This window comes from Hydractinia symbiolongicarpus, chromosome 1 (assembly GCF_029227915.1).
Source record: "Hydractinia symbiolongicarpus strain clone_291-10 chromosome 1, HSymV2.1, whole genome shotgun sequence".
Taxonomy (NCBI): domain Eukaryota; kingdom Metazoa; phylum Cnidaria; class Hydrozoa; order Anthoathecata; family Hydractiniidae; genus Hydractinia; species Hydractinia symbiolongicarpus.
This window is the reverse complement of record NC_079875.1, coordinates 25,518,742-25,590,830: the sequence shown is the minus strand read 5'-3', so window position 1 is coordinate 25,590,830 and position 72,089 is coordinate 25,518,742. Positions and strand designations below refer to the sequence as shown.

At 36.4% G+C, this 72,089-nt stretch overlaps 5 protein-coding genes across 5 annotated transcripts; 3 read left to right on the top strand and 2 right to left on the bottom strand.

The window, feature by feature from the left end:
• Positions 1-28,254: 28,254 nt before the first annotated feature.
• Positions 28,255-29,862, top strand: LOC130618570 (tigger transposable element-derived protein 4-like). Its single transcript, XM_057436386.1, has one exon. The coding sequence runs from the start codon at positions 28,255-28,257 to the stop codon at positions 29,860-29,862; it is 1,608 nt and encodes a 535-aa protein (XP_057292369.1).
• Positions 29,863-42,193: 12,331 nt separating this feature from the next.
• LOC130618404 (uncharacterized) lies at positions 42,194-44,717 on the top strand. The gene is made up of 4 exons (XM_057436385.1): positions 42,194-43,144; positions 43,195-43,314; positions 43,427-43,515; positions 43,622-44,717. The coding sequence occupies exons 1-4, from the start codon at positions 42,194-42,196 to the stop codon at positions 44,715-44,717; spliced, it is 2,256 nt and encodes a 751-aa protein (XP_057292368.1).
• A 3,389-nt stretch (positions 44,718-48,106) lies between these two features.
• LOC130618238 (protein FAM133A-like) lies at positions 48,107-48,505 on the bottom strand. Its single transcript, XM_057436384.1, has one exon. The coding sequence runs from the start codon at positions 48,503-48,505 to the stop codon at positions 48,107-48,109; it is 399 nt and encodes a 132-aa protein (XP_057292367.1).
• A 15,643-nt stretch (positions 48,506-64,148) lies between these two features.
• On the top strand, positions 64,149-65,453 carry LOC130618072 (uncharacterized). Its single transcript, XM_057436382.1, has one exon. The coding sequence runs from the start codon at positions 64,149-64,151 to the stop codon at positions 65,451-65,453; it is 1,305 nt and encodes a 434-aa protein (XP_057292365.1).
• A 94-nt stretch (positions 65,454-65,547) lies between these two features.
• On the bottom strand, positions 65,548-66,606 carry LOC130617906 (uncharacterized). Its single transcript, XM_057436381.1, has 3 exons — positions 66,463-66,606; positions 66,251-66,356; positions 65,548-66,107 (listed from the first exon to the last, which is right to left on the bottom strand). Exons 1-3 carry the CDS (start codon positions 66,553-66,555, stop codon positions 65,548-65,550), a joined length of 759 nt encoding a protein of 252 aa, XP_057292364.1. The 5' UTR covers positions 66,556-66,606.
• Between the last annotated feature and the right edge of the window lie 5,483 nt (positions 66,607-72,089).

Below are 72,089 nucleotides of genomic sequence, written 5' to 3'. Positions count from 1 at the left end.
AAAGCAAATAGATCGACTGACGGTAGGCTGAAGTGATTTGTTATTTTCTTGAAAACATTCTGGTGAAGTTTCCAATCCGATGAGTCTGTTGCATGTCTTGACTCCCAATCTGCTTTGACATTCAGCTTGCTTGGGATATATTCTGCAGTAACTGTGATCTGCTTGGAGAGCAGATAATGCCAAATTGTTTTGCTGATGTCCAAAAGAATTTTGCTGTGTGTACCCCCCATCTTTAATAGGTAGGAGACAGCAGTTTTGTTGTCTATTTGCAAATGTATTGTCGTTTTTGAGACATTTTTGGTGAATGCCAATATTGCAAACTTTACTGCCATCAGTTCGAGAGCATTGATATGCAACAGACATTCCTCCTGACACCATTCCCCCCCTGTTACTACACCCTGACAGTATGCACCCCACCCTTGTGTGGATGCATCTGTCTGAATTACCAAACTCGGATCCTGCCGCAAGATTTTGTGGCCATTGCACAGTTGCAAATTTTCTATCCACCATAGGAGTTCTTTTTTAGCATCCTTCAGATCTATTTTGCACAGATAATCTCCTTGTTCTAGAAGGAATTTCAAGCAATGTAAACCTTCCATTTTGAAGTGACTGTATGAGATAAAGCCGTTCAGGTTCCTGAGGTTTATCACTGGGCGGTTTCCTCCATCCTTTTTTAAGACAAGGAACAGATTGCTCAGAAATTCGCCCCCCACATGATCCACTCTTCTGATGGCTCCCTTGCCCAGCATTTCCAAAACTACCTGATCCACTAACAGTTGTTGATCTTTAGACATGTGTGTTGGGTGTGGAACCCTTTGTTGGACAGGTGTATGGTGAGATGGAATTTCGTAACCGTTTACAATTGACAATATCTCCTTGTCGTTGGTTAGCTTTTCCCAAGCTTTTGTAAAATATTTTAGTCTTCCTGCCAGAGGTAAATCTGGAATGCTCTCTGGAAACAGGCTTTTCACAATTGGATGTACATTTTTTAGTGAGGTTAGTGGCATCAGAGTTGGAAATGACTTGGCCAAGGGAGCCTCTTTTGGTAGAACAAAAGAGGTATTTACCGTTTGTTGTGTTGTTCCTGCGGACTTGCTGTTGCAACCGACCATTTTGTTGTTGTTGTAGTTGCCTCTGTTGTCCAGCTTTCCCGCATAATAAAATCTCCCTTCACCTTGCGGTTTGTTTTGATAGTGTGGAGGGTCCCTTCGAAAGGGCCTTTTCTTGTCTTTAAAAACTTCCAAAGTTCGTTTTTTGGAGCGTTCAGTTTCCACGATATGGGCTCTAAATTTTTTGCCGAACAAATTTTCATCGTTTTGTTGCAAAAGAGAAGATTTCTCTTTCAACAATGTTTTTGCCTTTCTTGGATCCTTTACCAAAACCTTTAAAACATAAAGGCGACGTGCATATGAAATGGACGTGGATGCCTGGCCCAGCAAAATTGTCGACTGCTCCACGAGTGTCGTAAACTGATCTATAGGTATATTTACGGGACCCACACTTTTACGAATGTCCTCTAACCCTTTCCACAATCTGGAAAGGGGCCCCATAACCTGAAGGATTTTATTCTGAAATTTTTCCATCGTATTATCCATGTGAAGTGACGCTGTTTGGTTGCATAGCAAGTCCTTCACAAAGTTGTCCAGTTTTTTTACATCATTTAAATTTGAAGGAACTGGAATTTTTGCTAACAATCCCTCCTCTAAATCCTTTTCAGGAATATAATTCTGAAAATGCTGGTTGGCATAATCTGCCATCCCAGTTGGGAGTTTCCACTTGTGTTCCTCTGTTTTGGGAACTATTTTAAATCGTTTTACCATTTTGTTTTCCTCTCCTGATTCATCTGAAGAGCTATCTGAAGAAGAAGACGAGGAGGAGGATGGAGATCTTTTTCTTTTCCTCCCTTTTTTGGACTTCTTTTTGGAAGACCTTACCTTTCGCCCTGGAGATACATCCTCCTCCTCTCTCATAGCTGGCTCGTAAAACGAGTTTTCTCCAGCTGGCTCACATGCTGGCTCATTAGAGTCTCCAGCAGTTTCATTATTTTGTTCTTCTAATTCAAAACTCTCGGTGACATTAGACTCTTCATTGACAATATTATCTTGTTGTTCCATATTACAAAGATTTATTGGATTTTTGGTAGGATATTCGTGGATTAAAATGTTTTTATTTTAATTCACGAAGAGCTCTGACCGTTCGTGTAGCGAACAAAGTGAGAAAAGGAGGAGAGGAATGGGCTCTACTCTGTTAAGCGAGGCAAGGTTGGGAAACGCAGTATTAGATCGCCGGAGATTTTATGAAATAAAATTCACACATGTGTTCAGTAGCCATGTTTTAAGGAATGTTTGGCTAGTGGCTGTACTGCGGTTAGACAAAATATGAGCTCTACCTTTCTCCTAATATTTAGCTGAAAAAATATGTAAGTAAAGTTGGTGGCAACTGTACAGGCAAGGTCTTTAGCGTGAAATAAACAGTTCCGTAGGTAAAAGAACATAGCCGTTTTATATATTCATGTTTGTTTACATTAGAGCAGAGAAATACTAGCTACTGCTATACGAACCAAAGAAACTGTAAAATATAAAATATATAGCTAAATAAAAGGTCTCATAGCTTCTACTTGTAACATAGCTCATTTAATATATTACATATTTTCCCTAGTTTGATAAAACAACCTAAGATTGTAGTCTTACAGTGTGTAGTGGCTACGCCTGTAACTGCTCCTTTTGGTAATTTTAGATTGTCTTGTATAGACACACACACGTCAACACTAAGAGCGCGAAATGGCCGAAAACAACCAGGTTGATTTCACACAAAGTTCTGTAGGTGACCGAGCCGCACGAAGGACCTATTTAATAACATGCAGTCAGGTGAACAAAACAAAATTTCCAACACGAGAAAGCTTCGGACGATGCGTTGCAAACTATTTTAATTCGGGCTTTGGACAAGCGAAGGTTGACTACTGGGCCTGTTGTCTAGAGCAGCACCAGGACAGCGGGGAGCACTACCACATGAGTGTTAAATAAACAGGACCTAAGCGATGGAAGAGCGTGAAAAACCAAGTGTCGCAGTCACACGGCCATGTCCTACACTTTTCAGATTCACACGACAGTTACTATAGTGCGTACAAGTATGTATGTAAAACTGATCGTGAGGTTTATAAAAGCGAAGGACATCCCAACCTAGAGAATATCGGCTCTCCCAGAACAAAACTATGTATAAAGTCGTATCGTCAAAAACATAAACTATCTAAACAAAATGGTGCAAACAACACCGATAAACATAACAATAATGAACACAACATGAGCAAAAAAGCTAAGGTTGCACGGTTGACACATTTAGAAGTAGGCGAGTTTATCATTGCACATAATATAAAAACAGTGAAGTCTTTGTTTAGCGTTGCCAATGAGAGACTGAACGCAGGCAATAAGGACTTAGCAAACTTTGTTATGCCGCGTTCAAAGAAAAGTTTGTCCGAATTGGTACATAATGCGTGGATCATGAACAGTGCGAAAGTTGATTTTCAGAGGGATTCGTTGACCCGAATGGAGTTGTTGACGCAGGCGAGAGAGAGTCCATGTGTGAGCGGCTGCAATTCGCAGTGGTTACAATGTGCGATGGAGGTGTTGTTTAACAACAGCATCAACCCCCTAGTTTTTGCTGCCAGTGTTCGAAATCTTTTAACGAAGGGCAGAGGAAAATTTCGAAATATCTTTATAACGGGCCCGGAAAATTGTGGGAAAACGTTTTTACTGTCTCCCTTGCAAAAAATCTACAAAACGTTTTGCAGTCCGGCTAATGACAAGTACGCATGGCTCGGAGTTGAAAACAGCGAGGTTATCTTCCTGAACGACTTTCGTTACAACACCGAAGTGATAGCATGGAAGGAGATGCTGTTGCTGCTTGAAGGCCAGACGGTGCACCTTCCAACCCCCAAAAATATTTACTCTGCTGACATTACCATTTCAAACGACATACCTGTTTTCGCAACAGGAATAAGACCTATCACGTTTACCGGCAAATACAACACAACAGACGATCGGGAAAACGAGATGATGGCAGCCCGATGGAAAGTGTTCGAGTTCCACCATCAAATAGCCGTTCATGTCTAAGGTCTGAAAGCTTTTTTATTTCCAGGTGTACTGATTTTCAGTCTTAGTCACAACCAAGAGCTGGGTTCCAAGTCTACCTTTCTAAGCCCTGGGCTCTGTGTCACTAGGTATAAGCAACAATAATACCATTTTTCCAGCGTTTAATAAAGTTATTGGTTTTGGCGGATGGTGTCAATGAATGTGGTTGGTGTCTTACAGGAGGCAAGGGATGCTTACTCAAGGGCACGTGCCAGATCCCAAGCATGAGTAAATTTCACCAATCCTCATGTTTCCAAATTCGTAGGTGTTTATTTCAGTACAGCCAAAATCGATAAGCTTTTCCATCATCCCTGTGAAGGGGAGAATACAGAAGTTTTCCAGTTGCTTCTTATTGTTTAGAACGAAACCACCTTTTTTCATTAACATCTCTGTCTTAAAAGGCTAGTTATATTGCGATGTAATTACTCCTATTCTCTTTCCCATTAGAGCTACGTAAGGCATGCAAGTACAACAGTTGCTCAAGATGCAATGCTATTCGCCTGCGAAAACGATAAATCTACCTTTTTATAGCTTCTGCCATGGCTCGGACCGTGTTTAAACCAAAGACCTTCCGCATCGCTCTGTCACAAAGCCCACAGTTGGTTAGATACTTGGGTCAGTTCTATGAAATAAATGCCAGTAATGAAAGGCAGAGCGCAGCTCTTGCATTTTCTTTATCACATGTTCCAGAACTTTGGTTAAATGTTCTTAAAGTGGGACTGTTTGGGGTTTTCTCTGATTTATCTGTCTGTTGTGCTGAGCCTGTAAGTAGCATCTGCAAAAAAATATTTCTTCCACTTCTTCCAAAAAACTAAAAACCTGCCGACTTATTCTGCGTCCTCAACAAATACACTATGATACAAAAACAAATATATCCATTGATTTACATTAATAGTGATAATTACTTGCTCTTCTAAAGCTTACATAAACTTTTTCCGTACTTAGCCACCGGATTTTTCTGTTTACATGGACAAATACCCATCCCGTTTGACCGGGATCCCGGATCAATTGCCTGGGATCTCGGTTGACCGAGTTTCCCGTTGTAGCCGGGGCGAGACGAATATGCACCATATAAACACGATTTAAAAAGGGAGGCATATTCTCTAGAGGAGTACAACCTATAGCTTGTTTCCAAAGACCTAACAGGTTGAGTTCATCATTGCGGTGGCTTGCCACCTCTTTGTAAATTATTTTCTTTAAACAACTCAAAGTCCCTTGTGCTTTTTTACAGTCCAATTGTCCAAGTCTAGAGAAGCACTTCATGCAGATTTTGGTTGGGTGGAGCGCCTCTGTCATTTTCAATGTTTATGAACATTCTTTTACTGACCTTAGGGTTTGAGACCTTGAACATATTGTTCTTATTTTTCGGGAGAAGAAATCCACATATTCGACATAGTTTGTCCAATTCTCGAATTACGTAAGGGCGCGAAGCGCCCGCAAAGTAATTCCGATTTTATAAATAAAATCGGAGAAAGATCTAATACTGCGTTTCCCAACCTTGCCTCGCTTAACAGAGTAGAGCCCATTCTTCTCCTCCTCTGTTCAACGCGTTACTGTACTTAAACCTGGTAAATCTTTTCCTGAAACAATTCACCTTTTTTAACAATATTTTTGTTGTAAAATTTTTGCCAGGTACTTTCACTAGACCAGGATCCTCTTTTTAAAATTTCCGTGATAGTTGCTCCACCTAAGTTTGCCTTTGAACTAGATGCTGATCTAGTAGAATGTGCCTTAAAAACACTAGTGTCTATTCCCGCCCTAGCAAGTAACTTTTTTAGCCAGCCTGAAATTGTAGAGGAAATCACCGGTTTGTGAGGGGCTGTAGTACTTAACAACAGCTGTGAAAAATCTTTTGTTGACCTCCAACCTTTTGTTCGGTCAATATATTCATCTAAAGTTTTAACAACACACAGATCAGTATCCTGTGGGTAGGCTTGATATGTAACAGTTGGAGGTGATTTACCTCTTTTCCAGCTTTTATGCAACTTATTAAAATAGAAGGTATATGAACTTTCACTTCTAGCCATGAAATCAATATTAAGGTGTTGAATTGCTGAGACTCGTAAGGCAGCTGACAATGCTAACAAGCCTGTGAACTTGTATGAAAGATCAATAATAGATCATATCCTATTTTTCTCTAAAGACTTTATATAGCGTAAGACCACTTCAACATCCCAGACAAACGTATAGCGTGGTTGGGGTGGTCTCTGATTAAAAACTCCTGATAACAAAGCACAAACTCTAGGATTTTGGCCCACAGGTTTTCCATCGACAATTGCATGATATGCAGATATAGCAGAACGATGGCAGTTTATTGTCCTATATTCCAATCCTTCGTCAAAAAGAATAGACAGGTAATTTAATATACTATATACAGGCGCTTGAAATGGATCAATTTTTTCCCTACTATACCAGCTAACCCACTTATTCCAGGCTGATTCGTAACAAGTAATGGAGCCTGGTCTTCTTGCCTGAGAGATAAGCTTGGCAGCATTGCTTGAAGTTCCTTCCATTTCAAGGCTACTCCTGAAACTTTCCAAGCCACTAGTTTTAAGGATTTGTTTCTTACAAGAGGGTGGCTGTTCCCTTGGGAATCCTGCAAAACATGCTTAGAAGTTTAGCATACCATGGTTGAATTTGCCATGCTGGAGTTACCGATATTAACTGTTCTATTTTTTTCCTGTAGAACTTTGTATAACACCCGGCCTATCATGTTGAAAGGAGGAAAGGCAAACCCGTAGAGGTTGCTCCACGACTGTTGCATTGCATCCGTTGCCATACTGTCTGGATCCGGCTTCCATGCCATATAATTTGGGAGTTGGTGACACAACCTGAAAGCAAATAGATCGACTGACGGTAGGCTGAAGTGATTTGTTATTTTCTTGAAAACATTCTGGTGAAGTTTCCAATCCGATGAGTCTGTTGCATGTCTTGACTCCCAATCTGCTTTGACATTCAGCTTGCTTGGGATATATTCTGCAGTAACTGTGATCTGCTTGGAGAGCAGATAATGCCAAATTGTTTTGCTGATGTCCAAAAGAATTTTGCTGTGTGTACCCCCCATCTTTAATAGGTAGGAGACAGCAGTTTTGTTGTCTATTTGCAAATGTATTGTCGTTTTTGAGACATTTTTGGTGAATGCCAATATTGCAAACTTTACTGCCATCAGTTCGAGAGCATTGATATGCAACAGACATTCCTCCTGACACCATTCCCCCCCTGTTACTACACCCTGACAGTATGCACCCCACCCTTGTGTGGATGCATCTGTCTGAATTACCAAACTCGGATCCTGCCGCAAGATTTTGTGGCCATTGCACAGTTGCAAATTTTCTATCCACCATAGGAGTTCTTTTTTAGCATCCTTCAGATCTATTTTGCACAGATAATCTCCTTGTTCTAGAAGGAATTTCAAGCAATGTAAACCTTCCATTTTGAAGTGACTGTATGAGATAAAGCCGTTCAGGTTCCTGAGGTTTATCACTGGGCGGTTTCCTCCATCCTTTTTTAAGACAAGGAACAGATTGCTCAGAAATTCGCCCCCCACATGATCCACTCTTCTGATGGCTCCCTTGCCCAGCATTTCCAAAACTACCTGATCCACTAACAGTTGTTGATCTTTAGACATGTGTGTTGGTTGTGGAACCCCTTTGTTGGACAGGTGTATGGTGAGATGGAATTTCGTAACCGTTTACAATTGACAATATCTCCTTGTCGTTGGTTAGCTTTTCCCAAGCTTTTGTAAAATATTTTAGTCTTCCTGCCAGAGGTAAATCTGGAATGCTCTCTGGAAACAGGCTTTTCACAATTGGATGTACATTTTTTAGTGAGGTTAGTGGCATCAGAGTTGGAAATGACTTGGCCAAGGGAGCCTCTTTTGGTAGAACAAAAGAGGTATTTACCGTTTGTTGTGTTGTTCCTGCGGACTTGCTGTTGCAACCGACCATTTTGTTGTTGTTGTAGTTGCCTCTGTTGTCCAGCTTTCCCGCATAATAAAATCTCCCTTCACCTTGCGGTTTGTTTTGATAGTGTGGAGGGTCCCTTCGAAAGGGCCTTTTCTTGTCTTTAAAAACTTCCAAAGTTCGTTTTTTGGAGCGTTCAGTTTCCACGATATGGGCTCTAAATTTTTTGCCGAACAAATTTTCATCGTTTTGTTGCAAAAGAGAAGATTTCTCTTTCAACAATGTTTTTGCCTTTCTTGGATCCTTTACCAAAACCTTTAAAACATAAAGGCGACGTGCATATGAAATGGACGTGGATGCCTGGCCCAGCAAAATTGTCGACTGCTCCACGAGTGTCGTAAACTGATCTATAGGTATATTTACGGGACCCACACTTTTACGAATGTCCTCTAACCCTTTCCACAATCTGGAAAGGGGCCCCATAACCTGAAGGATTTTATTCTGAAATTTTTCCATCGTATTATCCATGTGAAGTGACGCTGTTTGGTTGCATAGCAAGTCCTTCACAAAGTTGTCCAGTTTTTTTACATCATTTAAATTTGAAGGAACTGGAATTTTTGCTAACAATCCCTCCTCTAAATCCTTTTCAGGAATATAATTCTGAAAATGCTGGTTGGCATAATCTGCCATCCCAGTTGGGAGTTTCCACTTGTGTTCCTCTGTTTTGGGAACTATTTTAAATCGTTTTACCATTTTGTTTTCCTCTCCTGATTCATCTGAAGAGCTATCTGAAGAAGAAGACGAGGAGGAGGATGGAGATCTTTTTCTTTTCCTCCCTTTTTTGGACTTCTTTTTGGAAGACCTTACCTTTCGCCCTGGAGATACATCCTCCTCCTCTCTCATAGCTGGCTCGTAAAACGAGTTTTCTCCAGCTGGCTCACATGCTGGCTCATTAGAGTCTCCAGCAGTTTCATTATTTTGTTCTTCTAATTCAAAACTCTCGGTGACATTAGACTCTTCATTGACAATATTATCTTGTTGTTCCATATTACAAAGATTTATTGGATTTTTGGTAGGATATTCGTGGATTAAAATGTTTTTATTTTAATTCACGAAGAGCTCTGACCGTTCGTGTAGCGAACAAAGTGAGAAAAGGAGGAGAGGAATGGGCTCTACTCTGTTAAGCGAGGCAAGGTTGGGAAACGCAGTATTAGATCGCCGGAGATTTTATGAAATAAAATTCACACATGTGTTCAGTAGCCATGTTTTAAGGAATGTTTGGCTAGTGGCTGTACTGCGGTTAGACAAAATATGAGCTCTACCTTTCTCCTAATATTTAGCTGAAAAAATATGTAAGTAAAGTTGGTGGCAACTGTACAGGCAAGGTCTTTAGCGTGAAATAAACAGTTCCGTAGGTAAAAGAACATAGCCGTTTTATATATTCATGTTTGTTTACATTAGAGCAGAGAAATACTAGCTACTGCTATACGAACCAAAGAAACTGTAAAATATAAAATATATAGCTAAATAAAAGGTCTCATAGCTTCTACTTGTAACATAGCTCATTTAATATATTACATATTTTCCCTAGTTTGATAAAACAACCTAAGATTGTAGTCTTACAGTGTGTAGTGGCTACGCCTGTAACTGCTCCTTTTGGTAATTTTAGATTGTCTTGTATAGACACACACACGTCAACACTAAGAGCGCGAAATGGCCGAAAACAACCAGGTTGATTTCACACAAAGTTCTGTAGGTGACCGAGCCGCACGAAGGACCTATTTAATAACATGCAGTCAGGTGAACAAAACAAAATTTCCAACACGAGAAAGCTTCGGACGATGCGTTGCAAACTATTTTAATTCGGGCTTTGGACAAGCGAAGGTTGACTACTGGGCCTGTTGTCTAGAGCAGCACCAGGACAGCGGGGAGCACTACCACATGAGTGTTAAATAAACAGGACCTAAGCGATGGAAGAGCGTGAAAAACCAAGTGTCGCAGTCACACGGCCATGTCCTACACTTTTCAGATTCACACGACAGTTACTATAGTGCGTACAAGTATGTATGTAAAACTGATCGTGAGGTTTATAAAAGCGAAGGACATCCCAACCTAGAGAATATCGGCTCTCCCAGAACAAAACTATGTATAAAGTCGTATCGTCAAAAACATAAACTATCTAAACAAAATGGTGCAAACAACACCGATAAACATAACAATAATGAACACAACATGAGCAAAAAAGCTAAGGTTGCACGGTTGACACATTTAGAAGTAGGCGAGTTTATCATTGCACATAATATAAAAACAGTGAAGTCTTTGTTTAGCGTTGCCAATGAGAGACTGAACGCAGGCAATAAGGACTTAGCAAACTTTGTTATGCCGCGTTCAAAGAAAAGTTTGTCCGAATTGGTACATAATGCGTGGATCATGAACAGTGCGAAAGTTGATTTTCAGAGGGATTCGTTGACCCGAATGGAGTTGTTGACGCAGGCGAGAGAGAGTCCATGTGTGAGCGGCTGCAATTCGCAGTGGTTACAATGTGCGATGGAGGTGTTGTTTAACAACAGCATCAACCCCCTAGTTTTTGCTGCCAGTGTTCGAAATCTTTTAACGAAGGGCAGAGGAAAATTTCGAAATATCTTTATAACGGGCCCGGAAAATTGTGGGAAAACGTTTTTACTATCTCCCTTGCAAAAAATCTACAAAACGTTTTGCAGTCCGGCTAATGACAAGTACGCATGGCTCGGAGTTGAAAACAGCGAGGTTATCTTCCTGAACGACTTTCGTTACAACACCGAAGTGATAGCATGGAAGGAGATGCTGTTGCTGCTTGAAGGCCAGACGGTGCACCTTCCAACCCCCAAAAATATTTACTCTGCTGACATTACCATTTCAAACGACATACCTGTTTTCGCAACAGGAATAAGACCTATCACGTTTACCGGCAAATACAACACAACAGACGATCGGGAAAACGAGATGATGGCAGCCCGATGGAAAGTGTTCGAGTTCCACCATCAAATAGCCGTTCATGTCTAAGGTCTGAAAGCTTTTTTATTTCCAGGTGTACTGATTTTCAGTCTTAGTCACAACCAAGAGCTGGGTTCCAAGTCTACCTTTCTAAGCCCTGGGCTCTGTGTCACTAGGTATAAGCAACAATAATACCATTTTTCCAGCGTTTAATAAAGTTATTGGTTTTGGCGGATGGTGTCAATGAATGTGGTTGGTGTCTTACAGGAGGCAAGGGATGCTTACTCAAGGGCACGTGCCAGATCCCAAGCATGAGTAAATTTCACCAATCCTCATGTTTCCAAATTCGTAGGTGTTTATTTCAGTACAGCCGAAATCGATAAGCTTTTCCATCATCCCTGTGAAGGGGAGAATACAGAAGTTTTCCAGTTGCTTCTTATTGTTTAGAACGAAACCACCTTTTTTCATTAACATCTCTGTCTTAAAAGGCTAGTTATATTGCGATGTAATTACTCCTATTCTCTTTCCCATTAGAGCTACGTAAGGCATGCAAGTACAACAGTTGCTCAAGATGCAATGCTATTCGCCTGCGAAAACGATAAATCTACCTTTTTATAGCTTCTGCCATGGCTCGGACCGTGTTTAAACCAAAGACCTTCCGCATCGCTCTGTCACAAAGCCCACAGTTGGTTAGATACTTGGGTCAGTTCTATGAAATAAATGCCAGTAATGAAAGGCAGAGCGCAGCTCTTGCATTTTCTTTATCACATGTTCCAGAACTTTGGTTAAATGTTCTTAAAGTGGGACTGTTTGGGGTTTTCTCTGATTTATCTGTCTGTTGTGCTGAGCCTGTAAGTAGCATCTGCAAAAAAATATTGCTTCCACTTCTTCCAAAAAACTAAAAACCTGCCGACTTATTCTGCGTCCTCAACAAATACACTATGATACAAAAACAAATATATCCATTGATTTACATTAATAGTGATAATTACTTGCTCTTCTAAAGCTTACATAAACTTTTTCCGTACTTAGCCACCGGATTTTTCTGTTTACATGGACAAATACCCATCCCGTTTGACCGGGATCCCGGATCAATTGCCTGGGATCTCGGTTGACCGAGTTTCCCGTTGTAGCCGGGGCGAGACGAATATGCACCATATAAACACGATTTAAAAAGGGAGGCATATTCTCTAGAGGAGTACAACCTATAGCTTGTTTCCAAAGACCTAACAGGTTGAGTTCATCATTGCGGTGGCTTGCCACCTCTTTGTAAATTATTTTCTTTAAACAACTCAAATTCCCTTGTGCTTTTTTACAGTCCAATTGTCCAAGTCTAGAGAAGCACTTCATGCAGATTTTGGTTGGGTGGAGCGCCTCTGTCATTTTCAATGTTTATGAACATTCTTTTACTGACCTTAGGGTTTGAGACCTTGAACATATTGTTCTTATTTTTCGGGAGAAGAAATCCACATATTCGACATAGTTTGTCCAATTCTCGAATTACGTAAGGGCGCGAAGCGCCCGCAAAGTAATTCCGATTTTATAAATAAAATCGGAGAAAGATCTAATACTGCGTTTCCCAACCTTGCCTCGCTTAACAGAGTAGAGCCCATTCTTCTCCTCCTCTGTTCAACGCGTTACTGTACTTAAACCTGGTAAATCTTTTCCTGAAACAATTCACCTTTTTTAACAATATTTTTGTTGTAAAATTTTTGCCAGGTACTTTCACTAGACCAGGATCCTCTTTTTAAAATTTCCGTGATAGTTGCTCCACCTAAGTTTGCCTTTGAACTAGATGCTGATCTAGTAGAATGTGCCTTAAAAACACTAGTGTCTATTCCCGCCCTAGCAAGTAACTTTTTTAGCCAGCCTGAAATTGTAGAGGAAATCACCGGTTTGTGAGGGGCTGTAGTACTTAACAACAGCTGTGAAAAATCTTTTGTTGACCTCCAACCTTTTGTTCGGTCAATATATTCATCTAAAGTTTTAACAACACACAGATCAGTATCCTGTGGGTAGGCTTGATATGTAACAGTTGGAGGTGATTTACCTCTTTTCCAGCTTTTATGCAACTTATTAAAATAGAAGGTATATGAACTTTCACTTCTAGCCATGAAATCAATATTAAGGTGTTGAATTGCTGAGACTCGTAAGGCAGCTGACAATGCTAACAAGCCTGTGAACTTGTATGAAAGATCAATAATAGATCATATCCTATTTTTCTCTAAAGACTTTATATAGCGTAAGACCACTTCAACATCCCAGACAAACGTATAGCGTGGTTGGGGTGGTCTCTGATTAAAAACTCCTGATAACAAAGCACAAACTCTAGGATTTTGGCCCACAGGTTTTCCATCGACAATTGCATGATATGCAGATATAGCAGAACGATGGCAGTTTATTGTCCTATATTCCAATCCTTCGTCAAAAAGAATAGACAGGTAATTTAATATACTATATACAGGCGCTTGAAATGGATCAATTTTTTCCCTACTATACCAGCTAACCCACTTATTCCAGGCTGATTCGTAACAAGTAATGGAGCCTGGTCTTCTTGCCTGAGAGATAAGCTTGGCAGCATTGCTTGAAGTTCCTTCCATTTCAAGGCTACTCCTGAAACTTTCCAAGCCACTAGTTTTAAGGATTTGTTTCTTACAAGAGGGTGGCTGTTCCCTTGGGAATCCTGCAAAACATGCTTAGAAGTTGAGCATACCATGGTTGAATTTGCCATGCTGGAGTTACCGATATTAACTGTTCTATTTTTTTCCTGTAGAACTTTGTATAACACCCGGCCTATCATGTTGAAAGGAGGAAAGGCAAACCCGTAGAGGTTGCTCCACGACTGTTGCATTGCATCCGTTGCCATACTGTCTGGATCCGGCTTCCATGCCATATAATTTGGGAGTTGGTGACACAACCTGAAAGCAAATAGATCGACTGACGGTAGGCTGAAGTGATTTGTTATTTTCTTGAAAACATTCTGGTGAAGTTTCCAATCCGATGAGTCTGTTGCATGTCTTGACTCCCAATCTGCTTTGACATTCAGCTTGCTTGGGATATATTCTGCAGTAACTGTGATCTGCTTGGAGAGCAGATAATGCCAAATTGTTTTGCTGATGTGCAAAAGAATTTTGCTGTGTGTACCCCCCATCTTTAATAGGTAGGAGACAGCAGTTTTGTTGTCTATTTGCAAATGTATTGTCGTTTTTGAGACATTTTTGGTGAATGCCAATATTGCAAACTTTACTGCCATCAGTTCGAGAGCATTGATATGCAACAGACATTCCTCCTGACACCATTCCCCCCCTGTTACTACACCCTGACAGTATGCACCCCACCCTTGTGTGGATGCATCTGTCTGAATTACCAAACTCGGATCCTGCCGCAAGATTTTGTGGCCATTGCACAGTTGCAAATTTTCTATCCACCATAGGAGTTCTTTTTTAGCATCCTTCAGATCTATTTTGCACAGATAATCTCCTTGTTCTAGAAGGAATTTCAAGCAATGTAAACCTTCCATTTTGAAGTGACTGTATGAGATAAAGCCGTTCAGGTTCCTGAGGTTTATCACTGGGCGGTTTCCTCCATCCTTTTTTAAGACAAGGAACAGATTGCTCAGAAATTCGCCCCCCACATGATCCACTCTTCTGATGGCTCCCTTGCCCAGCATTTCCAAAACTACCTGATCCACTAACAGTTGTTGATCTTTAGACATGTGTGTTGGGTGTGGAACCCTTTGTTGGACAGGTGTATGGTGAGATGGAATTTCGTAACCGTTTACAATTGACAATATCTCCTTGTCGTTGGTTAGCTTTTCCCAAGCTTTTGTAAAATATTTTAGTCTTCCTGCCAGAGGTAAATCTGGAATGCTCTCTGGAAACAGGCTTTTCACAATTGGATGTACATTTTTTAGTGAGGTTAGTGGCATCAGAGTTGGAAATGACTTGGCCAAGGGAGCCTCTTTTGGTAGAACAAAAGAGGTATTTACCGTTTGTTGTGTTGTTCCTGCGGACTTGCTGTTGCAACCGACCATTTTGTTGTTGTTGTAGTTGCCTCTGTTGTCCAGCTTTCCCGCATAATAAAATCTCCCTTCACCTTGCGGTTTGTTTTGATAGTGTGGAGGGTCCCTTCGAAAGGGCCTTTTCTTGTCTTTAAAAACTTCCAAAGTTCGTTTTTTGGAGCGTTCAGTTTCCACGATATGGGCTCTAAATTTTTTGCCGAACAAATTTTCATCGTTTTGTTGCAAAAGAGAAGATTTCTCTTTCAACAATGTTTTTGCCTTTCTTGGATCCTTTACCAAAACCTTTAAAACATAAAGGCGACGTGCATATGAAATGGACGTGGATGCCTGGCCCAGCAAAATTGTCGACTGCTCCACGAGTGTCGTAAACTGATCTATAGGTACATTTACGGGACCCACACTCTTACGAATGTCCTCTAACCCTTTCCACAATCTGGAAAGGGGCCCCATAACCTGAAGGATTTTATTCTGAAATTTTTCCATCGTATTATCCATGTGAAGTGACGCTGTTTGGTTGCATAGCAAGTCCTTCACAAAGTTGTCCAGTTTTTTTACATCATTTAAATTTGAAGGAACTGGAATTTTTGCTAACAATCCCTCCTCTAAATCCTTTTCAGGAATATAATTCTGAAAATGCTGGTTGGCATAATCTGCCATCCCAGTTGGGAGTTTCCACTTGTGTTCCTCTGTTTTGGGAACTATTTTAAATCGTTTTACCATTTTGTTTTCCTCTCCTGATTCATCTGAAGAGCTATCTGAAGAAGAAGACGAGGAGGAGGATGGAGATCTTTTTCTTTTCCTCCCTTTTTTGGACTTCTTTTTGGAAGACCTTACCTTTCGCCCTGGAGATACATCCTCCTCCTCTCTCATAGCTGGCTCGTAAAACGAGTTTTCTCCAGCTGGCTCATTAGAGTCTCCAGCAGTTTCATTATTTTGTTCTTCTAATTCAAAACTCTCGGTGACATTAGACTCTTCATTGACAATATTATCTTGTTGTTCCATATTACAAAGATTTATTGGATTTTTGGTAGGATATTCGTGGATTAAAATGTTTTTATTTTAATTCACGAAGAGCTCTGACCGTTCGTGTAGCGAACAAAGTGAGAAAAGGAGGAGAGGAATGGGCTCTACTCTGTTAAGCGAGGCAAGGTTGGGAAACGCAGTATTAGATCGCCGGAGATTTTATGAAATAAAATTCACACATGTGTTCAGTAGCCATGTTTTAAGGAATGTTTGGCTAGTGGCTGTACTGCGGTTAGACAAAATATGAGCTCTACCTTTCTCCTAATATTTAGCTGAAAAAATATGTAAGTAAAGTTGGTGGCAACTGTACAGGCAAGGTCTTTAGCGTGAAATAAACAGTTCCGTAGGTAAAAGAACATAGCCGTTTTATATATTCATGTTTGTTTACATTAGAGCAGAGAAATACTAGCTACTGCTATACGAACCAAAGAAACTGTAAAATATAAAATATATAGCTAAATAAAAGGTCTCATAGCTTCTACTTGTAACATAGCTCATTTAATATATTACATATTTTCCCTAGTTTGATAAAACAACCTAAGATTGTAGTCTTACAGTGTGTAGTGGCTACGCCTGTAACTGCTCCTTTTGGTAATTTTAGATTGTCTTGTATAGACACACACACGTCAACACTAAGAGCGCGAAATGGCCGAAAACAACCAGGTTGATTTCACACAAAGTTCTGTAGGTGACCGAGCCGCACGAAGGACCTATTTAATAACATGCAGTCAGGTGAACAAAACAAAATTTCCAACACGAGAAAGCTTCGGACGATGCGTTGCAAACTATTTTAATTCGGGCTTTGGACAAGCGAAGGTTGACTACTGGGCCTGTTGTCTAGAGCAGCACCAGGACAGCGGGGAGCACTACCACATGAGTGTTAAATAAACAGGACCTAAGCGATGGAAGAGCGTGAAAAACCAAGTGTCGCAGTCACACGGCCAAGTCCTACACTTTTCAGATTCACACGACAGTTACTATAGTGCGTATAAGTATGTATGTAAAACTGATCGTGAGGTTTATAAAAGCGAAGGACATCCCAACCTAGAGAATATCGGTTCTCCCAGAACAAAACTATGTATAAAGTCGTATCGTCAAAAACATAAACTATCTAAACAAAATGGTGCAAACAACACCGATAAACATAACAATAATGAACACAACATGAGCAAAAAAGCTAAGGTTGCACGGTTGACACATTTAGAAGTAGGCGAGTTTATCATTGCACATAATATAAAAACAGTGAAGTCTTTGTTTAGCGTTGCCAATGAGAGACTGAACGCAGGCAATAAGGACTTAGCAAACTTTGTTATGCCGCGTTCAAAGAAAAGTTTGTCCGAATTGGTACATAATGCGTGGATCATGAACAGTGCGAAAGTTGATTTGCAGAGGGATTCGTTGACCCGAATGGAGTTGTTGACGCAGGCGAGAGAGAGTCCATGTGTGAGCGGCTGCAATTCGCAGTGGTTACAATGTGCGATGGAGGTGTTGTTTAACAACAGCATCAACCCCCTAGTTTTTGCTGCCAGTGTTCGAAATCTTTTAACGAAGGGCAGAGGAAAATTTCGAAATATCTTTATAACGGGCCCGGAAAATTGTGGGAAAACGTTTTTACTGTCTCCCTTGCAAAAAATCTACAAAACGTTTTGCAGTCCGGCTAATGACAAGTACGCATGGCTCGGAGTTGAAAACAGCGAGGTTATCTTCCTGAACGACTTTCGTTACAACACCGAAGTGATAGCATGGAAGGAGATGCTGTTGCTGCTTGAAGGCCAGACGGTGCACCTTCCAACCCCCAAAAATATTTACTCTGCTGACATTACTATTTCAAACGACATACCTGTTTTCGCAACAGGAATAAGACCTATCACGTTTACCGGCAAATACAACACAACAGACGATCGGGAAAACGAGATGATGGCAGCCCGATGGAAAGTGTTCGAGTTCCACCATCAAATAGCCGTTCATGTCTAACGTCTGAAAGCTTTTTTATTTCCAGGTGTACTGATTTGCAGTCTTAGTCACAACCAAGAGCTGGGTTCCAAGTCTACCTTTCTAAGCCCTGGGCTCTGTGTCACTAGGTATAAGCAACAATAATACCATTTGTAGTTGTCAACTCTTCTTTTTCCAGCGTTTAATAAAGTTATTGGTTTTGGCGGATGGTGTCAATGAATGTGGTTGGTGTCTTACAGGAGGCAAGGGATGCTTACTCAAGGGCACGTGCCAGATCCCAAGCATGAGTAAATTTCACCAATCCTCATGTTTCCAAATTCGTAGGTGTTTATTTCAGTACAGCCGAAATCGATAAGCTTTTCCATCATCCCTGTGAAGGGGAGAATACAGAAGTTTTCCAGTTGCTTCTTATTGTTTAGAACGAAACCACCTTTTTTCATTAACATCTCTGTCTTAAAAGGCTAGTTATATTGCGATGTAATTACTCCTATTCTCTTTCCCATTAGAGCTACGTAAGGCATGCAAGTACAACAGTTGCTCAAGATGCAATGCTATTCGCCTGCGAAAACGATAAATCTACCTTTTTATAGCTTCTGCCATGGCTCGGACCGTGTTTAAACCAAAGACCTTCCGCATCGCTCTGTCACAAAGCCCACAGTTGGTTAGATACTTGGGTCAGTTCTATGAAATAAATGCCAGTAATGAAAGGCAGAGCGCAGCTCTTGCATTTTCTTTATCACATGTTCCAGAACTTTGGTTAAATGTTCTTAAAGTGGGACTGTTTGGGGTTTTCTCTGATTTATCTGTCTGTTGTGCTGAGCCTGTAAGTAGCATCTGCAAAAAAATATTGCTTCCACTTCTTCCAAAAAACTAAAAACCTGCCGACTTATTCTGCGTCCTCAACAAATACACTATGATACAAAAACAAATATATCCATTGATTTACATTAATAGTGATAATTACTTGCTCTTCTAAAGCTTACATAAACTTTTTCCGTACTTAGCCACCGGATTTTTCTGTTTACATGGACAAATACCCATCCCGTTTGACCGGGATCCCGGATCAATTGCCTGGGATCTCGGTTGACCGAGTTTCCTGTTGTAGCCGGGGCGAGACGAATATGCACCATATAAACACGATTTAAAAAGGGAGGCATATTCTCTAGAGGAGTACAACCTATAGCTTGTTTCCAAAGACCTAACAGGTTGAGTTCATCATTGCGGTGGCTTGCCACCTCTTTGTAAATTATTTTCTTTAAACAACTCAAAGTCCCTTGTGCTTTTTTACAGTCCAATTGTCCAAGTCTAGAGAAGCACTTCATGCAGATTTTGGTTGGGTGGAGCGCCTCTGTCATTTTCAATGTTTATGAACATTCTTTTACTGACCTTAGGGTTTGAGACCTTGAACATATTGTTCTTATTTTTCGGGAGAAGAAATCCACATATTCGACATAGTTTGTCCAATTCTCGAATTACGTAAGGGCGCGAAGCGCCCGCAAAGTAATTCCGATTTTATAAATAAAATCGGAGAAAGATCTAATACTGCGTTTCCCAACCTTGCCTCGCTTAACAGAGTAGAGCCCATTCTTCTCCTCCTCTGTTCAACGCGTTACTGTACTTAAACCTGGTAAATCTTTTCCTGAAACAATTCACCTTTTTTAACAATATTTTTGTTGTAAAATTTTTGCCAGGTACTTTCACTAGACCAGGATCCTCTTTTTAAAATTTCCGTGATAGTTGCTCCACCTAAGTTTGCCTTTGAACTAGATGCTGATCTAGTAGAATGTGCCTTAAAAACACTAGTGTCTATTCCCGCCCTAGCAAGTAACTTTTTTAGCCAGCCTGAAATTGTAGAGGAAATCACCGGTTTGTGAGGGGCTGTAGTACTTAACAACAGCTGTGAAAAATCTTTTGTTGACCTCCAACCTTTTGTTCGGTCAATATATTCATCTAAAGTTTTAACAACACACAGATCAGTATCCTGTGGGTAGGCTTGATATGTAACAGTTGGAGGTGATTTACCTCTTTTCCAGCTTTTATGCAACTTATTAAAATAGAAGGTATATGAACTTTCACTTCTAGCCATGAAATCAATATTAAGGTGTTGAATTGCTGAGACTCGTAAGGCAGCTGACAATGCTAACAAGCCTGTGAACTTGTATGAAAGATCAATAATAGATCATATCCTATTTTTCTCTAAAGACTTTATATAGCGTAAGACCACTTCAACATCCCAGACAAACGTATAGCGTGGTTGGGGTGGTCTCTGATTAAAAACTCCTGATAACAAAGCACAAACTCTAGGATTTTGGCCCACAGGTTTTCCATCGACAATTGCATGATATGCAGATATAGCAGAACGATGGCAGTTTATTGTCCTATATTCCAATCCTTCGTCAAAAAGAATAGACAGGTAATTTAATATACTATATACAGGCGCTTGAAATGGATCAATTTTTTCCCTACTATACCAGCTAACCCACTTATTCCAGGCTGATTCGTAACAAGTAATGGAGCCTGGTCTTCTTGCCTGAGAGATAAGCTTGGCAGCATTGCTTGAAGTTCCTTCCATTTCAAGGCTACTCCTGAAACTTTCCAAGCCACTAGTTTTAAGGATTTGTTTCTTACAAGAGGGTGGCTGTTCCCTTGGGAATCCTGCAAAACATGCTTAGAAGTTGAGCATACCATGGTTGAATTTGCCATGCTGGAGTTACCGATATTAACTGTTCTATTTTTTTCCTGTAGAACTTTGTATAACACCCGGCCTATCATGTTGAAAGGAGGAAAGGCAAACCCGTAGAGGTTGCTCCATGACTGTTGCATTGCATCCGTTGCCATACTGTCTGGATCCGGCTTCCATGCCATATAATTTGGGAGTTGGTGACACAACCTGAAAGCAAATAGATCGACTGACGGTAGGCTGAAGTGATTTGTTATTTTCTTGAAAACATTCTGGTGAAGTTTCCAATCCGATGAGTCTGTTGCATGTCTTGACTCCCAATCTGCTTTGACATTCAGCTTGCTTGGGATATATTCTGCAGTAACTGTGATCTGCTTGGAGAGCAGATAATGCCAAATTGTTTTGCTGATGTCCAAAAGAATTTTGCTGTGTGTACCCCCCATCTTTAATAGGTAGGAGACAGCAGTTTTGTTGTCTATTTGCAAATGTATTGTCGTTTTTGAGACATTTTTGGTGAATGCCAATATTGCAAACTTTACTGCCATCAGTTCGAGAGCATTGATATGCAACAGACATTCCTCCTGACACCATTCCCCCCCTGTTACTACACCCTGACAGTATGCACCCCACCCTTGTGTGGATGCATCTGTCTGAATTACCAAACTCGGATCCTGCCGCAAGATTTTGTGGCCATTGCACAGTTGCAAATTTTCTATCCACCATAGGAGTTCTTTTTTAGCATCCTTCAGATCTATTTTGCACAGATAATCTCCTTGTTCTAGAAGGAATTTCAAGCAATGTAAACCTTCCATTTTGAAGTGACTGTATGAGATAAAGCCGTTCAGGTTCCTGAGGTTTATCACTGGGCGGTTTCCTCCATCCTTTTTTAAGACAAGGAACAGATTGCTCAGAAATTCGCCCCCCACATGATCCACTCTTCTGATGGCTCCCTTGCCCAGCATTTCCAAAACTACCTGATCCACTAACAGTTGTTGATCTTTAGACATGTGTGTTGGGTGTGGAACCCTTTGTTGGACAGGTGTATGGTGAGATGGAATTTCGTAACCGTTTACAATTGACAATATCTCCTTGTCGTTGGTTAGCTTTTCCCAAGCTTTTGTAAAATATTTTAGTCTTCCTGCCAGAGGTAAATCTGGAATGCTCTCTGGAAACAGGCTTTTCACAATTGGATGTACATTTTTTAGTGAGGTTAGTGGCATCAGAGTTGGAAATGACTTGGCCAAGGGAGCCTCTTTTGGTAGAACAAAAGAGGTATTTACCGTTTGTTGTGTTGTTCCTGCGGACTTGCTGTTGCAACCGACCATTTTGTTGTTGTTGTAGTTGCCTCTGTTGTCCAGCTTTCCCGCATAATAAAATCTCCCTTCACCTTGCGGTTTGTTTTGATAGTGTGGAGGGTCCCTTCGAAAGGGCCTTTTCTTGTCTTTAAAAACTTCCAAAGTTCGTTTTTTGGAGCGTTCAGTTTCCACGATATGGGCTCTAAATTTTTTGCCGAACAAATTTTCATCGTTTTGTTGCAAAAGAGAAGATTTCTCTTTCAACAATGTTTTTGCCTTTCTTGGATCCTTTACCAAAACCTTTAAAACATAAAGGCGACGTGCATATGAAATGGACGTGGATGCCTGGCCCAGCAAAATTGTCGACTGCTCCACGAGTGTCGTAAACTGATCTATAGGTACATTTACGGGACCCACACTCTTACGAATGTCCTCTAACCCTTTCCACAATCTGGAAAGGGGCCCCATAACCTGAAGGATTTTATTCTGAAATTTTTCCATCGTATTATCCATGTGAAGTGACGCTGTTTGGTTGCATAGCAAGTCCTTCACAAAGTTGTCCAGTTTTTTTACATCATTTAAATTTGAAGGAACTGGAATTTTTGCTAACAATCCCTCCTCTAAATCCTTTTCAGGAATATAATTCTGAAAATGCTGGTTGGCATAATCTGCCATCCCAGTTGGGAGTTTCCACTTGTGTTCCTCTGTTTTGGGAACTATTTTAAATCGTTTTACCATTTTGTTTTCCTCTCCTGATTCATCTGAAGAGCTATCTGAAGAAGAAGACGAGGAGGAGGATGGAGATCTTTTTCTTTTCCTCCCTTTTTTGGACTTCTTTTTGGAAGACCTTACCTTTCGCCCTGGAGATACATCCTCCTCCTCTCTCATAGCTGGCTCGTAAAACGAGTTTTCTCCAGCTGGCTCACATGCTGGCTCATTAGAGTCTCCAGCAGTTTCATTATTTTGTTCTTCTAATTCAAAACTCTCGGTGACATTAGACTCTTCATTGACAATATTATCTTGTTGTTCCATATTACAAAGATTTATTGGATTTTTGGTAGGATATTCGTGGATTAAAATGTTTTTATTTTAATTCACGAAGAGCTCTGACCGTTCGTGTAGCGAACAAAGTGAGAAAAGGAGGAGAGGAATGGGCTCTACTCTGTTAAGCGAGGCAAGGTTGGGAAACGCAGTATTAGATCGCCGGAGATTTTATGAAATAAAATTCACACATGTGTTCAGTAGCCATGTTTTAAGGAATGTTTGGCTAGTGGCTGTACTGCGGTTAGACAAAATATGAGCTCTACCTTTCTCCTAATATTTAGCTGAAAAAATATGTAAGTAAAGTTGGTGGCAACTGTACAGGCAAGGTCTTTAGCGTGAAATAAACAGTTCCGTAGGTAAAAGAACATAGCCGTTTTATATATTCATGTTTGTTTACATTAGAGCAGAGAAATACTAGCTACTGCTATACGAACCAAAGAAACTGTAAAATATAAAATATATAGCTAAATAAAAGGTCTCATAGCTTCTACTTGTAACATAGCTCATTTAATATATTACATATTTTCCCTAGTTTGATAAAACAACCTAAGATTGTAGTCTTACAGTGTGTAGTGGCTACGCCTGTAACTGCTCCTTTTGGTAATTTTAGATTGTCTTGTATAGACACACACACGTCAACACTAAGAGCGCGAAATGGCCGAAAACAACCAGGTTGATTTCACACAAAGTTCTGTAGGTGACCGAGCCGCACGAAGGACCTATTTAATAACATGCAGTCAGGTGAACAAAACAAAATTTCCAACACGAGAAAGCTTCGGACGATGCGTTGCAAACTATTTTAATTCGGGCTTTGGACAAGCGAAGGTTGACTACTGGGCCTGTTGTCTAGAGCAGCACCAGGACAGCGGGGAGCACTACCACATGAGTGTTAAATAAACAGGACCTAAGCGATGGAAGAGCGTGAAAAACCAAGTGTCGCAGTCACACGGCCAAGTCCTACACTTTTCAGATTCACACGACAGTTACTATAGTGCGTATAAGTATGTATGTAAAACTGATCGTGAGGTTTATAAAAGCGAAGGACATCCCAACCTAGAGAATATCGGTTCTCCCAGAACAAAACTATGTATAAAGTCGTATCGTCAAAAACATAAACTATCTAAACAAAATGGTGCAAACAACACCGATAAACATAACAATAATGAACACAACATGAGCAAAAAAGCTAAGGTTGCACGGTTGACACATTTAGAAGTAGGCGAGTTTATCATTGCACATAATATAAAAACAGTGAAGTCTTTGTTTAGCGTTGCCAATGAGAGACTGAACGCAGGCAATAAGGACTTAGCAAACTTTGTTATGCCGCGTTCAAAGAAAAGTTTGTCCGAATTGGTACATAATGCGTGGATCATGAACAGTGCGAAAGTTGATTTGCAGAGGGATTCGTTGACCCGAATGGAGTTGTTGACGCAGGCGAGAGAGAGTCCATGTGTGAGCGGCTGCAATTCGCAGTGGTTACAATGTGCGATGGAGGTGTTGTTTAACAACAGCATCAACCCCCTAGTTTTTGCTGCCAGTGTTCGAAATCTTTTAACGAAGGGCAGAGGAAAATTTCGAAATATCTTTATAACGGGCCCGGAAAATTGTGGGAAAACGTTTTTACTGTCTCCCTTGCAAAAAATCTACAAAACGTTTTGCAGTCCGGCTAATGACAAGTACGCATGGCTCGGAGTTGAAAACAGCGAGGTTATCTTCCTGAACGACTTTCGTTACAACACCGAAGTGATAGCATGGAAGGAGATGCTGTTGCTGCTTGAAGGCCAGACGGTGCACCTTCCAACCCCCAAAAATATTTACTCTGCTGACATTACCATTTCAAACGACATACCTGTTTTCGCAACAGGAATAAGACCTATCACGTTTACCGGCAAATACAACACAACAGACGATCGGGAAAACGAGATGATGGCAGCCCGATGGAAAGTGTTCGAGTTCCACCATCAAATAGCCGAGCGAGAGCAAAAGGAGATGCAAGCTTGTCCGCGGTGTTTTGCTGAGTTTGTTTTCTCAGAGGATTTGTAGCCTGAACTCTTTGCTGTGTTTTACCAACACGTTACCATACTACTACACGTTACCGTACACGTTACAGTTATTATAAGTGATAAACCTTAGTGAAAGGAACACGTTACCACACGTTACCATCACATTTTATAAGCTTTATATAACATTATTTATCACAAAGTTGACGGTAACGTGTTGGATATAGGCACTCCACAGTCTAAAAAGCACGGTAACGTGTAGCATGATGGTAACGTGTGCAAAAAAACTTCTGTTTCCCTTATGTGCAATATCTTGAGAGTTTTGTTGTTTTTATAAGATTTTGAAAAGACAAATGCAACTTTCAGCAACACAACATAGATCTAAACATAAATTAGATGCCGTAAATATATATAAACGCAAGAATCTCGTGCACCTTACTATGAAAATTTTTTTACACAGAAGTTTTCAGTGGTGGGTTATACCGTGCCAGACACCAACCTGGTATTTTGAGAACCCCACGTTAAATAGCTGTGCACGGATTCTTGTGCATATCAAGTTAATATTTTATTCTCTGGCCCTTGGCCTTCACCACCATGTCTATTCGCTTTGACATACTTTCTATTAAATTATTGATTATCTCGATAGGAAAATTTAATATGCAATTCTTTACACGTAAGGAAAATTCTTCAAAAGACTATCTGCTTATTTGCTTTGACACAGCCTCAAGTAGCAATTTTTTTTGAACAAGATGAAAAAAATTCTCTATTGGGTTTAAATCTGGACTTCGCGCTGGTATCGAAAATATTTTAGCACCAACCTTCTCAATTTGAATTCGTGCGGCCTTGCTATTTTGCCTGGGACAGCCATCCATCAGAAACGTTTTGGACTCACACTTGTCTTGACACTTTTTTTAGACCTAAAATTCCTTTGCCAATGGCTTAATGCCAATATGATAACTCTCAATGCTAGTAAAACTGAATACATCATCTTCAAACACGCCAACAAGCCTCTAAATCATCCTGTAAAACTTAACTGGTGGGAAAAGAATTTTTCACAGTGAACACATTAAGAAACTCGGTGTATTGTTAGAATCCAATCTTAACTGGGACTCTCAAATTAATAAAATTGCAGTCAAGCTTAAATGTGCCATTGGAGCAATAGCCAAAATTAGACACTTTGTACCACGTGATGTCCTTGTCTTAGTCTATCCTGCTATTTTTCATTCTCATGTCCTATATTGTTCTCAAATCTCGGCAACCAAGTGCTTCTGGTAAAAGGATTTATACACTCCATAACTGGGCTATTCATCTAATATCCTTTGTCAATAGATACACATCTGCTACAATTCTCTATGCAAATCTTGATATACTTAAATTTTCTGATACTGTACATATGAATAATGTTCTCCTCCTACATCAAATGTATCATAAAACACTTCCTGATCCTATTTGCTCAACATATGCTATTGACTTCACCGACCCCCGCACCACACGAGTACAATACAATGGTCTTTTGAAAGTTACCTACTCACCATCAAGCTATTATTTCATGGAAACCCTCCAAACTCATATGATTGTGAAATAACACAACAGCAACCTGTAATGATGGAACTAGTCTACTGACTCTTTTGTTTTTGAATTGTAAAGGTCACACCCTCTAGAGATCTATATTCAGTGCAAGATCTCCCTTTTTACAAGGATAGTCTGCAGAATCAAGGTTTTTGAACTAAAGACCCTCTAATAACATTACATCACAAACACCTAGTGACAGTTACAAATTGCTATACGACATAGAAAGAAACAAATAACTATAAAACTAGAAATACAAAACTATAAATAAGAGCAGACAACTACCCATCATACGCCAGGACTTGTGAACCTGGCCGTAGCTTTCCACATGTGTTACGGGATCCCAACACTATGTCAGGACCAGCCTGAAGTTACTGGGGTAAAATGCGTGGGCGTAAATCCATGAAGACCCGAGAAAGAAATTTTAAACCCCCTTGCAAAGCTTCTTATAACAATAACTGTGGGTACATCAGGATTCCTCATATTAAATTCTTTGATGCCTCATTTATTATGCTCAAAGAGAGACTCCAAAAACATATTCCTGCAACCTACTATATATAGTCACATGGTTTGTACCACGCTCTACATGGTTCTAGACTTTTTTTGTCTTTGTTTGTCTGTGTAGCCTAGCGTTTCCCTAGGCCTGTCCTTGTTTGTTTTTGTCCACGGTGACTATCATAACCCTAGCATCTAGCTATTTTGGTAGCCTCCCTCCAACATACTCAGATATAGTTAACATATAGTATATAAAATGATATAATATTTCTAGGCTTTATATATTTACTGGATACTCGTAACTGTAGATTGTTGGTAAAAATATATTACAGTGGAATCCCCCTAAAGCGGACACCCTATAAAGCGGACAGCCCTCTAAAGCGGACAAAAATTTTTGCACCGGCAGAATTTAGGTCAAACTCTCATAAAAAAATCTCTATAAAGCGGACGATTATAAAGCGGACACTCTATAAAGCGGACAAAAATCTTTGCACCAAATGACAGTTTCCCTTATAAACACTCCCTATAAAGCGGACAATGGAAAAATAACGAGATGAAATGTCACTTTTTCTTAAAATTTAAACCATTTTACTTAGTACATCTTTGAGTTTTGTTATTTACCGAGTCCAACACTTTCCTTATATTTTTCTCGGCCCACTCAACTGCCTTTTCAACACCAATTAATTGGTACTGGGCAGGAATTTCTAGTCCGTAGCCAGCACCACGGTTCACTCGCTTCCCAGTCACTTTACATCCGATGGTACAGTTAGGAAGCGACATGAATTTGTTGAATAGTTTGCTAAGGTTTTTAGGGACGTGCCCAACTACTTTATCGTCATCTGTAACAGCTACAGCAAACTTGTCATGTTCGTTATCTTCTTCCGCTTTTAAACAAAAATTCTCTTCTCCGAGTTTTGGGCTCCATATGTCCATGTAAGCATGGTATCCACGGATAAACGAGTCGAAGCGATATTCTTTCTGTTTTATAAGGATAATCTCAATCTGTTGGTCAATGTTTTTGAGAAGCATCTTATTTAGTTGAACGTTCGACATATCTGTGTTCTCTTCAGCTTCTTTAACTTTAAAATAGCATTCGAATCGTGAAGACATTGCAGCGTAAAATTTTAAACTGGAAAGAATTTCGAATTTTGAATTTCTAATGCACATTCAACATGGCAATGTCGAAGCAGCAGCTTGCTGGTAAACTAGCGAAGAAAACTTTATCATTAGATGATAAGATCAAGTTTTTGGATTTCGCCAAAAAAAATCCAGAACTTGGATGTAGAAAACTAGCAGACATTTACAAGATTGGAAAGACAGCCGCAGCAAATATTTTAAGAGACGAAAAGAAAATTCGTGAACAACATGAAATTTTTCGTGAGAAAACAAAAAAACGTAACCGCCATGGCAAGTATCACAAGATAAATGAGATCTTATTCGAATGGTACAAAATATGTTGCGCTTCTAACATCTACCCTAATGGTGTAATGCTTAAAGAGGAGGCGTTGGAAATTAAGGAAAAACTTCAGAACAGCGATTTTGATAATTTCTCCGCCTCTGACGGTTGGTTGGATCGTTGGAAAACAACATATTCCGTCAAAGAACGTCGTATTGTTGGTGAAGCTGGTGACGTTTCTACAGAAACGGTTACTTCCTGGATGGAGAGGATCAAAGAATTGGTTGAAGGTTATTCACTAGAAAATATTTGGAACATGGACGAGTCTGGCTGTTTTTTTAAAGCTCTACCGGCCAAAGGGTTAGTGGAAAAAGGAAAACAAGCAAAGGGTGGGAAAAAGTCAAAGCTTAGATTAACTGTCGCTTTTTTTGTAAATGCAGCTGGGGAAAAGATCGACCAGCCTGTTGTTATCTGGAAGAGTAAAGTCCCGCGTTGTTTTAAAAAATTGAAAGATCCATCGCGTCCAGCTAACGTTCACTACTTTTCAAATCCTAAATCTTGGATGACATCTCAAGTAATGGAAACTGTACTGGCATGTTTTAACAGAAAACTTTTATTTGAGGACAGAAAAGTTATTCTTTTTCTGGACAACGCCACCTGTCATCCGGAGTCAATGATAGGCCAGTTTTCACAAATCAAAATCATTTTCTTACCGAAGAACACAACTTCAAGGCTTCAACCACTCGATGCGGGGATCATCCAAAACTTCAAGGTGAAGTACAGAAAAAGACTGGTCAAATACGTGCTTGCAAGGATCCAGGAGAATAAATCTGCAACTGAAATTATCAAGAGCGTAGACATACTTATGGCCATTCAATGGGTTCAAGATGCGTGGAAAGAAGTAACCAACTTGACCATCAAAAATTGTTTCGAGAAATGTGGCGTAGTTCAAGGAGAAAGTGAATTGATGGAAGATCAAGAAGATGACTTGGAATTTGAAGCTCTGGTGAAGGAATTAACTGAAGATATGTCTGCTGCAGAATACATCGATTTTGACGCCGATGTTCCAGCTTCGGAGCCAAGAATTAACGAATTAGAAATAAATTGGCGACATCAAATCCGAGAAGCTAGCATTAACGCAATTGAAAATCCAGAGATGGCATGTCAGGTCGAAGAGATTTCCGAGGATGATGATGAGAGTGAAGACGTGGTTGAAGAAGAAATGCTTGGTTTCACCGAGCTAATCACTATGCTTGATAAAATTAAGCGATCTACTATTTTTGATGATACATGCCAAGAAATGTTGTCAACCATTACGAAAAAGATTGAGGAACTTCAGCTTCAAAATAGAAAACAATCCTCAATCAAAGATTATTTCAAATAGGGAGAAAAACGTGTATTGAAAGACCTATAAGATAAATGAAATATATCTTCGTAATATAACTTGGTTTCTTAGTTTATAACCTTAGCAACACTTAAAGGTTGGTTGCAACACCGACAAATTTGAGCTGCTAAACTTACTTTACACAGCCAACTTGGGTTCTTTGCTCGATAAGCTAAATCTATTGATGTTGCCGTCTACCCTAGTGTTGCAAGTCACCCCATGATACCCGCCAGTACTACAAAAAAAGCTTTTTTGGTCAAAATTAGGTCTAAAACTAATTTTTTGGTCAACTTCTTATAAAGCGGACATCCCTCTAAAGCGGACACTTTTTTTTGCACCAATGGTGTCCGCTTTAGAGGGATTCCACTGTATTATCTATCATTGCAGTCAATTGCGTACGCTATCCATTACTCAAATACAAACAATCGTGTAGCAAAACTATATACTATTAAGAGCTGTGTCGACCCGTATTGACCTCTTGCCCCGTATTGACCGAATTTTGGACCCGACCCGTTTTGACGAGAGTTGACCCGTATTGACGGAGTAAGCAAACTAATATTTTTCTGCAGACGCTTTACAAAGCACATTAAATATCTAACTTCAAAATGCAAATAAACTACATTCCACTGTATTTTGCGGTTTGCAGAAACAAGACAATAATATTTCAGCAGTAAAAAAGACCTAAGTTGACGAAACACCCTCCAGTCCCTATGGGGCAAGATTTATCGCCGACCCAAGTTGACCAAACACCATCTAATCACTATGGGGCAAGATTTATTGTTGACCCAAGTTAACCAAACACCCTCTAGTCACTATGGGGCAAGATTTATTGTTGACCCAAGTTGACCAAACACCATCTAATCACTATGGGGCAAGATTTATTGTTGACCCAAGTTAACCAAACACCCTCTAGTCACTATGGGGCAAGATTTATTGTTGACCCAAGTTGACCAAACACCATCTAGTCACTATGGGGCAAGATTTATTGTTGACCCAAGTTGACCAAACACCCTCTAGTCACTATGGGGCAAGATTTATTGTTAATCCAAGTTGACCAAACATCCTCTAGTCACTATGGGGCAAGATTTATTGTTGACCCAAGTTGACCAAACACTCCCCAAACCGTGTTAGATTAAATTAAAGATACGAAAGATTAAAGATAGTTTTTCATATTGGCTTTATCATTTATACATGTTCTGCCATACCTTTACCATAACTTTGTAACATAATAAACTATGATACAATAACATAAGTTGTAACATAACAAACTATGATACAATAAGTGTAAGAAGAAAACTCCTAAAATTTAATCGTATCAGCTTAAAAACTTTTTCTTACTAATTAGACGCAAGTGTTTTTTTTTTGGAGTTATTTTCACGGAGGGTAAAGTAATACATTATTTACATTCTATGTCTAGAGAAAATTTCCACCTCCATGTAAATCAAAATATCTATCTGTTCCCCACCAAACGGTAAATCGTCTGTAAATTTGTTTCGGATCATTTGACCAATTATGGTGGAAGATGATACATCGCTTTTTAAGAAAAGACTGTGTTTCTTAGCAAAAATGGGATTTTTTGCTTTCACGAGAGCCATGTTTTTTGAAAGGGTGTAGACACCCCCGGATTTTAAACCCAAAAGAGGATTTTCCTTAGGATCGCAGGCTTTCCTGTACACTTTGTGAAGGTCTCCTGTCCTAAACATTTCATCGATGATGGGCTTCCATATTGCCTTATACTTTTTATCATCATTATCCTCGCTGATTGATGTACCTGGAATAAAATAATAATGTCTTTGCTAAAGGACTCTCCTAAAAGACAGCGCAAGGTGTCTTAACAAACTTAGGAACAAAATTAACTTTTTTCAAAACTTGAACAAGATTTGCAGAACCAACTTCCCAATGGTTTTTTCTTTAAAGCTGCACATCCAAAATGGCTCTACATGAAACATCTGTCGCATGAGATGCTCCGACCATTTAAGGTATTGGAACAGGTAACACACGTCCAAACAGTTTTCTTTTTTTTACATGCAATCATTTTTTTGGCTTGCACGAGGAACGTTTCAGGTACATATTGTTTCACAATGTCCACATCTACATCATTGTCACGTACTGAATCTGGAAGGTTCTTTGCATACTTAGGAAGCATACAAATGTCCGCGTCAAGACTTTCGGATAAGATTAATTGTGCGTTTTCTCTGCCAACTAGCCACGAAAGAATTAAATGACATCTTTCACGATCCCCCATAGCGTTGTATGGTACTAATTCCTCTTCGATAACTAAAAGGGAAAAACTAAAGAATAACTAAGATAGCCATGAAGATTACTTTAATATGTATTTCGATAAATTAATGCATCAATTAGTTAAATAAAAATTTAATTGCGCCGTAAAAATGGCTAAATGCTTTCTCATACCTGATAAGTTGTTCTCGTCAGATACGTTCTCTTGTGCTATACTTTCCTCATCCGTAGATGATTGTACTAAACGAGAGGTAACGCTTGAAGAAACAAAGCAATATAAATTTGTTATAAAATGTGCAGTTCTTAATATGTAATAGTTATTAATTTTCATAAATCACAAAAATAGAGTAACTATCGGTAGACATAAAATACCAAAATTTTCATCGTTTTCCTTATGATATTTTGCAGTATTCATGGATGGTGTGCCATTCAAACCATCTGTTGTGTTTACTTAATGAAATATAATAAGCGTGAAAGCATCAAAATATTAGAAAGACAGCAGCAAATCTTTATGTATGAGCTTACCTGTATTTACATTATGCAGATCAGACAGAATTTCAGCTGCTTGAAACATTCTTTCATCGTCGACAATGTCATCTACACAAATAACTTCAATTGAGAAATTCTTGCGGAAAAAAAATTTCCGCACATTTCGCGAAATTAAATTTCCTCGAAAAAAGATTTTTTAAATTAAATAAAAAATTTTCTGGATAACCAAAAAAATTCGCTATTGTTTACTAACTTGTCTGAAGTTCCATTTCTTCCACATCAACCGAAATGTTGTCGTCTTCTGTCTTCCCATACACACAATATGTTGGTCGGTATGCAGCTGGGATTGCGTGGTAGGGCATCTTCTTAATACCAGTATCCAACATACCGTCATAAAAGTACCAGTCGTTATCGTACTTGATTTTGGCAGTGTAGTGTTGTACGTTGTTCATCGTTACAGCATGTAGTTGGTAACTAGAATTTGAGTTTATAGTTTTGTTGTTCATTTGATCATATTCACAGACCAATAAGATACCTTAAAATTAAATTAATACCTGACACTTTCACCACAGCTAGTCTTTATATCCATTTTCTGTGGAATAGACTGCATGTCAATCCTTCGATCTGGCGTAATTAAGTCAACCAGAAGTACACAGGGAATGCTTCTAAACGATTTCGAACCTGTCTTTCTTTGTCCATTGCAATATGCCTTCCATGTTCTAGTAAAATTAAATATATGTTTAAACGTGTGTAAAAAAAACCTAATAGCTACAACCTAGTAATCGTAGTGAAAAAGAAATTATCCTTCATTTACTGCGTATTTATTTGTCCTACCCGTTTTCTTTATTTTGATCCATAAATCGATAGTCCTTTGGTGTTTCTGTCACTACATTTAGTCCGCATTGTGATGTGTAGCCTTTTGAAAACCACGAACAAACTTGACTGATTACGTGAGATGTCTTAATCCAGTCAGACTCGGGAATTTCAGTAACATCATTTTAGGGAAGGAAAGACTATCGCACTTTGATAACTCTGAATAATAGATCAAAGGCTCTAAGAATGACTGTATAAATCGCTCATATTCATTTCCGTAGAAGTTGTTGTTATGAATTAAATTTTTAAACTGTGCCACGTACAATTTTGCAGCGTCGTAACTGCCCTTTTTGACCAGACTGTACTATTTCAGGTGACTTGAGAAACAAAAAAATATAAAGAAAGCTTTATGCCTGCTTTATGCTCATCGTTGTTTTCGCTATAGTTTCCAAAGGCTTCCTTTAAAGCCTGAAAGTTGTGCCCACTGTACATGTCTAGGGACTTTTGGTATATTTCTTCTGTCTGTTTGCACATAAGAAACTGCAAGTATAGCTTAGCCAACTTTCTTATATCAGGCCTTACACTTTTTAGAATTTCAAACAGTTTGTCTTCCTTGCTATTTTTCTCTTTTAAGAGATGGAAACTATTACCAATATTGTACTATCCCTCGTGCAGCATTCACAATTAAATCTTTGCGTAAAATATTTAAGACTTATCTTAAAACACTTCGATGTAACTTGCATTGGTTCTTGTAACATAGAAAGGCGACAGTACTCTTCTGTTTGGATCATTGATCGTTTTTACATAAAGATTTTACAATCTGGAGGGGGGAATTAATGGAGCAACCACAGTTTAAAAGTGTAAAACTTTAATTTACCATTCCCAAAAGCATTTTAAAAATCTATTCTTAATCTATTTTAGAAATAATCAAGAAAACAAAACAAAGTATTATATACATACCTGTCAGCATTAGCAGCACATAATTTGTGTATTTTATTTTTTAATTCTAAAAGTATTACCATTAAATCAGGAATACTGCTTGGTTGATGATTGCCGAGTACAGTTAAATAATTGACAGTCACGCTGCCATCATTGCTCTTTTGAAAATAAGCAAATTATCTTCCAAATAATCAGACGAATCCACTCTTTTTAACAATTGTTTCAGAACTTAACATTTGGAAAAATTGAATAACATTGCACCTTTTCCAGTAACAATCAGCAGCCTGTACGTTAACAATGACAAGCTCTGATTTTTCACTTTTTGCTGGAAAAAACTGGGAAGATTTTTGGCTCTTAGATCCATTTCTGTTTCCTTTGCTGACTTGCGTGCATGAAGACGAAGACTGCAATGGATTTTGCAACTCAACACCACATTCTTTCTTTGCATGTCCTGTAAAGACCGCACAATTCTTTTTTTGCATGAGGTTATGATTTTAGAGGCTTTTTCTCTACAGGATTATAACCTCTGGTTTGTTTTCAATGACCACCTCAAAAGATTACAGTCAACGCAACTTAAGCAAGGTCAGGAGACATAGAAGGCTGTGCTTGAGTAATCGATGGAGGGCTTCATTTGCTTTTGTTCCTTGTCCTGGGATAATTCCTTTAACTGCATAACCAGGGGTTTTCATGGTCCGAACAGCGCAGAAGTCATCTTTTTGTTAAAAACAAAAGTGACTTCGTTCATCAGTAAGTAATAATGAGGTTTCATGGGTAATTGAGTCGCATGAAAGAAATCTAACTTTATATCAGCATAGGGGAAATAACGGTGATAAAAGTTTTTTTCAACACAACATTCATTGACATATATACTAATTTTACATCCTTAGATAAGTTTCACATTGAGAGAATTTCCATCCAATTTGTAAAGTCTTCATGTGATGAAAGGCATCACTGCACAATTTGATCAAGATCATTTTAGATAATAAACAAGTTGTTTTACTGATGAAGAATGTATTGTCATCTTTGAGTTTAAGGTCAATATTATCCATTTCATTTTTATAACTTGTTTCCTGCCTTGATATTTCCTCTAAAATAAGTAAATAATCTTATCCTTCGGAAAACATTACTTAAAGGTTTTTGCAGTACCCATCAAGTTGTTGCATAATTTGAAAGCGAAGTGGCTAAAAGTACGTGACCGTACTTTTACTTTTTTTTGGTAGAAGTACGGCATTCATGTATTTCTTTTTTCTTGAAGTTGGAGAGTTGACGGTGAAAAGATATTTTCTTTTTAAGGTTATCTGTACTTGGAGCTTTTATTTACATTTCTACAACTTTGACTAAGTATACTACAAGGCTAATTATGTGTTTTCAGACTATAGTCATGTCAAGAATATTATGAAGAAGATATGATGCTCATATTAGTTCAGAAATGAAGAATATTGAGGCTGAAACGAAAAAACACTAGGAAAATCTTATAGCATTTTTGCAGATGTACGCATGTGCGTTAACAACAAAAACGAAAATAAAAACTTAGTTCTAGGCAGAACCATATGTGTCTCGCCGGTAATTTGGTTTTTCCAATACAGGTCAAATGGTACTAATTAAGGCAACAGTTACATCCAACGGATTGGGATTCTTCCAAGGGATTTCGGCAAGTCTCACAAAGCCAATTTCGTTTTCTCTTTGAAAATCTCAATTGCTCTTTCCAGGCCTCATTTTCTAAGCATTCTTTAATATTTGTTATTGAACACATTGATCTCTCAATTTAGGGTGCGGGCTGTCTCGGAGATGTTTTTTGTGATCAACAAAGCGCCATTGATAACAATTCTACATACGCACAATATTTGGTGTATCAGAAACAGTGAGTAATAAATTACATTTCTTTCGATCAATAACTGGCTTGCCACCTCTTTGTAAATTATTTTCCTTAGTAATTTACAATTCTTTGTAAATGTGCCGCTGTCATCATAGCTGTTTTTTTCGTTGTATTTGTTTTTAGGCATCTTCAAATCTGGAAAAAATAAAAATTGTAGAAAAACATTTGCCAGAAAGGGATTTTGTTATTGCACTTCAATCCAGCGACAATTTCTTGTACTGAATAGAAAACACAATTAATTATTAAAAATAGAGTAGTTTTATGAATTACGTACTTTAAAAAAAATGTGTAAAAAGTACGAAATTTGTTGGAATTTGTATTGTATTGTCTACACGTAGGTATATTAACAATGTCGGAACGTTGCCCATTCTTGGTAGGTATAATTTTCGTCAAGACACGTGCACATAGTAATGTTTAATACCTTTCCCTTTGCTTAATGCCTTAACCAAAACTATTAAAACCGAGTCATGACAGTATGTGTATCTATCTAGCCTGCGTAAGGGAGGTCCTACAGGCACCCGATATGTGAGAGAAATATGAGGATGGTTTCTTGCACAGAATGCAACTTTGCACGCCACGAGAAACCGAAGGTTTCCTTGTAACTGGCGTCCACGCACGGTGCGTGAGCTGTAACATTATTTTGCGTCTTGTTGTTTGTGACAGTACGGTATTGTGTTACTATAGGCAAAGCACTGAGCGTCAGCTGTGACTGCAGGTCAACTTGTAACTGTAGAAGCCTTTACGTGTGTTTTTCTCCGCTTCTGTGTTATGTTAATGAACAAAATAACATTGGCGCAGCGAAATACAAAGTACATTGTTCCAAGAATTTTCTTTTATTATATTCGTTAAATGTGCACTTAATATGTAATTCTCAATATCGAAAATTAATAAACGCATTTCAGTAATGTATATTCAAAATAATATTATTAATGATCATTAAGGAAGCATTAGTATGGGAATAAAAAATACAATGTACATTGTTCCAACAATTTTTCCAAAGTTTAACAAAAGTTATTGGTTTTGGCGGGCGGTGTCAATGAATGTGGCTGGTGTTTTGCAGGAGGCAGGGGATGCTTACTCAAGGGCCCGCACCAGATCCCAAGCATGAGGGAATTTCACCAATCCTCGTGTTTCCACATTCATAGGTGTTTGTTTCAGTACAGTCGAAATCCATTAACTTTCCGATTATCCCTGTAAAGGTGAGAATGCAGAAGTTCTCCAGCAGCTTCTTATTCTTTGGGGAGAATTCTCCTTTTTTTAATTAAACTTTCCGCCTTAAAAGACTAGTTTTATCTGCATTGCGATGTAGTTACTCCTATTCTCTTATTTATGTATTTATTATATTCTTTAAATGCGCATTTAACAACGAATCAATTGGCGGAGCGCTTTAATCATGATCATTAAAAAAACATTAGTACGGGATATCTTTTTCATAAACACAACATATTATTGTACTTTTTCGTTTTCTTTTTCTTTAATTTTTTACTTAAAGGAGTTGGGGAAAGTTTCCGTTCGCAAGAGAACCCTCTACAGTAAAACATTCTCTTGGGACGTGTGCTTGCGTTTACTACCTGTAGGGGGGGGGGGGGTTCCACAGTCCTCTTACTCTATGGTATTAAACACTGAGTCAGAAGAATCATTGTAAAAGGATTCTTCCAACAACGTGTCTAAATCCATAGAATTAGTATCCTGTGGTACATCCCTCAAAGAACAGGAAGCAAACTGCAAACACAGTCCCTCAATTATCTGTGGTTGGATTTCCATAAAAGCTTTCGGGAATACATTATAGCATGTTTTCCTTTATCCATTGAAGGTGGGTAAACGCAAACCTTGTTACACTGTAATGGGTGCTTAGACTATAAAGACAAGCACCCAGCTTCACCAACACCTTCGCATATTCCACCACATCGGCATTTTTCGTGGTGAAAAATTCTCTCAACTGCTTTATCGCATCACGTACATCTATTATCGCAACTTTGTGTTTCGAATCGACAGTTTTAAATGCGTCTTGCACAGCATTCAAGTACCGTGCAAAGGGTTTTAACTATTTCGTCTTCAATTTTTCCCGCAAATCGCCAAAAGTAGTTATATTGTTGTGGAGAGATGACGCTGTTTCTGATAATGCGACGCTTGGTCTACATAGGAACTTACAAGACTGAGTTTTCAAACGAGCTTTGAAAACGTCATCTGATAAGAAATTGTTGTCACATGCTTTTCCGTACGGACAAATAAAGTCTTTAAGGAACTGTTTATGATATCTAAAAAATATAATAGTAAAATGCATCTTAAAATCATATTTTAAACATCATTCCAATGCATAAAAAGCAACATATAACGTTATTACAATCACAACTTACCCCACGGCGAGGTTTTCTTTGTTTTTTGTTAAACCGTTTTTAAAGGACGGAGCGTATCATCTAAATAAATATAAAATAATGTTTTAAAATGTCAATGATTCCATTACATAGATTTATATCATTATATCATGTACATAAAAACACTTACCCTGACGCACTGCTCTTTTTTTAAACTAATATGCACGCTCAAATTTACTCTTAAGTATGTTTAAAAATAAAAAAGGGTTATTTAGGGAAAATATAATCACGCCCTTAAATTTACTCTTGAGTAAAATTGAGGGTGAAGTAAAGAATTAATTACAAAATAAAAAGTACTTATTCTTTCTTAATAAGAAAAAAATATTTTATTAAAAGTAAAGCGGAACATTTTATGAAAAATTGTAAAGCCGAAATTTTTAAATTAAAATTAAAGCGCAATATTTTTAAAATAAATAAAATTGCTTGAGAAAAGATTTTTATTACATTGGCATTATAAAACAATACGATAAATAGAAACCTAAAAAGCGTTTCCATATTCCGAAATAAAAAAATGATTACTTAGGGAAAATATAATTACAAGATTAAGTTTACTTATGAGTAATATTAAGCGCAAGTAAAAATTTAATTACAAAGATAAGTACTTATTCTTTATTAAAAAGAAAAAGTGTTGTATTAAATGTGAAGCGGAACATTTTTTAAAAATAATGTAAAGTCGACATTTTTTAAATAAATATAAAGCGTAAGATTTTTAAATAAATAAAATTGGTTGAAAAAACATTTTATATACAAATTGGTATTAAAAAATAAACGATTAATGAGAACTTATAAGCCGTTTCAAAATAAATAATAATTACGCATAAAAAATGTAATTACACCGTTAACCTTACTCTTGACACATTTTTAAAAACTATAAAAAGCCGAAAATTTTAGGTGAATTTAAGGCGGGAGATCTTTAAATAAGTACAATTGCGAGAAAAACCATTTATATACATATTGGTATTATATAATTAACGATAGATGGAAAACTATAACGCCGTGTCCATATTCGGAAATGAAAATGCGTGTACCCTTAGGGCCATTTGATTTTCAAAGCTGGAACGTTTGTCAAAGGTAGAATTTTTTTGGAAACTTCTGTAATTGGTAATTGATATATGCAACATATGTACTGATAATTAACTGTATTTTTAGGTGTAACTCATTATGTCGAGAAAAATTTTTACCAAACATTTCCAAAGCAAAGACAAAAAATATTACAAGTTGTCAAGCTTGTAACGGGCAATATACCGTTCCGAAAATTAACGAATTACCTCAATGCATGCTGCAATTGCATCCAGAATATGTGGAGCTGTTAAGGGTGTTCCTTATTGATGCAGGACCCTACAACCGTCACCAATATGGTTATCGACAACGAACCATTAAGTCTGAAAGTAAGACTGTTACTTCATTGCATTCATAAACCGTCGTTATTGCTTTAAGGTGGTTCCAGGGGAACTCTTGATTTTTTTAAAAAAAATGGAATTTTTTCAAAATCCTTTTGAGCGAAGATGTATATTATGAAAATAGGAAGAAAAATAACAATTTCAAAAAAAAAATTAATGACGTCATTAATTATGCGCATAATTAAGCAAATTTTAGGGCAAAAAATGACCCATTTTTCAACAAGGATATCTGCACAACAGATTTTCTGATTGAATTGAAACTTGGTAGATAGATGCTTTATATGTAGGAGCATGTGGTGAGTGGGCCATTTTTTTTATATTTTCACCTGTTCACACCGGGTTAGCGCTCAAACTTGAAATAGCAGAAATGAAGATTAATCACCTCAACCTTAGAGTCAGTTGGTAAAAAAGTAGGACCTTAATCAAAAAAGTGTTCAATTCACCACATGCTAGATAGAATGAAGAACATTTCCTGAAAATTTCATGCAAAAAGCTTAACTGGTTCAAGAGTTATCCTTGTTGAGAGGTTGCAAATTAAGCGAAAAACTAGTTTTGAGATATCGCGCGTTGAAAAAAAAGTTATGAAAATTACTAAAAATATTGCATGAAAAAGTCTAAATAAGTCTAGTTAATGTTCTCCATATCCATATACATCTCCTTCCTCCTCAGCATTTTTATCATCAAATCCTTTTCTGGCTGCTCTTAGCCTCTTTCTGCGAAGTTTTTCGGCCTCTGTGGCTTTTCGGTTTGACTCTTTGACCCGTCGAAGATCAGCTTTTTGAAAGCTGGTAGCTGTAAAATGACCTGGTTCGATTCCAAATTTTGTAAAAACAGAAATAAGTCCTGATTCACCTTCATTAAAACTAATCACTGCTGAGGCAACTGCTGTTTTAAAGGTTGTGTTGCCAACATAAATCCTTTTCGGACACCTTGTCCAAATCAAATTGTTCAATGACTCGTTAACATTCTGAGTTTGACCGTGCAAACACTTCTTCAAAAGTTCTTCGTTTCCCAAATCTTTATTTGAAAATACATCAGCAATTACATCTGAGACTGTTTTGTCAATATTGAGTTTACCTTTGTAGGTTTTCTCACCAGTGATTTTGTCACTCTGGTATTTACACCACGAGTCCTTTGTGCGAGGGCAAAACCGATGACGTTTCTCGGGGTCTGGGTCTGCAGTGGAGTGAAATAATACCGCGGCGACTGACTTTTTCATAGCGTACAAACTGCCAGTATTTTGACGTATTGCCATACCGTAGTGATTTTGTAATGTGTTCATAATCTTGTCTGTAAGACGACCTTTACCTCGCCCGATTCCTTTTCCATCGCTCAACTTTCGGCCTTTGTAACTAACTTTGATTTTGCGTAAACGCGTTCCGACCCGTTTTTGTACATGGCCAATGCATTCACCCTTTGTGAGGTTGTGGCCAGGGTATGGGTTAGAGCTACTCACTTCCGCAAATGATTTGCTGTCTCCATCTCCAATATAGAATTTATATCTTAGTTTATGGTTTTTCACTGAACGATGATAAATTTGTTTCAAGCCGGTTACTTCCATCGCGCCTGAGCTGCCTTGGTGATTCATAGAACAAAAGTTATCATGAGTTTCTTTCCATTTCTCATACTCCTCTGTTCCTTTCTTTTTCTCCCACACATCACACTGTCTACATTTTTTAGACATAACTTCATTGTCTATGCATTTTCCCTCTGCGATTAGAGTCATTACTCCATTTAAAGAAGAATATCCGCGCTTTTGCCAAGCTCCGTCTCCGCTTACGCTTATATCAGTAACACTGTCTTCTATTTATTTTGTAAATTACACTATAAACCAACAACCGTGTTGGAACGAATTAATAATGTTGCAAACAGTGTTCGTCGAACAAACTTACTACGCGTATATAGTTATTTCTGGATTCTGAAGAATCGATGTATAGGTATGTTAATATTACAAGAACATTTTTGTATATTCGTATTATGCTATATATATATTTATTGTTTTTTAACAATGTTAGTAACTCTCCAGCATGTACTATTTGTAAATGTTTTATTCATAGAAAATGCTCAGGAATACCTATCGCTGAGATAAATAGTCTTCCAAAAACTACATTAAAGATTGGAGATGCTTGTGTTGTAGTGAAAACATATTTCCATTTGTAAATGAATCTTCTGAAAATCTTCTAAAAATGAGTTTTAACTCAATGTATAATTGCCCATGCCAACAAAGAGATATTGAGGTTGTGGACAGAAGGTACCTTTTTGAATTTGATATAAATCAAAATAAGTATTGTCCAGATCCAGATAATCTAATCAACAAAACTTTCACTCCTAATGTACACTCTAAATATTATGATACTCATGAATTTCATAAGCTGAAAACTGAAACACACAAAAATAAGTGTTTCTCTGCAATGCATACAAGCATAGAGTCTCTCATGCACAATTTTGATTCTTTACATAGCCTTTTAAGTGACCTTGATCATAATTTTGATGTGATAGCAGTTTCAGAAACTTGGAACTCTAAAGCTAGAAAATCCACTTTCAGACCAGGTATTCTTGATGGATATCATGAATATGTTGGACAAGTAGGAAATTCATTGAAAGGAGGGTGTGGAATGTACATAAAAGAAAATATTAAGTTTAAGGAGCGTAATGATTTAAGTGTTTCTTTTATTGATGAAAATAATGAGTACCAATCAAAATGGATTAAAATTATTAATAATAAAAGTGCAAATATTTTAACTGCTGTTTTTTATAGGCACCCTAAAAAGTCAACAGACGTAAGCTTTACTAACCATATTGAAAACACCTTACAAAAATTAAAAAAAGAACATAAAAACATAATCTTGCTTGGGGATTTCAATTACTGTCTTTTAAATTATGAAACAAATAAGGAAATAAGGAGATTTGTGGAGTGTTTATATGATCATTTTTTGCAACCATGTATAACACAACCAACTCGTACTATTTTAGGTGCCAAACCCAGCTTGATTGACAATATCTTCACTAATATAGTAGATAAGGATATATCCAGTGGAAATCTCATTAGTAAAATCACTGACCACATGCCTAACTTTATTTTTGTACAAAACCTTGTCAATATGACTCAAAATGATAAAATTACAAAAAGAGACTTCTCCAAATTCAATGAGGCAAGTTATCTAGAAGAGATTCAAACTATTACAGTACACGATATATAAAGATTTTACTTGAGAGAACGAAAAACTTCACTGAGCTTTCTTCCAATGTGAAAAACATTGCAACGAAACTGGAAAAACTAGAATCAACTTTCCAGCAAGATATTGTAAAATTGAAATCAAATGTTACTGAGATTGAAAAAAAGCCAGACCTATTTATCGAATGAGTATCTATAAAGAATATTTGCTTCAAAAGCAAAGTACTATAAAGAATATTTCTCTGTGCATATATTACAGTACACGATATATAAAGATTTTCAGGAACAACTAGTCTCAGTCATCAACAAACATGCACCTCTGAAGACATATTCTAAAAGGGAAAGTAAGTGGATGAGAAAGCCTTGGCTCACAAAGGGGATACAAAGGTCACTTGGACTAAAAATGTATTGTATAAAAAATACTTGAAAGATAAAGTCAAATTTATCTCTTAAGGTATAAATATTATTGTAAACATCTAAAACAACTGATCAAAACTTCAAAAGCAAAGTACTATAAAGAATATTTCTCTGTGCATTTAAACAACTCTAAAAAAGTTTGGAAGGGAGTCAATGAAATCATTAACAAAAGGAAAAAAATAGGAGTGGGTAACATATTCCTCAGTGAAAATGATTCTATTGTTACTGATCAGAAAAAAGTTGCCAATATGTTTAATGAATTTTATGGAAGTGTCGCCAAAAAACTTGTTGAAAAACTTCCTAAACCAATCACACAATTTCAAGACTATCTAAAAAATCCTAACGAACACAGTATTTTTTTGACAGAAGTAGATCCAGGTGAAGTTTATTTACTACTCTGCAAGTTAGACTCCAAAAAGGCAGCTGATATTTATGGTATCTCACCAAAATTTTTAAAAATCGCAGCGCCTGCAATCAGCAGTCCTATTGCTCAAATTATAAATAAGTCTTTTGAGCTGGGGAAATATCCATCGTTATTGAAAACAGCAAAAGTAATCCCCGTACACAAAGGAGATTCAAAACTGGATGTCTCTAATTATAGGCCAATCTCCTTACTCCCTGTAGTAAGTAAGATCTTTGAAAAGGTTATGTTTGATCGTCTATACAACTTTGTAACCAAAATGAATCTTTTACACAGTAAGCAATATGGATTCCAAAAAAATAAGTCAACAGACCAAGCCATTTTAGATCTTCAGGCAAATATTGTGGAAAGACTGGAAAAGGGAGAGATATCATGTGCTATCTTTTTAGACTTTGCTAAAGCTTTCGATACTGTTAACCATCGTATACTTATTCAAAAACTAAATTTTTATGGTGTTAGAGGCCTAGCACTAGATTGGTTTTCCTCATACCTTACAAATCGCACTCAATGTGTATCAGTGAAAAACAGCAATTCACACTTCATAAATATAGAGAATGGAGTCCCTCAAGGCAGTGTACTAGGTCCACTTCTTTTCTTACTCTACATAAATGACATTGTCACAGCTTCTCCAGTTCTTCAATTTTATTTATTTGCAGATGACACAGTATATTCTTCTCGCATAAAAACAGACAAACACTTGAAAAAGTCTTAAATCTTGAACTATCTAAATTATCTGATTGGCTGACTGCAAACAAACTAAGTCTCAATGTTAAGAAGTCAAGTGTACTCATTTTTCGTCCTAAAAATGCCAATACACTTCTTGATTCTAAAATCTATATTGATGGTCTACAAATTGAGGAGAAGGAACACAGTAAATATCTTGGCATAATTATTGATAATAAGTTAACTTTTTTATTATGAGATTATATAATTTACAGAAACAATATTATACACATAACAATTTATCTTAACTAATTTTGAAAAACGAATTTCTAGATTGTTAATTCTGTAATGAAAATCATTTATTTTTAATTACCTTTCCAGAAAAAATATCCAAAATTTTTTTTACTACATGGCGTATCATTTTCACTACTACATCTTCAGGAACATCTTTTAAATTTCTGAAACAAAACAAAAATAATGAAATTAAAATTAAGAGAACAATTAGATGACAGTACAAGCTTAATAACCAAAAAAAACTCACTGGAAAGACACCCAAGACAACTTTTCATCTTTCATCTCCAACTCAGTGTAATTCTAATATTGGTGTAGAGAGATATTACTATGATTATCATACATCTGTAACGTAAAATGCTTATCAAATAATCTGCGGTATTTAAATATTAAATTCCCATAGTTATTTGGTAGTAGGTCTTGTACGCTGCATGCAAGTTTTGTTGTTATTATTAATAATATAAGCCAGACAGCATACGAAACAAAATGCAACAACCCCCTTTGAATATATTATACTTAACTATTGAATTTAGAAGCTGTTTTTTACGTTTGAAAAAACAATATGAAGACAAAGGCAAATAATAATACTTTGAATGCTTTTCTTTTTACAAATAATTTTATAGAAGAAAGTAAAGTTTCTTTCCAAAAATATGAACTAATTTTAATTAAAAAGTTGAATACTCTAAGACGATGCAAAACATATTTGACCTGGTGTGGGACATTGAATTATTTAAAGTCTTGCTTTGTTTATACTTAACCTAGCTGCAGTTCACTGAGTATCAAAATCTCAACTAAATAATTCTGAATGTCTCATTAAACCTTGTTGAATGTCTGTTTAAATGTGTCACCATGCAAAAATTAAAAGTAGGTCAGATTTTTACCAATGCAGTTTTGTTTGCATAAAAAAGATAGGGATTTTTCTGCAACCAGTCTTTTTCCTAGAAAGATACAAAGAATATGGAGAGTTACCTTAAATGTAAAAATTAGACTTTCAGAATTTAAAGATTCTCACAGTCTATTCTTACTTCAGAAGTATCAACACCAGGCTCAATATCGACGTGCACTACACCATCACGACACGTCATTCTTTCTTTTAATTAAAAATCAATTTGATCTAAAGTATGGATTTTATCACTACAATACTTCATATACGGAATGTGCAGTGTTTTACAAACATGAGGAAGCAAAAAGAATGTTAATATGAATATTTTATTCTCTTTTCCACTTTCACATTACACTACACTTAATAATAACACTCTTCACCTTTTTGGATAGTATCTTTATTAGAAATGGACTCGTCTTTATTCTTAAAAAAATAAAAGTATTTTAAATAACCAACAAGGTCAAATAAAAACAAAATTTTACAAGGTCAACTGTCCATACACATTTGCTGTAACTTATTGACTGAATCATGCTCAAATTCATGGCAAATTTTCTTTTACAATCCTGAAATAAATAAAATAAACTCTTGTCAATAGATCAGCATGTATTTTAATTTTGATGTAAGGTAAACTAATTACCTTTCTCCAAGGTAAACCAGGTACACCATATGAATATCTTAGCTCAATCCCTGATGAGAGGTTGGTCAATGCAAACAAGCATAGGTGTAATTGCCCTTCAATTTAAACTGAACGCGTAACACAGTTTCCATATGGAGAATCATTGACATATTTGCCAAGGCGATTGTCAAAAGTGGCATCAATGCTAAATGCATTAAAAATAGTTTTAGTTGATTAATGTTTATACTGAAATATATATTACGCTTTTTAAAATTTTCTTTAATTTTTATTATAAATAGCTGTTTTTAATTAGGGATGAAGAGCCATTGTAATATATGGATATGCACGAAATATACCATTATTATATTATATTATATTATTAAAAATAAAAATCCATTTTAAATATTATCATTTTGATAAGGCAAATGGTCACACATATTATTTAGGAACAGTGTACTAAGTTATGGTTTTGTATATATTTTTAATTAGTTGAGCCAAACATCATACTGTACAGATGCATGTTTTCTATGATTCAGGAATGGTCCATACCAAGCCAAATTTAAATGATTTAAAGGATTTAAATGAATTGAGGGATTTGATTGATTTTACTAACTAGGTTCAGATTTCACTAAACATAGTTGAAAAAACATAAAAATTCAAAAGAATTATTTAATACTAATAATGAAGAAACAGAAGATGAAACTATAGATTTAATAGAGGATGAAAATGAGGTCGCAAAGACTTATGATAAAGAGAAAGTTTTTGAAATTAGGAGTAACAACGGCTTAACACTCATTCCTAAATATTGCAAAAGAAATGCCATAAAAACAATAACTAATTGAAAGTACAGAAATTTAACAGGAATGTCGAATGTCGTGAACGACTATCTGTTCTAAGTCGATTTTACAACGATGTTAAAGCACATGTTAGAAGTTTATGTAGTCTTGGTTTGAGCAGCAAAAGTTATGAATCACTTTTGTCAACTTTGGTTGTGGAAAAACTCCATCATATATAAAGAAATATAAGTTTGCCCTAAAAATTATTTTCTTACAGCTCAATTTAGCATTTGTCAGAACAAGGATGCCAGAAGAGTAAATAGTAAACAGTTTCACTGTTTTAAAAACTAGCATCTTATAATACTGCTTGAATGCTTACCAGGTTAGACCAAATAATAAATAAATTAAGAAATAAGTTAAGAAAAATATACATAAAATTATTGGTACATACATTTATTTCCATGTCGGAAGTTGTTTTGCTTGGTACCAGACCTGTAAAAAATAGTTTGCAATATATTCTTTGTTCTTAAGACTAGTCCAAAAACACCCCATAAAAGTTTCAAGCCAATAACCCATCTATATTATACCTGTAAACGTCTGTCTGTCTGTCACGCAAAATGAATAAATAAATAATTAATAAAATGAATGTATATGCATACATTTATTCGTAACGACAAAATAGCACAGTGCGGGAGCCATTGGACACATTGTCCAATTTGTATGCGTAACCTGCAACGTAATGAAAAATAATATTAGTTAAATCTGCTCCTTTCAGGATTCTGAATATTATTGCTTAATTATTTATGCAGAATATAATGCAGATAAATGATACTAGGTACATCTGTGAATGTTTATCAAATTAGCATAGACAACTATATATAATTCTGAAAATGCTGGTTGGCATAATCTGCCATCCCAGTTGGGAGTTTCCACTTGTGTTCCTCTGTTTTGGGAACTATCTTAAATCGTTTTACCATTTTGTTTTCCTCTCCTGATTCATCTGAAGAGCTATCTGAAGAAGAAGACGAGGAGGAGGATGGAGATCTTTTTCTTTTCCTCCCTTTTTTGGACTTCTTTTTGAAAGACCTTACCTTTCGCCTTGGAGTTACATCCTCCTCCTCTCTCATAGCTGGCTCGTAAAACGAGTTTTCTCCAGCTGGCTCACATGCTGGCTTATTAGAGTCTCCAGCAGTTTCATTATTTTGTTCTTCTAATTCAAAACTCTCGGTGACATTAGACTCTTCATTGACAATATTATCTTGTTGTTCCATATTACACAGATTTATTGGATTTTTGGTAGGATATTCGTGGATTAAAATGTTTTTATTTTAATTCACGAAGAGCTTTGACCGTTCGTGTAGCGAACAAAGTGAGAAGAGGAGGAGAGAAATGGGCTCTACTCTGTTAAGCGAGGCAAGGTTAGGAAACGCAGTATTAGATCGCCGGAGATTTTATGAAATAAAATTCTGGAATTACGTAAGGGCGCGAAGCGCCCGCAAAGTAATTCCGATTTTATAAATAAAATCGGAGAAAGATCTAATACTGCCCACCCTCCCACTACCTTGTATTTTTTCGTTTAGTCCAATGTATATAGTATATGTATGTTCCTTCCGTTTAGGCTCGTACTACGCCAGCGGAAGAAGATAGAATTTCATTTATTTTGATAGACCTTTATTAATTTCATTTGTAAGAACTTTAAAGCTTATAATATAGCATTCTCCTTTAAAAATTGTAGTTTTATCTAACATTTTCCTTGGTAAAATATATTATTGGGCATTGTTTAAAACGAAATAATCCCAAAATAAAGCACATCGTTCGGACTAGGCTCTACTCTGTTAAGCGAGGCAAGGTTGGGAAACGCAGTATTAGATCTTTCTCCGATTTTATTTATAAAATCGGAATTACTTTGCGGGCGCTTGGCGCCCTTTCGTAATTCGAGAATTTTAAAATTTATTTCCATAAGATATTTAGGTATAAGTGGTAAAAATTTATTTTACATCACACCTGCGCAAAAACACTTTAAAACAAGATTGCAGGTGAACCCGGAGGGGATATGCACGGTCTCCATAGATGCACAGTGGATTTCCATTACTGTCATAGCTATGTCGTTGAAGGAGGTTAAGCCCTGAATCTGCCAGCATGCCACTGCCATGACGTTTTCCCGCTATAGGACCAAACATATTAGCTGTATGCCCATTTGGTGTTACTACTGATTGAAACTTAGGGGCGTGTTAAAGCCCCAACAGCTTTGAAGTGATGCACCCTTGCCAAACTTGGTTGAAAGAATTTAGTATAAAGTATAGTATAAAGTAGTATAAAGTAAAATTTTTCATATGTTGCAAAATGATGCACAGTTCAGGTATAGATCTACCAAAACGAGGGACCATGTCAAGGTATCTGCAGGGATAAGCAAACCGTTTTAGTAGGATGCATAGTATTTCTATCGATGTGCATACGGTGCCATTAGAATAGCAAATATTATCTGGTATTTGTAAAGCATCATTAAGCCTGTAAATACCATTCTTCAAAAAACGAAATTCAATTCTACACTCATCACATAGTAGTTCAAGATTATATCTATCATACTTCCAATAGGGTATTTCTGGATTTTTTGATGAGCACAAATTCATCATCAGTGATCATATTATCGTCATAAGCTAAAAGCAACGATTCTCTAACGGTTTTTAACTTACGCATTTTTTAGTTGCTGTTTTTTCGCTCGCTACCTTCAATTTTGATTTCTCCCGCGGCAACGCAACAGCATAGACGCACGTAATTGTATGCCTAAGTCAACTTCAACATTTGACACCTTAACCTACTTTTCAAACCGATTAAAATTCACATTACCATAGCAACAATATGCACTTGCATTGTACCTAAAAATGTCAGACTATAAGACACTGCAAACGCTCTGTTGGCACTGCTCTTTAACAAAATGTAACGCATGTGTACCTTTGACCTTGTGCAACTCTCAAATTGCGCGTAACTGCAATTTATTTATGAAAAGAACCCTAAGTACAAATTTGCAAGTAACCTTCTAAATTGATTGTAACATATATCGTTGTATATACTCTCATTGTGCGTTTTAGAAAACCACGAATAATAGTCAATATATACAACAGTACATGACTTCTAACCGACCTCTTTTCACTCGAATAGCTGTCGTAGAAAGTTCTAAACTGTAGCTAGTCACATATCTCATCATGAATCAAAACGATCCTTAGGGTTTGCTTAAGCTAAGCGAATGTAACAAAGGTGAGATAAAAAAAAGAAAATTGTTTTTACTAACTGATGATAATACATAAACCAATGTATGGCCCACTATGACACGGAGTTATTGATTAGTCCGTGCTCGGACGGGGCCAAAAACTCTGATGACGGTACAAATCAACTGACGATCTAATTATTTGGTTAGTTTTAAATAATCAATGAACCCTACTGTAACGCGATGTTCGCTCGTAACAGAACCTCGTTCCCAGGGCTCTTTTTTCACTTTTTTTATGGCTGACGGACGCTCAAGAAAGAAGCCCTGGCGGCAACTGATTGATTTTCAAATATGATTAGCAAATATGATTGGTTAAAAAGCTGGTTAATATTTTAAAGTCTAAAAAGGCTAGCTATGTGTATTATATATTTCCAATGGAACATGAAAGTAAACAACAATTTAAAAGAAGCACAGAAGAATGTGTATCAAGGTAATATTATTTACGTTCACTCAAAGTAGTAGCTCTATCATGCACATTCTTAAGAAATAACCAACAAATTTTCTTTTTTTTTTTTTGAGGCTCATTTTCTTATAAATTTTTTTCTTATAAAATATGTGTATGTTTATACTAATAATTTTTCTGACATAGGCTGTCAACACCAAAAAAGATTTACCACAAAACAGACTTGTTTTCTTCTTGTCGGCTGTGCTCAAATTCAGTTTCAAAGAGTCGACTAACTCATATTTCTCATAAATCTGGAGAGGGGAAAAATTTAGCAAGAAAAGTTAACACAACATGTGAAATTGAGGTGAACGACTCAGATCCTTGGCCTAAAGTCGCACATGTGTAAACTTTGATGAAAAAATGTGGATTTACAGGAGAGCTTGTCAGGAATCCCAAATCAAGTTACGTCAAAATTATAAAAAGAATGCATTTATCACCATCTTCACAAAAGAATGCTAGTCCACAAAATTTCACAGCTGATTCAAGAAAAAGATTACCTTTTGACAGTTTATGCTGTAATCAGTCCGATATCCAAATGCCCAAACCTATAGTTCACATTCAGTCGAATAATAAAAAGGATAATTTTACACACAAATTTCTGTCAAAAGATGAACATTCTAAAATTATAAATGCTGCTAACACAAGAGAACCATCCATAATTGCAAAAGTGGCTTTAAAAACCTTAGTTAACAGTGAATTCAAAAAAAAAATGATAAAAAAGAATTACAAAATTCATTTGAAAACATCTGTAAAAAAACCCAAATCAATCAGTATTACTAGACAACACATATCCTGGACTGGCTGAATTTTCTCATGAAAAACTCTGGCTTGAATTAGTTGAGAAGCATACATTTCTAGTTGACATTTTTAATACAGCCTGTAGTCAGACTTGTGATCCAAAAACAACACCAAAACATTTACAGTTAAAGTACAACTTTATTTATGCCATCCTTATGAATACTATATGGCATGAACTTACTCTTATGCAGAAGCTTAACAGTGTCATGTTCATCGAAGGAGGAGGCAGTAAAGAGGTATGTTTTTAATTAGGTACTAAAAATATATTTTATTAGTGAATATATGTGAATGCTGACAATTATTTTGTGCATAAACTTAAAGAAAGGATGATGATGTATTTTTCCTTTTTCTTTTTGCTGTAAACATTTGCTTACATTTGTAATTTTTGTTTTAGACACTGAAGCATACAAATCTAATTTCATTGAATTTTCTCTTGCAGCTACAAATCCGCATCAACAAATTGGGTATATGTCTTCATCCTGATAATCGCAACAGAATTTTAATGCTAATGTCAGGTCACAGCTGTATCACGAATAACGAATGGAAAATCATTTCGAGGTACTAGTGACAATTGGGATATACGAATCTTAAAAAGTCACATACGTTTCAATAACCAAAATGAAGACATGCACCTTTTTGCTTCAAATTTAATAGAAAACCGGTTATGTTTCAACCACCTTGAAAATGAGAATCCTAAATGTGACATCAGCTTGCTTTCTAATACTGCCTTCTCATTAACTATTCAATCATGGAAACAATACATCACAACATCGAAGATCATAATTGGAAGAATATTAACAGAATATTTTCCAAAACTTTCTTTTTTTAAAAAGTGCTTGCCAGATCACATTCAACACAAGTTTTCAAATGAAATGTCACAAAAATCTAACATCATATGTATGCCGATCATATAGATGCCAATGAAACAATTATAGTCATGGATAATTGACATATACCACCATGCTGGATTACTGACCAACAAACCAAATAAAGATGATCCATGTATTCCAAATGAACCTGTACCTCCCGGTCAACCATATTCTCACAACAACTTTACGCATGATGACTTAATGAAAGAAATGAAGATTCCCTTTTCCGGTGATCAGTTGACCAGGGTACGCTTTGCCGGAGCAAAACATCTGCTTGCTAGGTCACATACACCTGTTGATCGTTTTGGAACACTGCTCTCCTTTCAAGGGGGTAATGTGGCACACGAAAGCGTCTTTGTTGCAGTATAGTTACCAACTTTTATACAAGGCAGATTCAGCTGTTCAAAACGGTACCCTAAAGTACTTCAGAGAGAAACTTGATCGTAAAAACGTCACTCCAGAAAAGGTAATAGATTCATATCAAGGATGCGAGGAATTTTTTTGAGTATAGGAAAAGGATATGTTATTACAGCAGCAATGCATATGCTGGGCATGGAAAAGTTGGATGAAAAGCCAAAAACACAGCCATTTCCTGTTAATTTAGTCCATAAATGACTAGAAGAAAAGAAGATGTATTTAGATAATGTTCTTGATTCCTTTGTGAACCGATATGTGACTCAAAGAGGTGGTCAAGAGTGTGTTGACGATAATGTCAGGAATTATGGATTGTGCTTTATATTCCTAACAGTTTTAATTTTACAGATGAAAGATACTGCAAAAGAAGGGGATGGTGATTGCAATCTTATTAACTCCTCTCAATATTTAAATCATGAAATCGATATGGCAAATATGCTCTTGAAATGTTTGTAGCAATTGCTCAATCAGAAAGTCTGCTTACACCAAGACAGTTCAAACGGAGTTACTTTGTCAACTGGAAAGGTGGAGAAGGTAACAACATGGAAGAAGACTTGGCACAAGAAATTACAAATATAGTCAGCAAAAATATTGTTCGAAGAATGGGACCAAATAAAACCATCAACTCCATCAGCAGATTATGTAAAGCAACAAGTGGGATTAAACAAATCATAGAGAATGTTGACACACATTTTCAAAAACATGCACGGTCAGTTCATCACACAGTCACATCATCCAATGATGATGATAACAGCGGTATCTTAACCCCCAGTGGAAACAATCCACTAACTATAAGTTTTTGTGATTTTCTGGGCTAGCCACATTATTATTATTATTATTATTATTATTATTATTATTATTATTATTATTATTATTATTATTATTATTATTATTATTATTATTATTATTATTATAGATTAGTGGGATTCCTCTTGACGGCGATTCAACATGGGCGAGTGCATGTTACCATAGCCCCGGGTTAACCCAAGCCATGTGAGGGAAATTGGGAAGATGGCACACTGTGTGGGCTTTACTACACGATCATTGTGATGGTATCTGTGTGATTAGAATAGTAAAGTGGTCACCATCGTCATCTCCTTTAAGCTGTAATTTCTTTTTTCTATTCTTTTTAGTGCACCTGCCAATTTTTGAATGACTTAAGAAGTTTTCATTGACATGTCATATTGTCATTTACTTTGCGCACAATTTCTTTTTTTAAATGTAAATGGAGCGTGGCGTACCATTATATTTTTACCAGCATTAACATAGTTGTCTTCTAAAGAAGTTGTTTCACATACTTTTTTTTGAAATGGTCATTATGTTCTTTATATCACGCTCTCCTATCCCAAACAGGACTTTTTAATTGCTAGCGACTTTGTATGACAGTATTTTTTAACATTAAAAATGTAGGATGGCGTACTATGCCAGGATTTATTTCTAACAACATTTTGAGAACAATAAAATGTTAAGAAAATAATTTACAAAGAGGTGGCAAGCCACCGCAATGATGAACTCAATCTGTTAGGTCTTTGGAAATAAGCTAGAGGTTGTACTCCTCTAGAGAAAACTGCATTTAGCTACTTTCACTTTTTAGCCAGAGGTAGCTAAAAGGAGCTAGCTAGGTAGACCCAACTTCAACATAAAATAAATAACAATATACCAAACTGAAAAAAAAGTTTAAAAGAATAGCAATAAAAATAAAGATAGCTATAGCTAGCTGCCTCAAAATCTACGTTTTTAGCTAGCTAGCCAGTAAAAAACGTAAAATTGGTTTGTTTAAGTTTTACAAATGGCTAGGAAACGTGATAAAATATTCACCTTTACAGGTAAAAACATAAGAAACTAAATAAACCTATAGGATAGAAAGTACTCAGAAGAAAAAAGGATTGAAAGCAGATCTACCAAACTTCAAACCAACACTTCCAAACCAAAATGGCCTTCGTAAGGGTAGCATGTTCCCTCCGTCGGTATGTTGAGGCCGCGAAGCACTTGGATTGGTCATTAGTGAAATTCCAGCCGCGTGAGTGGTCCAAGGCCGGTAAAAATAACGGGGTCTGCCGGGATGCAAAATAAAGGTGCAGGGCCGCGGGAATTTTTCGCGGTTCTCGCTACTTAGGACGCCATGTTCCGCGCAGGGACAGACAGACGGAATACGGCTATTATTATGGAGACTAGTTGTTAACCCGTGGAACAATCCACGGGAAATGGCTGACGTAATTATTTCGCGCATCTGTTATGAAATTACTCTGCGGTAGTCATGTTGCCGGGAAATATACACGGAAGCAGTGTAAACTAATTTATAGTATAGTTTATCGGAAGTATTGTTACGCTGCTTTCCCGTAAAATTCATATATTAAACAATAATTTGTGCATTTTTACGTTTTTTTAAGTTTGATGTAAAAAAGAGGCTCCTCCCTGCAAATAGATTTTAAAATACTAAATTTGACATTTTCTTACACTTTTTGTTCAGTTTAAAAAACAATAAGTTTCAGCAAAAAAATAAGCACATCCAGGTTCATTGTTGTCATTAAAAATATAAACGGTTGAAGATATAACAAAATTTACAAAATAAATTTCAAATTCACGTTTAGAACAAACAAAAAATCACTTACAAAACTTTTCTAAAACTTACTGTTCTCCTTCTATTATTAAAAACTTGTTTTTGTTAATTTCTTTGAAAAGGCGCGAATAATTAAAAAAATTTTAATGAAATAGACAACGCAAATTAATTGTCCGCAACTTTCACTGTAGTTATTTATAACAAAGAAACTGCATCGAAGGAACAATAAAAGTTAATTAACCATGGATTTTGTATAAGAAAATTCTTAAATAAAAACTTTTGTGAAACTAAGCAAAACACAAAATAAAATAAAATAGCGTGGCAAAAAGATCAAAGAGCTGAGCGCAATTTCGTGCGTGTTTAACACAAGTCGCTTTTGACGCACGAACAGACAGACGGAATACGGACAGACGAAATACGGCTATTATTAAAGAGACTAGCCGGGAGACCCGGCGTCGAAACGCCAGGTAAGCCATTAGTAACTGTTGTTGAACGCCCTGGGGAGCGCTTAGTAAGAGTCGTAAACTGTGCCACATGGTCAGGTGGACTGGTTTACTGCAGATATGTAGTATGTCGTAAATCAAGTGAAGCGCATACACCATTGTAGTGTTGCGACTGTCACATATATTTTAAAAAATAACTTTCCCGCAACAAAAGCTGAAATAAAAACAGAGTTTACAAACCGTTGTTTCTCCGTCATAGCAAAAAAAATTAGTCAATATTATTTTGTAAGTTTCAGTAAATATTAAGAAATTAATTGTGACACTGGACTGGGTGCTTAGTACGGCTAAGCCGTGTCACACATGAGTTAATAGTCGTATAAAACCATTTTCCAAAAAAAGCTGTAGCGCAACAGTTAAAATAAAAACAGAGAAAACGTTATTTGGAAAATGTTTTTGGTGAAAGCATAGCACAGTTAAACGGTGTTGCACAGGCGTATAAAGATAATACCATTTTTAACACAGTTTCTTGCAGACTGTGTTTAAATAACAACACAAAAAGAAGTCCTTTGCTAACATGGGGTTGAGCGGTTAGTCCAGTAAACAGTGTTGCACATCCGTACAGGGGTGATTCCTGAGAAAGTTTAAAAATTGTCACAGTGGACTGACCCCTTAGTACAGGTAAACCACATCGCACATGCGCCTAGGCGTAACGGCCTTTTCCAAAAAACAGTCCGTTGTTAACACAGCTTAGCGCTTAGTACAGATAAAACGTGTCGCACATGCGTATAAGCTTAATAGCCTTTTCCGAAATACTTCAGTTTCATCTTTTTCATACTAAATGCAATTAAGTAGTGAGCTACCACTTTACTGTAATATAAACTTTAGCAAAAGTCAAAAGATTACTTAAAAATTCTGTTGCAGCCAACTGTATTTGGTTACTTTTAGATTTTAGCTAGAGGTGGCTTACCCCAGTCACAAACAAGTAAAAATCAGATTGGCTAAGATAACACAAAAATCAGAAATGTTAGCTAACATCTACGTTGGTAGCCAAAATCTTAACCCTATTCGGTCCGGGGTTTTTCGAACATACTATGACCGGGAGGGGGCGGATTCCGCCCCCCCCCCTCAATAACTTTTCATAGGGTTGTTCAAATTGAGACAAACTTGGCACACTTATAGTACGTCATAAAAGGAACAAAATGGCGCCAAAAAAAATTTGCTTGCGTCAGCACATTTTTTGTGACGTCATCAAAAGCTTGAAAATTGTTAAAAATGCCACTATCTGCTTAAAATATAATTACTTTTGTTCTAGAGAATTTTTACATTCTGTTTAAAGTTTCTGAAAGCTAAATAAAAGTTATTTAACATATCTTCCGGTTTTTACATGGATCGGATGAAAAATTGCCAAAAATTGCCCGAAAATCCGTTTTTTTCCGATTTTCGGGTAAAATCCAACAAAATCGGAAAATTGGATTAGTCACGTGTTCAAATTATTCAAAATGATTCTTCTTGATGAAACAAAGTTGTGTTGCAAGTTTCAAGTTCTAAGGATAATCCTAACAGGAGTTATTATATTTCCCCATTATAAGGATTTCATAGAGATTTTTAGGGGTAGTTTCGAGTAATGGCCAATATCAAAGCCTCTGAAAGGTATGGGACCTAAAAATTAGCATGCAGGTGTCTAATAGATAAACGTTGAAACTCAGTAAGTATCATAGCCATATAACAAAGCAATCAGGAGTTATTAAAAAAAAACCGTCAGGGGGGGGGGGCTGAATCCGCCCCCCCCCCCCGGACCGAATAGGGTTAAAATTGGTTTTGTTTAAGATTAATATATGGCTAGAGAACGTCACAGTAAGAGGTAAATAAAACTAATACAAAACTTTAAGTGGCTGAATAGTAGCTTAGCTAGCTAGCTAACTATGAAGTATAGGTGAATAAACAAATAGAAAAAATACACAAAAGTAGTTTTAAATGAAACTGGGATCTTGTTAAAATACAAAGAGAAGTATCAGAAAGAAAATATTACATAAATTATTAAATAAACCAAACAATTAAGAAACTTTTCTTTCCCCAGCAATGAGTTGGTTCGATCTGCTTCCCAAATTTCGGACCGATAACGTAAAAATCGTTGTTAAGAAATATAAAGAGCTTTAGCTTCTGATTGGTCATTTATATAAAACTCTGTTCCTGATTGGACCAGCCGGAACCCGTCCCTGTGCGAGTGGGGGCCCGACGGGTTTCTCGTCCCTGCGTATTTTGTATTTCGTGCGTGTTTCACACAAGTCGCTTTTGACGCACGAACAGACAGACGGAATACGGCTATTATTATAGAGACTAAAAGATGTAGCTACCTAGCTAACTGCATTTAGCATAAGAACTATTGCTTGAGAATATTGTTGTAACCAAACTGCATTTTATACTTTCACTTTTTAAGAGGCTAGCTAAATAGCCACAGCCTCAACATAAAAATATTTATTTAACAATTAGAATAACAATAAGTTAGGTTCTAGTTAAGCTAGCTAACCTTCAAAATCTTCGTTCCTAGCCAAACATAAAACCGGTGCGTTTAGGTTTTGTATGTGGCTAAAAAGCGTGACAATATATTTATCCTAACATTGAAAACAAAAAGAAAACAAGTATTACAAAAATATAAAGCTTTCAGAAGATAAAAAAGTCAAACAAACCTTATAGCTTGACCATACACGACCATTTCTAAATTCAAAATGGCATTCGTTCATTCAGCCGCGAAAATCTTGGATTTTTTTTTAAGGATCAAAATAGCCTTCGTTCATTCAGAGCTGCGAAAATATATTGAATTGTTTTTTAAGCGAAAATCTTGGATTCTTTCTGGTCGCGAAAATCTTGGATTGTTTTTTGAAAGAATCAGGCGTCGTGATTACTACGCGTTGGCTGTTGGTGATCTGATGTTATGAAATAAATTAGATGGATACACATGGAATGAACTAATTATTATTATATTTTGGATTCTGGCATGAACATATTGACCTCATGATTTACGGCCTTCCTAAGAGAGACATTGTTTTTGTATTCCAAATCTTTAAAACTTTGTATGAAATCGGAAACTCTCTGTGCTCTAATAAGAGAGTCATGGTTACTCCCGCCATTAACCTACGCTTGTTGAAATCTCATCACTTTAACATTCAGAGCACTTAGCAGAAATCACATTGCGTCAACACTGTTTTAACCAGTTAGGTTCCCCTTGCCTGTACATTATCTAAGTTTATTTATAATTCCCCAGTCAACTGTCCTGCCTACGTGGGGCACTGTCGTAAATCTCCTCTCACCTGTACTGTATGCACCATACTCTTCCAGGGGTACATCTATGAGACAATGTTTATGAAGAGAAATACAACTAGATATTTCAGTATGCCATAACAGGCTTAACAAATTATATCAATAAACTACATGCAACTGCCTCTAAATTATCCTTATACATTATGACTCAATTATTAGGAATTAAAATCCCATAACTTAGTCATCGTATCAAGGTGAGCCATGTTGCCACTCCACTTATGCAAAACGCTAATAATTGATCTTTTGTAGCAGTCCATGGACCACCTACCAAAGATTTTTGTTTCTGAGTCAGGAATGCCACACAAAGCTGTTGTAGAAGCCCCACCAATACGAAAACTATGGGTATTTAATCGGAAACTATCCTTTAGACTAATATATAAAAATTCCGAGACGTACTTCCGGGTAAAAAAATCTCCATTTGATATAATAGGTAAATAATGTTTAATGGACAAAATGGGTGTTCAATCATAGCAAGGCGAATTGTGACACCTTTTGAAAATTCAATGTCTGAAAGTGACAGGTGAATTCCAGGATCATAAAAACTTTTTGAAATTCGGATACACGCAAAAAAACACAAAACGCAACAATGATAAGAGCAGACCATAATGCTTCTTCATAAGGAGTAAATTGAGATTCACGAATAAATTTTACCATGCAGATGGGCAGGTGTAATGGGAATGTGGATGACATCTCGGATAACTCGCATGACGTAAAATAATTTAGCCATGGAAAATGTTTTCTTTATAACCTTTTATCTTGCTTTGAAATTGTATGTCCGACAAATAGAATTTTATTGTTGAAAATTTAACGCGACCTGTCATAAAGACGCAAAAAATTGTAAAGTTAATTCCTCACAATGTGTTTGAAAAATTGTTTGAATGCCCGGATACCAGAGCGATAGTAAGCCTCGAGTTTGTTGAAAGGGAAGAATATACGTAATGATTCCTAGACTTTTCAATAGCTTCCAAACAGATGAAGGGATAGCTGTGAGACACATGTCTGCTTTCGTGCATTCTTTTTTAAAATTTTTCACCTGTAACGGAGAAAGTAAATCTGCATAAACATTAGACCGACCTGTGACATGGCAAAGCAACAATAAATCTGCATAAACATGAGACTGACCTGTGACATGGCAAAAGAACAGATATATGTTACAGTGACGGATTATTAACATGATATCTTTGCATTTGCACGAGCCTGTGTGCCAGATTTGCACAATGGCTTCATTCTGTGCCTAACACAACTACGTTTTCCATCCATCCCTCCCCCGCTAACAAAACGTGGTTATAAACGATGGTTAACAGTTCAGGGAAATTGATGCTATACGTGCGCTTGGATTGGAAGGCCATTAGAGCCACTGGCCATTATAGTGTCCGCCTAGACCTAATCCTGAGGTGTCAGTGGACAGGTCAACTTTGTTAGAAAGAATGATGTTGGTGTGTATTAAACCAACCCCATTACATGATGGTAGGAACTCAAACCACCATTATATGTCTTTCTTAACCTCTGATGTTATGTCAATAGGATGGTGTAACCTATCCACTTTGGTGGACAGGTCGATAAGGCTTCGGAGGAAAATTGTCCCGCTCTTAACTACTTTGCAAGCAGAAGAGAGTGGCCTATTAATGGCAACAAATCCCTTCTTTGAACTTCTTCCTGTCGTTCCATTTCCTCAACTCTGACATGAGATCATAAAATTATGGTCAGATAATCTAAGAACTATATTGATAGTGACACTTTCTATACCTAGATAAGTGATTACTTGAACCGGAACAATGATTTTATCTTCTGCCAGAGGGACACCAATGAATGAAAATATGTGGTTAATGGCATCAACAACATATTGACAACGAGATTTAGTGCAGTGGGCCGTAATAAAGCCATTAAAGTAGTGCGTTATTGGGTTTCTATTTTTTTCTGAAGATGAAGGCAAAAAGGCATCGAAAATCACGTACCCACGCGACGTAATTTTGTCCAAAGAACGTTTAGGTAAGAAAAACATCGCGTTAATAAATATTAGATCACGCATTATTATCACGTGTATTACTATCACATTTACGAAATGTTCACGAAAAAATGATTGTTTTCATATCCGTTCTTTGCTGACAGAGGAAGAAAAAATCCAGTCAAAATGTTGCAAAAAAGGTTTTCCAAGAAGCACGAACCGTTTTTACGACTACAACCAGATTCGTTTTATTCAAACATGGATGCTGACACTTTAAAGTTCGAATGGAACAGGCTTGGTGGAATGGAACAGGCTCAATGTTTTAACGATTTGGAAGAATCCGTTGCTGCGTTAAAAGAGTTGCAACGTCAGCGCCACCTTGGCAATTGGCATGATACATCTTGTATTTCCAATCATTCACATCTGTTGATTATGTTCTTCTGCATGTATGACCAGGCGATATTCTACACAGATCAAGAGTATTTTGAAAAAACAAGTACGTTACGCTTTCCACATAATTTTTGCTCCGTAAACCTGGTGTATTTCTTCTTAAAAAATATAAACTCCGTAGTTTTAATATTATCGTGTTTTCTATTAAATACACCCCCTGCTCCAAGATCAAAATATAGAAAAATTAATTTAATAAGCTTGATCGGAAAATAGAAAACCGGCGGAGATGACGCGGCAAACTCCGTAGTTTTAATATTGTCGTGTTTTCTATTAATTACACCCCCTGTATGAAAACATCTTTACTAAAACCTCTAGTCAATAAATGCTGCGTTTACACTCGAGCACTTATACGGATTCAAAGAAAGTATTCAGATTTAAACGAAAACGTAATATTTAGAAAACAGACATATTTTATTCGTTTTCACTCCGTTATTCAGATATATTGGTTATTGTATATATAGGTTTAAATTAGAAATTTTTATGAATTCAAGCAATTATTACGGATTTAAACGAATCTGGGAAAAAAAATTCTGAAACTTTTCAGTTGTTATTTTTTATCGTTTTCATGCTAAATCCGTATAAATTTGCAAAATATAGTGTAAACGCTATCCGTATAAATTTCTATTTTTAGTAACTTACTCATGAATCCAGATTAATTTAAAGTCTGCATATTTATTTTTTCATGTAAATAAAAAATTCAATTCCTCCTACATTTCTCTACTAGAAATTTGATGGGTTTAAAGCATCGTATAATATATACCTCCTTTTCATTTTTCTAATTTGTGGCTTTGACGAGAATGTAGCAAATCGGTTCAAGTCACAACCACTGTTATTTAAAAATTTCTTGACAATTTGTCCAGCATTTTTAGGAGTTTCACCTTTTGAGTTGAGTAAGTTAAAATCCTTAGCTAACTGAGTAAAATTAACCTCATCACCATCTGGCAAATTAGTAACTTTAGTGAGACAGCCAGCTGAATCCCAACTGTAGTTACCAAGGTTGTCAACATGGTCATGAGGTCTCTTTAATCCAGCATCTATAACTTCTTTTTCATTCAATGTGCGTTGGAGGGCACATTCACGACTTTCAAACGATTTAGTCATTCTTTGTTCATTGTATTGCCTTTTTGACAATGTTGAGCTAAACAGTCTGAGAAAAATATTAAAAAATTATTAACAAATAATAATCAACATGGAGCGGTAATGTTATACAAAATATAAATACAACCTTGAATAATTTTTATTTTACTTATGCTGACTGAAAACTTTCAATACAATTTTTTTTGCTATAATATATCCTAATAACTTTAGTCACAGTGAAAAAATACCTTGATACAGATGTTTCTTTCCACTGATTTTCTGTATCTTTCAAATGTCTATTTCTTTCTCAGATCTCTTTGTGCTGCAACATAAACTAACAGCCTTTGCAAATGTTACACTGTGTTGCTCCTCAAACTTCTGGTCTAATGATTTGATGGTAGATTTGGTGATGTCTAACAAAACTTTTTGCTGATTTATAGGGTCCAGCCTCTATCGCTCCTTTTTACAGATAGCTTACTTTTACTGGGAAATAAGACAGTGGTATCCTATATTTTTCATTCGTTAAACATGCTTTACAATCCAAAAGACAATGTTTTTGTTTATCTCCAGAAGTTAGCTTATTCCAAGCTTCTGATGAAAACGACTCTAAAACATGTTTTTTCTTTTCAGCAGATGTTTTCCCAAGTGCAAATACATGGTCTTTTATTTTGATGAAATGTTTTTTGTATGGCTCATAAGTTATCTCAAAATTTGTTCCTTCAGTAAACTGGAAAATAAAACTTAAATGGTGATTTTTATAAACTATTGCCACCTCGTCTGTTCTAAAGTTCTTCCCCAGTCTATCACTATCCTTCATCAACAACTCATACACATACACTTTTGCAAATCCACAGGTGAGTGGATCTAACTAAGACATGCTGTTTGAAACTAAAATAAAACATAAAATACATGAAATTCATAGACGTGGCTCGTAACAATATTTACACTTTTTTCTATAACAATTTCATAGGAATAATGAGGCTGAAATTCTCTTTATCTCTGAAAAACACAACAAACATGGAGAACTATCTGTCAAGTTACATGTAGAATAAAATATAAATATTTGATTGTTTTGTTTTTACAAAGAGTGCGCAAGGAAAAATCGAGCTGAATAAAGTTTTTAAATGAAAATTTTAACTAGAAACTACTACACAGTGTTTCATGCTTTTTGCAATAAATTTTGAAAAAATGATTTATAATATTCGCATAAAGCCGGTTTTCCACTAGGCGGATTATTCCGTGCGGAGCGTTCAGCGCAGAGGATATTCTCCGTCTCGCAGAACGCATTTTATTTTTCCACTAAGCACGGCGCCATTATGCAAACAACACCATGAAGTTCAGTCGCCGATTAGTTCTTCTTAAAAAAGTTAAACTATTGAAATTGTTGGCATTAGAAAATGAAAAAAATAATAGGAAATATAAAAAAAGATTCTGGATACGCCAAATTTACCAAGAACGAAAGCAGAAGGGGGAGTTTCATTTACTGATACAGGATTTGAAGCTATATGATCATCAACTGTTTTTCCAATACTTTCGTATGTCTCCTTCTGATTTGGAAACGTTACTGTCTTGGGTAGCTCCCCTTGTTGTAAAGAAAGAAACAAGAATGCGAGAATCGATCAAACCAAGTGAAAGATTATGTGTTACTATGAGATACTTAGTTACTGGAGATGCACAAGTGACTATTGCCTCAAACTTTCGAATGAGCCCAACTGTTGTAGGAAGGATTATCCCCGAAACATGTAGGGCCATATGGGATGCTCTATCTGACAAAAACTATCTTAAACCTCCAAACTCCCCAGAAGAATGGCAACATGTAGCTCAGGAATTTTATAAAAAATGGAACTTTCCAAATTGCTTAGGGGCAATCGATGGAAAGCATGTTGTGATGCAGGCCCCAGCAAGATCAGGTTCAGCATTCTTTAATTATAAAAAGCAACACAGTATTGTGCTTATGGCAGTGTGCAGTGCACTTTATAAATTTCTAATGGTAGATATTGGAGATACAGGAAGACAAAGTGATGGTAGTGTGTATGGGAACAGCAATCTTGGCTATAGCATTGAGAATAATCTACTTAATATTCCAAAAGCATCAAAACTACCACAGTCAAATCGTGTGTTGCCTTTTACTTTCATAGGTGATGATGCTTTTGGACTGAAACCTCACATGATGAAACCGTACCCACTTCAAAACTTGGCAAAAGAAAAGCGAGTATTCAACTATAGGCTCTCAAGAGCGCGGCGAGTAGTAGAAAATGTATTTGGAATTGCTGCAAGCCGCTTTCGAATTCTTCGCCGACCCATCATAAGTAAAGTCGACAAAGTTGTATTAATAACTAAAGCAGTGGTGGCATTACACAACTACTTAATGACTGTTTCCAATGCAAATGATACTTATAATTACTGCCCAGAAAACTATGTTGATAGAGGAAGCCAAAACAATATTATTCCAGGTGAATGGAGAAAAGACTCTGAAAGTATCAGTGGTATTCAGGACTTAACAAATTGTAGTTCAAACAATTATTCAAAACAGGCAGCCTTAATTCGGGATGAATTTAAATGCTATTTCAACAATGAAGGAGCAGTAGAATGGCAGTGGGATATTGTCAATAGTACAGGACAAAATAAAAACTGAATAATTTATGTCAACATGTATAGAAAATGTACATCCATACAAATACTGTAAAAAATGTTATGTTATATAAAAAATGTTAAAGAGAAAATTAGTTTTATTCACATGCCTCATCAAACTCAATTTCAAACAACAGCTGCGAAATCTTAATTTTTGCCATTTTGTTCTTCTTGGCAGATAATTTTCTTAAAGTGGGCACTAGGCTACGGCAAAAAAGACTATCTTCACATTCCTCTTTATCACCAGCTTTTAATTCTTTCTCTATTGCATCCAACTCTTTCAAAATTCTATTTCCTTCTGCATTCTCACTACGTTTTCTTTTCTCCCGCTTTGCAATGACAGTAGCGCTGCCACTGTCCGTAATTTTGTTCAAAATCATAGGAGATTGTGGTGGTGTGAACAAATCTACATCAGGGGGTTGATCAACGCTTTCCTTTGAACACGTTTGTTCTGTATTTTCTTTACTCTGTATCCGTACATTGCTTTCAGTTGGGAAGTTCATAGGTGCTCTTTCATAAAGAAAGGACATCTGTTCAAAATAGTTACATTTTGGTAACGACGAAGCAGCTGCACCTGATTTTGTCATCCTTGTTCTTCTGTCGAGACATTTTTTCAGGTTGTCTTTTAAATATTTTAGTTGTTTTTGAAGGAATTCGCCTACAAATAATAAAAAGCCATATATATATACACGGTATATATTTAATATCAGATTCCAAAAATTATGTGATTTTACTTTCTTTCTGAAAATAAAAACAACAGCAAATATATATGTAGCTATGAGATAGTAGGGGTTTACTTACAATCTTTTTGAAATATTCTTGCCAATTCTTGCCATGCATTATTTTTGATGTTTCTGTCTTTGTAATCAGTAGAATAAATGTTCCATAGACATGGAAATTTCCGAACCTACAAATGTTTTAGAAATAGTTATTTGACTATGGCAAACAAAAAAACAGATAACCAAGTTTAGCTTTAGAAAAATAAACTAGCTAGCTAGCTAAGCTCTACTTACTTCCTCTATAAACAATTCTTTGTCAAATTCTGTAACTTGACTCTCTACTGGCGTGCATGACATCAAAATCTGACTAGATTCTGCGAAAGACATCTTATTTCCCTTTTTCTTGTCACAATGGTTCACAATGATGCATTCACAGCTACTGCTTCGCTATTTCCGTTCAGCTTTCAGCTATTTTAAATTTTATGTAAAACACACGAAATCAAGCATTTTGATTGGCTCGCGGAATTTACAGTGGCGGAAAAGTCGAGTCCGGTTCAACTTTTAATTCCGCGCGTAGCGGAACGCCTTTGGCGGAATTTTCACAAGAACAACAATGGCCGCTCCGCTCCGCACGGAATAATCCGCCTAGTGGAAAACCGGCTTAAAACGTGACCAGATCCAGGAAGGAGTTGAGCCTGCTCGCCTTTTTGGTGTTTTTCCGAAGAGACATCTGGATCGTAACTTAATGAATGTACCCTTTTTTAAAAAAATAATTAAAGTAGTGTGCATTCAGAAAGTACATCTACATCAGTACATCTTGTAACTTCAGACAATACACCGCATCACGATGAAAGTCGTCGATTGTGTTAAACTGTACTTTCTTACTAACTAGACTGTCCTCCAGACACAATAAAATATGTCAAGAGTTTAGTTTTCACAGTAGCTAGCTAAAGCTATATATACTTTCCTTTCCTCAAATTAAAAAAAAGAAAATTGTCATTATTCGCGCCCGAGAGGATGCCTGACTGCTAAATATATAATTTTATCTAGGACAGCATTTGTAAATAGCTCTCTAGTCTAGCTGTATAGCTAGCTATATAAGCCGCCAAAACGTATACACTTATACTAGCTGGTTATGCTTCAAAGAAGCTAGACTTACAAATTAATGTATATATATCTCATCCAAAGTCTTTTTCACCCTACTTCCAATACACAAAAAGTTTTAAGATGAAAGATTTTAAAGTTTGATTACTGTTGTCATTTTTTTCCGCCAAAATACTGCCATTATTAGGACTGTTCAAAGTCATTCTGTTATCTGATTGGCTGAAAAATGCCCGTCCGTTCTGGTCTGGTAATTATCCTTTTCAGGCCATAGTCATGTTAAGAACATATTCAGAAAACTGAAGATAGCATTTATCAAAGAAGTTTAGAACATCGAGTGTTGATAACCTTATCAAAAACCTAAAACCTTGATTATAAGTTTGGGTCTGTTCTTTTAATATTTTGGATTGAAATATTTCGGTAGATATACAATATACCAAATGATTCAAATGTTTATATTTTTCTTTTATGTGTTTCAGCTACTAATTATAATTTGTTATATTTTAAGTATAACTTTGGAATTGCAGGCGTATGCAATAGATTGAATAGCTTATTGTGTATGAATTAACGAAAAATGTTGTATTTTTTTTTCATCGTTTGGTTTCCCTTTTTCCCTGGCGTACTTCTGGTATGATAAACCAATTATATAGTTTTAGCGTATTCAGCTTTTTACGTAACGGTTGTTATACGCCTTTGATTTTTTTGGACATTTTCCATTTATATTTCATAATTTTTTTTTTTTTTTGTTGCACATACTTATATTTTTAGATTTTTTGTTTCAGCGTTTATAAATATAGAATAATGCAGATTATGAGCAACCTCGATCGCAGGGCTTTTTTCTTTATCCAATTTTTACTTGCTTACTACATTACATGTTTGTGAATTGCAGTCTGCGCGTCAAGCGTTGTTTATTTTATATTCGCTGCAATTTTCAGTGCAAAAAGACGCTCTTATCAGATTGTCAATTATTCCAGTTCACGGATGCTGTTCTCGAAAATTAAGCATATATGAAATACATTTCCTAATATGTCATAAATTACTAGTTGTATGTCACGTGGACAAATTTGCTTATGACTTATAACATGTAATAATTAGTTAGTTAATGCTCAAACAAGATTTACCAATTTTGTAAACAAATAAGTCTTTTAAAAAATCTGTTTTGCAAAATAAGTTTGAAGAGCACAGTAAAAAAACACGAAGTGCTCTCCTAATAAAGAATTATTATACTAATTTTTATTTGGTTTGGAACAAAAACTTCGTCTCGAAAAAATAAACACATTTACTTTTTTGTCCCAGACAGACACTTATTTTAAACTTGTGGAGAACAATTGCGTTACTTGCTGATGTTTATTACAAAGCGTGACCACACCATTTGTCATGGTAAAATGTTTCAGTGTCATCAGAATAACCGAGAACTGTTTATCTAACACCAAAACTCTATTGAAATATCGTCATGACTTATGGTGTAAGCGAAGCAATAATGACTTGAATCTGAATTATTTCGCACAATTATCATTCGGCAAGCAGGACTTGATATCGCTTTGCTTTTGATAAACGTGTGTGCATCAAACACAGAGCACTTCCATTAAATCAGGTTATAATCGTAAAGTAAAGACTCTGAAACAGCTTAACAAATTGATCCCTGTTTAATACGCCATGAATAGATCTTGCATTCAAAAACTCGGTCGTAATGTAACGCTTGCACAAATCTTCTTACTGGTTGACATCTAGTTTCTTGTACCCATAATTCTTGATATATAATTGTAATCGTAACATATTATACTTGCAGATACACGTATTGACACCATGATCGGATCTCTGATGTCACGATATTTGTTTGTTTCATATATTTATCTAAATAAATACAAGATAAATAAAGTTTAGAGATTAAGAATTGCACAAATGTTACACAGAAAAAAATATTTTTATTGAGAAGAAATAACACATTTTCACATTTAAAAAACAAACATTAATTTCTTCTCACCTAATAATGCTTTATAAAAGTAAAGCATCCATGAACGGAAAACCAATCTGTTTAATATTGAGAAAATTTGTGTGTTTAAAACAAACACAAGACACGCGGACTGTTGTTGTGTTGTTGAAACGCTGATCAAAAAATGTATAGGATCACACGTTTTAGTTGCAGAGAAAGTTCAAGTGTATCTTTGATAACGGAACACATGTCTTTTCAAAACGGATATGTTGACCCGGTTAACCCAGTTTTAAAATATTAATTTAAGTCGTTGTTATTTTCATTCATGATATTTAGTCTGAAATGTAAATGTGCAATGCAATGATTTTATTTTTAGCAATAGGCGTCAACAATTATGTGCTCGCCTAAATTTTTAGACCGTACTAGATTGGGGTCAAACCAAGCTGGAAAATTCTTTTCAACGGGAAAATTACTTTTAGAATTACAAACCAACAAAAAATTGCACCTGTCTCTTAGTAGAAAATAAAATTATATCATTTCTTTCGTGTAGATTAACCAATCGAAATGCGAGAAGAACTCAACCATAAGAAGAGTACATGATATTATACGTAGCTAAGATTTTATCTGTATAAATATTTGTTTTTAAATAAGTCGTTTTGAACAATTGGGTGCCATAGGATCTGAAAGACCTGACGCTACCTACTATTTCTTTAACGGAATGACAAAAAAAAACAAATGCAAGTGGTTATGTTCTGATGTAACGTTTGATATCATGTTATAGCATTAGAAATGCTTTTTATAGAATTTATAGAAATGTTGATTTGGGTAAAAGATTTTAAAATGTTAACATCAAACGTTTTCATGTCAGATCAATTCCGCTGCAAAACGGATGTACAATTATGCATTGACGGAAATAGGTTGCTGTCATATCTCACCAGTTACGTTACGAAAACGAAAGAGCATATTTTCTTAAAGGATAAGCACATGCTAAGTCTTTCTGCGTTTTATGAAACTTTACGAAATATGACTTGGACATGAAGACACGACTTTACTTTGTGTTTCACATTTTTACTAACTGCAAGCTTTAATAGTGCACTCAGTGACAAAACGGGTTCCATAAAAAAGCACTAATGATATACAAAAACAGAAAACTGGTTCAAAATCTAACTGGCTTTTTAAAAATAATTACTGCTTCCTTTGAGTTCTGGCATGTCTTTATTTTCTTACCGCTTTGCTTACCCAACAACAAAATGTTTTTTAAGTAGTTGCAATTATTATACCTGCTAACAAAATATTTCATAAAACGGCACTGAAAGATGAAATTTGTTTAACAGAAATCAATTGCTTGAAGAATTGTTCGAAAAAATTTTTTATGTGTCTGTTTTAAGATAAATACAGCTTGGTTTGTGTCTAGCTGCAACATTTCCTATCGTACCTGAGTAAGATACTGTGTTTGTTTAGTGATTTTTTGATAAAGAAGCACTGTGAACAAACAGAACAAACAAAGTCGATAAAATGGTTAATCAAGCATTGTTTGTCGTAACAAGATATAAGACACACTTAAACCTCCGCAAGGTTAAAAATAGTAAAAAATTTATTAGAGGAGTTCTACCAGTGTGTCGATAATGTTAAGAAAAGCGGGATACTTGCATTAATTATAATTTTTGTGCGCGAAATATTATTTTTCATAAATAAATAAGCGAATATACAAAGTAACTTTTTCATTTTTGTAGGACCAGTTATATGCACAATTGTTCTGGAGTTGAAATGCAGGTTGGCATTTAATAAAGGGGGTCAAGTATTTGACAGCCATAGAAAACGGTACATATGATTCAATTCTACATAGCCTGCAAGGAGCGCACAATACTTAAATCTGTCCTAAAGGCTTGTTGCTGGAAAATAAATACACAGGTAATTATATGTTTGAGTGTATTGCAGTTTGCTGTTTAGCGGGTGTGCACGGCTTTATAGCACACGATACGTAATATAATAAAAAGTAAAAAAAATCACATACAGCAAACCAGATCGTCAATTCTAACCTCTTCTGGGCTCCCACAATTGCTTTTTCCGCCTTTCCATAAAATGCTGGTAAGATTGTAAGATTGTTCGAACTGTAAAAATTCGACTTTTCTTCTGAAGTTTCTTTTGTCATTCTATAAATAAATTAAAAACAGATGCACCGTTCTTTGGATCAGGTAATTGAAAAAATAGATAATAAATCAGTAAAAACGCAACTTACCATCGGCTACTATAAACTTTTTACCCAATCATGTTACGTTTTCTCATCGTCAGAAACTCTTTCCTCTTGCTCAACATGGCTTATCTCGACTAGGCGTGGAATAAAATCATTCTGGTTAATTAATTTCTTTTCTTAAAAAGTCATGGGACATCAGTAACTGTGGTATGAATTCCCTACATGAGCAAGATACAATGCCATTATTAATTCCTTAATGGGTAGTTACAATTGAAGCGAAAAACCATTAAACTTACGCTTGGGAAATATGTTTTTATAAGATATAGAAATATGAATTTTATAATTACGGAAAGCATGCGACGTAAAGATTGTAATACTGTTTGAAAAAGACGGTTGAGAACAATCATCATCAAAGTTCTAAAAAATTTTAATATAAAAAGCTGTCATGACACTTCGTTAAAAAGTAATGAAAAATTCTACAAACATTCTAATCGTGTTTAATATTAAATATTGCTAAATTTTGTCTATGTAGATCTCCTATACATAGCTATGATGTGTCGACGGTAAGATGAAGGCCGGATGTGTTCATTGTTTTAATACTTTTTCAGCTTTATATATATTCTCATTTGTGTTCCTCCGAGAAAAGTGAATTATATTATCAAACTTACGGCAGAAGAAGCAGAATCGATAAAA

What these genes read in the sequence shown, in the direction of transcription:
- LOC130618570 (XM_057436386.1), top strand. Translation starts at nt 28,255, where the DNA reads ATGGCAATGTCGAAGCAGCAGCTTGCTGGTAAACTAGCGAAGAAAACT.
- LOC130618072 (XM_057436382.1), top strand. Translation starts at nt 64,149, where the DNA reads ATGAAGTTCAGTCGCCGATTAGTTCTTCTTAAAAAAGTTAAACTATTG.
- LOC130618404 (XM_057436385.1), top strand. Translation starts at nt 42,194, where the DNA reads ATGTATAATTGCCCATGCCAACAAAGAGATATTGAGGTTGTGGACAGA. An exon ending in ACTTCTCCAAATTCAATGAG is followed by an intron (nt 43,145 to 43,194) that starts GCAAGTTATCTA and finishes CGATATATAAAG; the next exon opens with ATTTTACTTGAGAGAACGAA. An exon ending in TATTCTAAAAGGGAAAGTAA is followed by an intron (nt 43,516 to 43,621) that starts GTGGATGAGAAA and finishes TTATCTCTTAAG; the next exon opens with GTATAAATATTATTGTAAAC.
- LOC130618238 (XM_057436384.1), bottom strand. Translation starts at nt 48,505, where the DNA reads ATGGAACAACAAGATAATATTGTCAATGAAGAGTCTAATGTCACCGAG.
- LOC130617906 (XM_057436381.1), bottom strand. Translation starts at nt 66,555, where the DNA reads ATGTCTTTCGCAGAATCTAGTCAGATTTTGATGTCATGCACGCCAGTA. An exon ending in AAGAATTGTTTATAGAGGAA is followed by an intron (nt 66,357 to 66,462) that starts GTAAGTAGAGCT and finishes AAACATTTGTAG; the next exon opens with GTTCGGAAATTTCCATGTCT. An exon ending in AAGAATATTTCAAAAAGATT is followed by an intron (nt 66,108 to 66,250) that starts GTAAGTAAACCC and finishes TATTATTTGTAG; the next exon opens with GCGAATTCCTTCAAAAACAA.